This window comes from Camelina sativa, chromosome 15 (genome assembly GCF_030686135.1).
Source record: "Camelina sativa cultivar CO46 ecotype springtype chromosome 15, ASM3068613v1".
NCBI classification, from domain to species: domain Eukaryota; kingdom Viridiplantae; phylum Streptophyta; class Magnoliopsida; order Brassicales; family Brassicaceae; genus Camelina; species Camelina sativa.
Window position 1 is genome coordinate 22,734,688 of NC_141894.1, and position 72,089 is coordinate 22,806,776.

General features: G+C 38.7%; 3 protein-coding genes, 2 long non-coding RNA genes and 2 other non-coding genes across 9 annotated transcripts; 5 read left to right on the top strand and 2 right to left on the bottom strand.

Annotated features, from left to right (window-relative positions):
- The first annotated feature begins 3,301 nt into the window (after positions 1 to 3,301).
- LOC104747261 (uncharacterized) lies at positions 3,302 to 6,521 on the top strand. Its single transcript, XM_010468867.3, has 9 exons — positions 3,302 to 3,698; positions 3,960 to 4,082; positions 4,170 to 4,266; positions 4,576 to 4,763; positions 4,847 to 4,949; positions 5,033 to 5,214; positions 5,304 to 5,381; positions 5,626 to 5,822; positions 5,919 to 6,521. Exons 1-9 carry the CDS (start codon positions 3,379 to 3,381, stop codon positions 6,320 to 6,322), a joined length of 1,692 nt encoding a protein of 563 aa, XP_010467169.1. The 5' UTR covers positions 3,302 to 3,378; the 3' UTR covers positions 6,323 to 6,521.
- A 24,428-nt stretch (positions 6,522 to 30,949) lies between these two features.
- LOC147926929 (small nucleolar RNA R71) lies at positions 30,950 to 31,056 on the top strand. The gene has a single exon (XR_015583182.1). It is a non-coding gene; the product is annotated as a small nucleolar RNA R71 (small nucleolar RNA).
- A 13,761-nt stretch (positions 31,057 to 44,817) lies between these two features.
- Positions 44,818 to 44,924, top strand: LOC147926930 (small nucleolar RNA R71). Its single transcript, XR_015583104.1, has one exon. It is a non-coding gene; the product is annotated as a small nucleolar RNA R71 (small nucleolar RNA).
- A 5,542-nt stretch (positions 44,925 to 50,466) lies between these two features.
- LOC104747262 (protein RGF1 INDUCIBLE TRANSCRIPTION FACTOR 1) lies at positions 50,467 to 52,736 on the bottom strand. 2 transcript variants are annotated; one of them, XM_010468870.3, is made up of 4 exons: positions 52,584 to 52,736; positions 52,065 to 52,301; positions 51,831 to 51,971; positions 50,467 to 50,982 (listed from the first exon to the last, which is right to left on the bottom strand). In XM_010468870.3, exons 1-4 carry the CDS (start codon positions 52,584 to 52,586, stop codon positions 50,605 to 50,607), a joined length of 759 nt encoding a protein of 252 aa, XP_010467172.2. In that variant the 5' UTR covers positions 52,587 to 52,736; the 3' UTR covers positions 50,467 to 50,604. The 2 variants fall into 2 exon arrangements, with proteins under 2 accessions (XP_010467172.2, XP_010467170.2); XM_010468868.3 differs by having other exon boundaries at positions 52,065 to 52,310; positions 52,584 to 52,727.
- A 3,026-nt stretch (positions 52,737 to 55,762) lies between these two features.
- Positions 55,763 to 57,309, top strand: LOC147926931 (uncharacterized). The gene is made up of 2 exons (XR_015581404.1): positions 55,763 to 56,410; positions 57,100 to 57,309. It is a non-coding gene; the product is annotated as an uncharacterized LOC147926931 (long non-coding RNA).
- Positions 57,310 to 61,617: 4,308 nt separating this feature from the next.
- On the top strand, positions 61,618 to 62,658 carry LOC104747264 (uncharacterized). 2 transcript variants are annotated; one of them, XR_015581431.1, is made up of 3 exons: positions 61,661 to 61,845; positions 61,949 to 62,132; positions 62,285 to 62,658. It is a non-coding gene; the product is annotated as an uncharacterized LOC104747264 (long non-coding RNA). The 2 variants fall into 2 exon arrangements; XR_761110.3 differs by lacking the exon at positions 61,949 to 62,132 and having other exon boundaries at positions 61,618 to 61,845.
- A 2,457-nt stretch (positions 62,659 to 65,115) lies between these two features.
- Positions 65,116 to 65,609, bottom strand: LOC109129133 (uncharacterized). The gene is made up of 2 exons (XM_019236774.1): positions 65,498 to 65,609; positions 65,116 to 65,426 (listed from the first exon to the last, which is right to left on the bottom strand). The coding sequence occupies exons 1-2, from the start codon at positions 65,607 to 65,609 to the stop codon at positions 65,116 to 65,118; spliced, it is 423 nt and encodes a 140-aa protein (XP_019092319.1).
- Positions 65,610 to 72,089: the final 6,480 nt, after the last annotated feature.

Genomic DNA, 72,089 nt, shown 5'->3' on the forward strand with positions numbered 1-72,089 from the left:
TGTCTAGAGATTAGCTCATGTTGATTGAGATTTGTTGACCAAGTTAGATAACCACAGTCTAAAGTCCAGCCCATGAATCCATCCTTAAGACCCTTCTTGCCTATTGATTTCCTAGCTTAAATCTTGTTGTTTGCTTGTTGTTTGACTCGTTTTCGTCTTGCTCTGTTTTATTAGGTTTGCTCTGTTTCTCGCATTTGTCCAACTCGACTCTGTACTCGATCGCACGCTCGATCGAGTGCTTGCTCGAGTTCATCCCCAAAATTCTTGTTTATGCTTTGCATTTGTCCTGTCTTACTTCCTGTTTCATTTTAGTTGCATTCCTGTTGCATTTACTTAATTTTCAGTTAAATCCTGTTCATTAATTGCCTTGCATTAGTTTACTACTTGCCTTGCATTAGTTTGATTTATGTTCTAGTTTTATCATTGTCGTAATCATTCTGTTCCATTTACATTTAGTGTTTTGTCCATTTAGTTTTTACATTCTGCATTTTACATTCATCATTAGGTTGTTAGTGACAAACATCCTACATATTTGGCTCAACTTAGATAAATGTGCATGTCCTGATTGCTTGCATCTCACTCAGATTTGGATTGACACCCTTTATACTGCAACATCATAAAGGGAATTGAACCCCTTGCTTTCCACTCATTCTTGCTTATCATCATCATCATTCATCATCACCACCACAAGAAAGCGAGTTTCACCCTCCTCGTTTATGGAGAGAACTTTCGCTCCGCCTTCCTCACTTGGGGAGATAACCTTGCGTCCAACCTCCCCCACCTTCCTCCCTTGGGGAAATAACCTTGCGTCCAAACTCCCCCACCTTCCTCCCTTGGGGAGATAACCTTGCGTCCAACCTCCTCCACCATAGAGAGAACTTCGGCTCTGTCCTCCTCCTGTGTGGAGAGAACATGTTTACGTCTTTTAGCTATTTCAAAGTGGCTTGCTCCAGTAACCAATGAAACTAAAGACCCTTTTCCAACTTCGCAAAATCTTTTGATAGTAACTAATGTTTAATTTCATAATGTATTCATTGATGTTTCTTTGACACACCATGATGTAGCCTATGTCTCCAAGTTCCTATGGATCTATCAACAACGATTTATGTTTTTCCAATCTATCTATGTTTGTTGTAGGCTTGTGTTTGATTTCATATTTTATCCAACCATTAGGTTGATGAACGTTTTCTCTTTATCTCTTTTTGAGATTGAAAAAATGGTAACAATTATGTTTGCAAAAAAAAAAAAGGTCTATGACTAACCAATTATGGTTGAGAAATTAGAATAAATTAGTTGGATATAATTAAAGAAATAATATAAATTTATAAGCACGGTAAGATATGAATCTCAAATAATTCAAATATGAAAATATAAATTAAATAAAAGAAGTAAACTACTACAATAAATTTTAAAGTACAATATTAGAAAAAGAAGATGCATATATTAATCTTCTATTTTTTTGGGTCAACATATTAATCTTACCTATTCCAAGCTTAAAAAAACAAGGAAAATATGTCTTCCCATTAAAATAAGTTTCACCAATAGAACAAAGTTGAAAGCAATATATTTTCGAATAAATTATTTTGTTAGATGAATAGTATGAGACGATCTATGTTTATATTGAAGTAAGTTTTTACATTTTTTGAATTAATCATTTTTGTATATTTTCGTTAGCCCTGAGACATATTATCCGGTATCCGGGATCCGATCCGCTATCCGCTCCGATCCGCTCCGAAAAACCGGATATCCGGATAAGCGGATCCGGATCCGGATAGTGAAATTAAGTATCCGGGCGGATCCGGATGCGGATCCGGATAGTTGAGAATTTAAAACCGGATATCCGGATCCGAAATATATATATCATATCTCTATATATTATTGGGCCTAGTTTATTTACTCATATTAGCATGTTGGGCCTGTAATAAAAAAGTCCAAATACAAAAAAACGTGAAACAAAGTAGAATCAATATTAGGGTTTTATGAGACAACCCCTCGCCGTTCTTTCATGTTTTCTCTTTTTTTATTTGTTCTTTTCTTTTTTCCTTTGCCGTTTTCTTTTTCTTTTTCCTTATAAGACATCCCCTCGCCGTTCTTTCACGCAAGACGAAGAACAGTTAGTAAGACTCGATGACCGGCCGTTTCCACCATCGTCATTAGCGTGTCCCTGTTATGTCGTTTTACGGTTTCCTCAGTTTTGTTAAGCTCATCTTTAACGGATCCGGATATCCGCCGAATATCCAGATTTTTAGCGGATCTCCAAAAACCGGATATCCGGCAATTCGGATCCGGAGACGGATATCAAAACTATGTATCCGGCCGGATACGGATCGGATCCGGATACCTTCAATTTTGCCGGATATCCGGCTCCGTCTCAGGGCTAATTTTCGTTACTCCCTTTTCTATTTTGAGAAAATTTATTCCAATTATCTCATTGCTTCTTTTTTGTTTTTTGCTTCCCACTTTCTCGTAAAACGTACTATCGTTCGATGATAAGAACACTGTCTATTATATAATCTCTGTTTATCTTGTATTTGTGTATTCATATTTTTTTATGCTACATATCCTGCAAATTAATAGAAATAATAATAACACCGTGAGAAATTTGTTAATCCCAAAACCCTTTGTTATTATGCATAAAAAACTTTGGTAACACTTCAAAGTCAAAGATTGCATAGTATGCGTTATGAAATTGAGAAACGTAAAGAAACGATGACTAAAACACGTGGTAATATCTATGAATCTTTTTATATAGTTGCTTTGATTACAAAACAAACAAATGTCTTCGAGACTTGTTCAAGAATAATGATGTGTCAAACAAAAGGTTAATAAATAACAAAGAAGCAAAATTTACCAAGAAAAACAAATCTACTCGCAACTATTTTGTTTGGTGAAAAATATGTCGTCATCATCGATTTGCTTATATAGAGGAGTGTATTTACAATAATTTTTTTTTGGGATTAGCAAAGTTTTTTTAACATAATAAAATTACTATTATCTTACACATCGTTTTACCAATCTTGAAAAATGTAAATTCTGATATAATTAACACTTGTCACGAACTGATGAGTTAATATTTAATGGTTAAACTGATACGTGTCATAATATGGTGAATTTTTAACTTTGATCCTTAAAACTAACATGTGTGACAATCTGCTAACTTTAGAAACCCATAAAATATTTTTAGTAGAAAGAGGACTATTTTTAATATAAAATAATCACAGCAATACATGAAAAAATCTAATAAAAATATTGAAAAAAGATTTCAGAAAATCTTAAATATTACTATAAATTTAGTTTCGCCGACTAAATAAATATATATGTAAAAAAAAAAGTTTACAACTTCTCTGTAAAACCTAGTTAGTGTTGTTCGGAGAAAAAATGTCAGAAAACTCATCGATGGCGAAACTCAAAGTTGCTGGGACATGGGGAGGTTTAATTGAGGTAGAACTCGAGAATTGGACTCTACACATGTTAAGAGACGAAGTCGCTAAGCGATCAGGTCTCGATCCTGACTCAATCAAACTAATTTCCGCCGGAAAAATCCTCAAAGACGACGGGGATGCTACAACTACACTCACGCTTGCGCAATTGGGTATTAAAGAAAACTCCAAGATCCTCTCTACTCGTGGCGCTGCACCCGAAGAAGGCAAATCGATCGTGGACGAGGAAGAAAGGTCCCGTCGTCTCTCTCGTGTCAAGTGAGTCTCTTCATCATCTTTCGTTATAAAGTCTGAATTTTTAAACTTCATGTGTCTTTTTGCAAGAACCCAATTTGCCAATTCTGATTTTTGATTATACTAGAGCAAGATTTTTGATTGTATTCTGATGCATAGTGTAATGATCATCTGTGTCTTTAGTTCTTTGGCCATGCGCAGTATAAAGTCTTAATTTTGACACTTCTTATGTCAAGTGAGTATGTTTAGTCTGATTTGGTACAACTGTCTATGTGAATGTTGTAGAGCTGCAGCGACTGCTTTATCCAAGAGACATGCTGATGGTTCATTACCGATTGAAGACTATAACATTGAGCTGGAAGATCAGGGAGGTCATAAAGTACAGTTTGGAACTGAGACTGATCAGAGGTATTGCTCAATCAGGTTGGGAAACGGAATTGCTAGGCAAACATGAATGCTGATGAAGTCTTTTTGTTTTTTGTTTTTGTTCCACAGTGCTGCAATGATGGGTCTTATGTTACACACTAAAGCAAAAAGTTTAATAGAAATGGAAATGTATTCCGATGCAGTTGAAGTGCTTGCTATGGCAGAGGTTAGTTGCTACTGCTGGGAATCTTTTTTTTTTCAATATTGTATATTGATTTTTGTTGCAAGTTTATTTTTTGTGGTGTGAATGGATCTGCAACAGCGTTGAATAAATCTCCGTTATTTTGCTTGTTGTGTTACCATGATGGGTGTTATTGGTTTGAAATTTTATCTAAAATTGTAGTTTCAGCATATGATACCAATATTGATCCTCTTTAGCAAACTGGTTTTATACTTGTAGCTTGTTTTCTGAGTCTCTGGGATGCTGAATTAACCTCATTTGTATCTTACACATGACTGTATTATATTCTTACAGTTTGTTGACAACCTCCCTATGATGGAAATAGACATTGTATGGTGCTATTTCTTGCTCCGGGACATCAAATGCCTTTCAGATGCTGGAGTTCGCCTGGAGAGAGCAAGGAAAGGACTCGAGCGTGCTCATGGGAAGGATCTTTCTCGCTTGAGACTCCTTCAAGCAGGTCAAAGTCCAGAGATGGCACTGTGAGTTCATTTTCAAAGTCCAGAGAATACCCGATAAATGTGCCTTGCCTACAGAGTAAATATTTTGTCTATCTAATTGCTAGATACGTGAGACTAGAGTTACTAGAAGGTGTTGTGGCATATCACACTGGTCAGTGTGATAAAGCCTTGAATGCACTGAAGTCCGCCCATGCGAAATTCTTGCAGGTTAGTGAGCTGTACTGGAATAACTTCGCACTTAATGTTATTCAATTGTTACAAAGTTAATGTTGTTGTGCATTGTGATGCAGCTACAAATACCTGATGAAACACTGTCTCTAGTTATGGGTATGGGCTTCCAAGAGAAGGATGCTAAAAGAGCTTTGCGATTAAACAATCAGGATGTTGCAAGTTCTGTTGATTTTCTTATTGAAGAGACGGCAAAAAGAGCCCACAAGCGGGAGGAGGATCTCCAGAGACAAAAAGAAATAAAGTATGTTCTTACTAGTCTAATTGCACTAGTTATGATCTTTAGTGACTTTTCGATCTTCAAATAAGCAAAAACTAAAGCTGATATTGCAGTGAGCAGAAAAAGTATGGAGTGACACCCATGAAGAAAGCTGTTGATATGCAGATGCTTAACAGGCTCAACTCTATTGGGTAAGTAACGCACTGTAAATACTTCTGCACTTGTTTGTCTTCTGCTATTTATACAGAATTGTTTAAGTTAGAAAAAAGGTTAAACAAAGAACAAAAAGATTCTGTGAAAGTGCTTTACCTTAGCAGATCAACGATTAGCTTTCCTGTGTTTGTTAGATAAAGCCTTCAAGCTCCTGTGTTATATTATCATGAGGCTTTTGCTTAAAAACATTCTGTATAACTTGAAAGGCGTTTACCTTTGCAGATATGCAAGGGATCTTGCTGCTGAATCCCTCCGGAGAAATGAGAACGATTTTCAGCAAGCTCTTGATACACTCACAAACCCAAAAGTTAACTCGTCGATACAGGCTTACATTGAATCGAGGAAAAGAAAGAGACAAGAACAACTAGTAGGGATATCAGTTGACGAACTTGTGACTATGGGCTTTGTACGGGGGCGAGGTAATTTTTCTTAGCTGAGCTGTTTCTGCAGTTGCATATTATTGTTGAAGTCCGTTGTATAGAATTTGATGAAATGCCATTTACGTCTCTCTGCAGCAACCTCTGCTTTGCAGGCTGGTGGCAACCGAGAAGATATAATCCAAAGGCTACTACAATCTGTACCAGAAGCAAACCCAGCAAGCAGCCCCAACGATGGGGTTGCGGAGAGCAGTGGTTTCGGGGGTCGAGAAAGCACATCCGAGGAAGTTGATGGTGGTGGGGCAAAGCAGGACTCTGAGATGAAAGATGACACAACAGATGAGACTGCAAACCGAGGAAGCACATCCGGTGACGACGGCGAGGAAGAAGATCAAGAGCGGGACTCTGAAATAGAAGATGACATAGCAAATGAAATCGCCAGGGTTGATTCTTTGTCGGCCTATGATATCAATCTTGTTTTGGAAATTGAAGCTATCAATGAGTACCTGGCCATGCTAGATGCTTCCCAGGAGTCTGGTTGAAAAGATGATGCTGGAGAAAGTTGTAGATAACTAATAATGGCCAATCTGGGTTGGTATGCTATGCCAGTTACCTTTCTTATTATGTTTAGTAGGATTTGCTATGCTAGTTATTATATATAATCACATTATCTAGTTGCTCCTTGGTTAGGAATTTTAACAAATGTTCGGGGTTATATCGATTTAGAGCTTTCTTCTAAAAGACGTTTATCGTAATCTGAATTGAGCTGTGAAACTAATCGCTTCCATTATATATAACTATCATGTTGACCCGTGCGGCATGGGAAAGTAAAAATTGAAATGATTAACATTGTTAATTCATATTTTAAGAGAAAATTTTATTGTAATTTTTTAACTGTATAGTATGAAATCATAAACAATGTCTAACATGAATTAACCATATTCTTAAACTCAAGGAAACAAAATTAATCAAATAATAATTTTGTTGTAAATACAAAAATCAATTCAACCACAATAAGAGAACAATGTTAACAAGATAATGAATTTAGGTTTGCCGAATCTTTGTCAATAATCAATTTTGAAAGATATTCATAAAAAGCAAAATTTAAATTATTATTCTGTCAAAATTAAGAGAAACACTGTGAGAGAGCCCATAGCTACAACCCCTGTTTTAGAAATCGCTAGGCGATAGTCGGGCGGTCGAGGTGGACCTAGCGCCTAGCGAGAAAATCGGAGATTAAACAAAAATTAATCGGGGACTAGTTTTAGGGTTAATTTATTAAATTAACAATAAAATAAAAATATATTGTACTAAATATATGTATAATTCTGTTTATGTTAAAAAGAAAATATCAAATAAAATATAAAACTATAGTATTGTCTTTAAAATTATGGTAAACACATAAAAACATCATTTTAAAAGAAAATTTTATGATTTTTGTTAAAAGTTATACATTAGTTATTGTAAAACATCATAATCTCTTAATTTAAATGCCTAAATGACAAAAATATTTATGTTTGATTTTTATTTGGTTCTAAAAAAAAAATTGGTATACACAAAATTAAGCAGAAAATAATCGAACTAGACATGCATAATCGGATAATCGATGCTAGGCGGGGATTAGTCATTAATCGAGACGGAGAGGGTGGACCTAGCGATTTTGCGGGGCGTAATCGGTGTTAGGCGGGGATTTTTAAAACAGGGGCTACAACCAATTAAATTAACTTAAAAGATAGATCTATAAAAAAATTAGAAGTCACAATCAATTACCTAGATTAATATTTGGAAGAGATGATTGATGTGGGTATAAAGGGAAAATGACACCAAATAAAGATTGGATAAATGAATCAATAAATAATCCAGTCCAGATTTTAACGAAGATAAGTGAATCAGCGTCGATTAGAAAATTGAGAAAACAATACTTAGATTTATTCAAAACTCGGAGGTGTGAAACAATACTCATAGAAATAAAAAACTCTTTTCAAAATCTATCAAAATCTCTATATATAAACAAAGATTTGTGTAAACAAACATGTGTGAAACAAAAAGGTGCAAAAAACTAAGAGGTGCGAAACAAAAAGGTGCAAAAAACTAAAAAATGCAGAACAAAAAGGTACGTAAAATTAAGAGGTGCGAACATTGAAAGCTAGGGGTATGATGAAGAAACTCAATTGTTTGGATCAAAACATTGCAACTTTTGAGAACATTAACAAATTTAAACCGTTAGATGAGATAAAAAAAAAAAAAAAAAAAAAAAAAAAACAATCTCATCTGTTAAATTTAAATTGACTTTTAAAAGTGGGTTTGCTATTATATATAGATTATGATATTAATATGGCTGAGCTTTATTATAAGTATATGGGGAAGAACCAAAGGAATAACCGAGGAAGGTGAGGATATATGTAACGCCCCTCTCCACTGTAATTTATGATTAGTCGAATTTATACATAAGTTAAGTGGAGCTGGTGGAAGAATGGTTGAGTATTTGAGAGCTAGTTCGAATGGTTTGATAAAGTGGTCGGTGTGGATAAAAATCAATATCAGCTGATGGAAATCCGAATGTTCGAAGGAAAATTAGAAGTTATCGGATTTTTCGGACAAAGTGGGATTATAGGACAATGTTGTCAGAAGGCTATCAGTATCGCAGTATTGTTGGATAGGATTGTACCACCAAGAGGCCATCGGTGGTCCATGGGTCAGCTTAGTGGGCCGCGTATATTGGTTCGATGATCGACGCAAAAGTGGAAAATATTGAGCGGCTGACGTTCAAAAGAACTAAAGAAGATTTGCAATCTTTGGGTAGGGTTTCTCAGTGAACTTCTACATATCCTATATAAAAACTTTCGATCATTTGTTAGGGTTTTCACGCGTAAAAACTCTGAAAGCAACTCGAGAAAGATTTAAGCCTTGTCTAATCAAACCATCAACGAAAAAATGTCTAAGTTGATTGAGATAGTAACTCTGGTTAAGTGTCAAACTTAAGCGAATATTGACAAAGAATTATATCGGTAAAGGAAAAATGGGCTAGGGCATTTCGATATATAGAGAGAAGTTCAAATAAATAAATACATGGAAAGTGTTATAAAACATAACACAAATATATGATATTATTATTTTATATATGAATATGTGTATATATATGTATCTATTATTATATACACTATAGAAAGAGAGAGACGAGAAGTAAGTAAATGAATGAAGTTCTTCTCTCTACTTTTTATTATTAAACTGATAATAGAATTTTCACCCAGGGTTTCAATTTCCTATGCAGTTATAGTACAAAAGGTTATCAATCCAAATGGTTGTTATTCAAGCAGATAAGATATGATCAGAACAATGCAAGTCAAGCCAAGCAATAGTAGATTTTTTCTAACAACCTAAAGTGAGTAAAAGTAAATAAAGAACAAGAACCCTACGACCTAAGTACTCGATGCAAGCGTTCGGGTACAGGATCGGGTAGGGTAATCAGATTAAGGAGGCAAGGATGAACAGCTCGAAGGTATACACGAAGCTGGTGATCGAGTACCAGTTCGGGTAAGGGGTCGAGTTATAGAATAAAACTAACAATCAAGATAAGAAAGCTCCTACGGATGGGGTAATCGACTCATAAGTGCTCCTGACCAATTTGGGATGTCTTACATGCCTCAAGCAAAAATTCCCTAGACAATGAATCTCTTAAATCTTGCTAAAACACTCTCGTGATAGAAACAATCAACCTTAGTCACTCCCCTACCCAACTCTCGTTGGAGAAACTTGACCAAGCAGGCATTACAATCCGATTCATTATTGTCAATAAACTCCTTACACATCTAGTCTCTTAGGCTAAGTGAGTAAATCTCTAGCATTGATTGATTCAAGCATTTCAACAACATCTCTCGATGGCAAAACACCCTAGATCTAATCTCAACCTCTCGGTCTGAAAATAGCATTAAGAACACCAATCTAGAAAGGAATTTATATAAAAATAAACATTCAAGCTAATACATCCTAACCGATCAAGAACACATATTTGTCTATCCCATCCTTAGAAACCCTAATTCACTATTCAGATCTCATAGTAAAAAACATAAAAACACAAATGAATGAAAATTGCATTGTATTAAAAATAAGATAAAAAGTGGTAGAGTACAGAATCAAAATTGAAAGGAATAGCAAAAGAAAATAAAATTGAATCCTAACAAAGTGGAAAAAGTGTTTGAATCGCTCTCTCTCTCTCTCAGAAGCTCTCGTTCTCTGTGTTTGAGTGTCTGCGGCGTGCTAGGGCGAGAGGAAGAAGAGGGCGATTTATATATGGAAACCCTTTTAACCTAGCTGCTCAGTTCTGCTCGAGGGTCTGCTCGAGGTGGTGCACGAGGTTCAAGTCGGGTAGTTCCTCGGGTAGGGCTTCGGGTTGTTCTTCCTCTTTGATCGGGTTGAGGTTCAGACTGTTCTTCTTGCACGATCGCTCCTTCGGGTACATGCTCGGGTTTGACCTCATTTTTCCCCATTTTGGGCTCCAAAGCACCTACTTTCATCCAAAATGCACAAATGCAACAATGCAGCACCCTAAATGGCCTAAATGCAAATTCCTACAGTTAAGGACCTAAAAATACTAAGATTAAGGCATATATAATGCAAAATATGGACAAAAAAAAGTGTGTAAAACATGTAAATTAGAGAGTTATTACACCCCATACTTATATCTTGCTAGTCCTCTAGCAAGGAAGTAGGAGGATGAGGTTTAAAAATAAGGACTCATAACCTTTTAGTACTAAGCGAATGATTCAAGCTATAGTCCTTAAAGATAGTTTAACGGTGCTAAGATCAATCAACATACTTACAAATATTTTTCTATGCTTATCACCATGCATCGATCTAGTTCATCCTCCAACTAACAGTAAAGGCTTGCAATTCCAAAGAACATCTCTTTCACATTCATTAAAGCGTTTGGCGAATTATTGCAAATGGAAAGTGAATCAAACTCAATCGGTTTCAAGGGTAAGGCTTTTTGGTAGGTAGGTTCCGAACAATATCTTTAGGTGGCTTACTCTCAAAAAGAAGGAATGCTAGACAGTTGTGAAAACTATCTAAGACTGAGAACTATTTGGGCATACAAAGCTTAGCTCTTGATAATCTACCATTTTCGCATTCACTTTCTTTATATCCAACACCTTAGAATTAAACTGCCTACAACCTTGATTTTAACTCCTTTTCTTTTTTACAATCCCTAAGGTTTTAACCTTGAACAGCTAGCTCTTTTTTTATTTCTTTTTTTTCTTTGCTATACTCCTATTTTTTTTTTTTTTCTCTCTCTTTTTTTTTCTTTTCTAGGAGGTTATAGCAAGACTTTTCTCTCTTTTTTTTTTTTTAATTAGAGACTTAGAGCTAATTAAACTGAACCTTAGGGACTTTCTTCTTTAATTTTTCTTTTATTCCTCAACCCAACCCCAAATAAACATGCTAACCACCTATCTTTCAAAACCGATTCTATTAGATAGTCCAAATGATTCTAAACTTAGCTAGAAGAAGAGCCAGTTCTTTGTCGTTCTCAATACTCTCAAGGTTTCACAACCTATAGCACCATCAAAACATGAAAAGGCCTCACTCAACAAATCACAACAAGGCTTGAAAAAAAGGTTTGGGTTTAAGGGTAAGGAAAAACAATTTCGGGTTAAGTGAAAAGATTGACAAAAATAGAGTGTTCACCCGAGTTTAGAGTTACCATGAGCAAGCATTCAAATTCCATAATCAAGATAATTTAAGTTCAGGTTAAGTCCAATTTATATAGAGATAATGCAATGTTCAAGCAAGTTTCACACAAGTGGAAGAAGCTTTCAAAAGACACAGGGTTTTAAACAAAGATTTTTTATTTTTTTCCAAAGATTGATCTAGCAACAATGAACTGTGAGTAAGGGCTATAACTTCAATCCTAAGGTTGGACTTTAGACAAGGTGGTTTTAATCATTGTCCCTTAAAATGCATATGCAACAATCCTATATGTATTTAACAATCTTATATCAAGGTGGTTTTTTCTTATGCAAATAGATGCAGACTCAAATGAATAAAACTAGTATGCAAAAATTTGAAATAAGAAAATAAGAAAATAAAACACAATGTTAAATACATTCTCAGACCCTCCCCCAAACTTAAATTACACAGTCCCTTGTGTAAATAAAAGTCTGAAAAAGAAATATGAGAATCACACGAAGAAAATGAAACAAAATGCAATGGTATAAACAATGGTTTGGATGAAAGTGGTACCTCATGGGTTGGTGAAGAAGGAGGTTGTGGCAGCCTCCATGCTTGCCAAAGTGTACCCAGGATCGTCGCTGGCTTCAGCAGGTGCCAGGATTCGCTCATCAGAAAGCTCGGTTATGTGCACGGACGACCTGCTCGGACCAGCATCCGAGGGGTTGATCGGGTAAGACATCGGGTAATACGATGGGTATTATTAATATGATCTCCCTAGGATAGAAACTCTGATGAAGGCTGTAGACTGATGAATGATGATGAGACTCGATGGTGATGGTGAGGAAGTGGCAAATACGGTGGAGATGATGACGCGAGATCGTTAATATATATGGATATGGCGATGATCGGATGATAGAACAATGGTTCGATGGAGATAGATTGTTTAGGTGGTGATATGGATTGTAACAAGTGAAGTGTTTCTGAATCACAAAGTGTATAGAAACCCAAAAATCAAGAACGCATTCAAGAATTCAAATTGAGGAAAAAGTTTGACAATACTTGTTCTTACAACTTCTTCGCTAAAGAACAAAGAGGCGTAGCTTTTAGGTTTTATAATCAACCCTAGGCTCGACACTCCAAACAACAGGCAGTTCAAAATAAAACAGCAAGACGTTTTAAGGAAATAAGAAAGCAGCAAAATATCTAAGTGACTTGTAGTAGTGCATAAGTCACTTGTACTAGTACAGAAGTACATTATTCCCCATTGGTAATGATTTCTAGATAACTCGACATAGTGATCCATTTGCCTCATTAAAAACCATGCTGAGAAAACCCATTGGGACAAAACTCAGCTATGGGAAAAAGAGTACAAGCTTCACACCTAAGTTACCTAGTCCTCATTACTGGGTGAAGTCTTCAAGGTGGATATGTTGAAGACTTGGATCCTTGGTAGGTTGAATGACCCATCAACTATGAGTGAATGAGCCTCCTTGGCCATCTCCTTAGCTCTTGACCGAGTGATCCTTCCCACCATCTCCGGTTTCTCTACAGCTTCTGGCTCCGTGCTTGCCACGATCATATCATCCTCCCCCTCTTCAAAAGGATTTGTCCTCAAATCGGGATCTGCATAACAAGAGAGCAAGTCAGAAACATTGACTGTTGATGATATGGTATACTTACCTTGAAGATCAGTCAGATATGCGTTGTCATTGATCCTCCTTATGACTTCCCTGAAAAACAAGTTAGCTACAATAACAACATCATCCGTCTTGTGACTTGCAATGACGTGAACCATCTTGCTAGACCTGTCAACCACAACAAAAATAGAATCTCTACCATTTCTGGTTCGAGGTAAGCCAAGAACAAAATGCATAGAAATTTGAGCCCAAGGTTGAGAAGGATTCGGTAGAGGAGTGTACAAGCGGTGAGGCTGTACCTTACCCTTTGCCATTTTGCAGATATGACACCTAGAACAAACCTTCTCAACGTCTTTCTTCATTTGAGGCCAATAGAAGTGTTCTTGCAGTCCAAGTAGAGTCTTTGACAATCCGAAATGTCCAGCTAGTCCACCTCCGTGAGCTTCTCTGATCAGCATCTCTCTCATGGATCCTCTTGGTATGCACAATCTATCCTTAAAGAACAGATATCCATCCTGCCAATAGTAGTTTTCAAAAGCAAACTCATGGCATTTGCCATAGCTCTCAGCAAAATCGATGTCAGTCTCATAAAGTCCTACTAGCTTAGAAGGCAAAGTAGAAATGAGAGTGTACCTCCTGGATAATGCATCTGTGACTACATTATCCTTATCTGCACTTGGACTGAGGTTCTCTTTAATGTGTCTCTTGCTCATCAGCTCTTCTACTTGCTCCTGAAGCTCTTTAGTTTCTATTGGATTGGTTCTGTAAGCTGGTCTGTTCGATAGAGCTGAACCTGGTACCAATTCGATCTGAAGCTTTATCCCACGTAGTGGCTGCAAACCTGGAGATATCTCTTCTGGAAACTCATCCTTGTACTCCTCTATACTCTATGATCTCGCGTGGAAGCTCCTTTGCTAGCTTAGTGCTGGTGAGTGTATCTTTGTACCCAAACATGAATGTGGTTATCTCTGGCTCAAATAGCTTGTTGAACTCGCTGTGGTTGATGTACAGGCTGTGAGACACTTTCTCTATATCATTGCGGTTCATGTGAAGCTGGTCCCTGTAGATTTCGCTGGGTGTAAGTGGTAGAAGAGTGACCTTGCATCCTTTGAACTCAAATGACTGCTTGTTGGTGTAGCCATCTTGAAACACTCTTCTGTCGAACTGCCATGGTCTTCCCAACAGAATATGACTTGATTTCATCGGAATCACATCACATAACAGCTCATCCTCATACTTCCCAATCGCTAGTTTCACCATCACTTGCTGCGTGACTGTTAAAGCTCCCTTGTTGTTCAACCACTGTAGCTGATAAGGTCTTAGATGTGAAGTGGTTTTGAGATTAAGCTTCTGTACCATCTCTTCACTAGCTGCATTAGTACAGCTTCCACCATCAACAATCAAGGTGCAGACCTTGTCTTGAACCATACACTGTGTGTGAAATAGGTTCTCACGCTGTCCTCTATCATCTGGATGAATCTGAACACGTAAAGCTCTGCGTGCTACCAACATCTCTCCCATGACTGCTGGTTCACCTTCTTCACCGAATTCAGACTCTGGTTCACTCTCTGAACTTTCTACTGGCACAATATCTCCTCCTTCTTGAAGAAGAAACATCTTCTTGTTAGGACAGTCTCTAGAATAATGCCCCATTCCTTGGCATTTGAAACACCTGATATGACTTGTAGAGGTGCTACTCTTGGGCTTGTAATCGATCTTAACCTCTTCTTTGACTGTGGTTGTCATGGGTTTGCTATCCTTGGTGAAGGCGGGTTTACTGAACTCTCTCGGCTTGGACATGTTAGGCGTAAATGTAGACCTCACTCCCTTTCTCTTGATCTACGATTCAATCAACTTTGCCTTATGTACCATTTCTTGCACATCTTCATAGTCCTGCAACTCTACCTTGTCTTGAATCTCTCTGTTTAAACCCCCAAGAAACCTCTACATAACCATGTCTTCACTTTCCCTTAGATCAGCCCTGATCATAAGCGTTTCCAGCTCTTGATAGTAATCTCTAACAGACTTAGTGCCTTGAATGAGACGCCTAAGCTTGTTAAGAATCTCTCTCTGGTAGTGTGTAGGCACAAACTTCTTTCTCATCTGCGTGAGTAGCTGTTCCCATGTAGTGATAGCTGGCTCTCTCTGTCGATGTCTAGTAAGCCCCAACTGCTCCCACCACAACAAAGCATAGCCATTGAATTCGGATATGGCTATCTTCACCTTGTTCAGCTCATAAGTACCTTGAACCTGAAAGTTGGATTCCATCTTCCTTTCCCTGTCTAGATAAGTTTCTGGATCATTGGTTCCATGGAAAGAAGGATACTGAATTTTAAGGTGATTCAGCTGCTGCCTCAAAGGTTCATAATCCCTGCCAGGATCTCTGTTTCGGTTTCTCCTCATTGTCTCTTGACTATGATCTGAAACTTCTTCTTCTTCAGAATATTCTCTATCTGACTCAATATATACTCGATGCCCAGCTACTTGTTCAGCTCTTCGTGGGCGTATATGCTCTCTACCAGTCCTACGGTTTCCTCTTTCTGTACCTTGAAGGTCTCTTCTCTGATTGAAACAAGTCTCTCTTCCCCCAGTAGGTGACTTAGCTGTTCTGATCCGTGTATGCTTTGAAGAGGTTCCCACATGAGCCTTTCCTTTAGCCAGACGAAGGGCCTCATTAGGACTAGGCGGTTCTGTAGAACTCTGTTCTGAAGCACTAGATGCTTTAGCTATGTCCTTGAACTGTTTCTCAAACTTGTTACTGAGCTGCTCCATCTGTTGCTGAAACTGAGTAGACATTAACTTGTTTGCTTCTGCTATTTGCTTAGACATGGCTTGGTTCAAAGCTTCCATAGCCTCTGGAGAAAGCTCCATTGTACCTGCAAATTAAAGAAGAAACTCGCAGCAAATTGTTCTTTGAATTAGAAAAACGAAAATAAGCTCTAAGACTCAAAATTTCTAACACAAAACTATAAGAAAAACGGGCAACACCTAATCCTATAGCTAACAAACTCGAAATAATCAAACCCTAATTGCAGTCTAATTTCGAACAACACCAAACTAAATCCTAAACGATATAGACACAAACGACCAACAAAAAAAAACTAAAACTAAACCCTATTCGATCTAGACACAAACGAATCAACAAAAACAAACCCTAAAACTAAATAAACGAATTTTAAGCAACAAAAACGAGATTAGGGTTTTAGAATCGCTTAGCCTTGGCACAGAGTTGGCTCTGATACCACATAATATGATCTCCCTTGGATAGAAACTCTGATGAAGGCTGTAGACTGATGAATGATGATGAGACTCGATGGTGATGGTGCGGAAGTGGCAAATACGGTGGAGATGATGATGCGAGATCGTAATATAGATGGATATGGCGATGATCGGATGATAGAACAATGGTTCGATGGAGATAGATTGTTTAGGTGGTGATATGGATTGTAACAAGTGAAGAGTTTCTGAATCACAAAGTGTATAGAAACCCAGAAATCAAGAACGCATTCAAGAATTCAAATTGAGGAAAAAGTTTGACAATACTTGTTCTTACAACTTCTTCGCTAAAGAACAAAGAGGTGTAGCTTTTAGGTTTTATAATCAACCCTAGGCTCGAGACTCCAAACAACAGGCAGTTCAAAATAAAACAGCAAGACGTTTTAAGGAAATAAGAAAAGAGCAAAACCTCTAAGTGACTTGTAGTAGTGCAAAAGTCACTTGTACTAGTACAGAAGTACATTATTCCCCATTGGTAATGATTTCTAGATAACTCGACATAGTGATCCATTTGCCTCATTAAAAACCATGCTGAGAAAACCCATTGGGACAAAACTCAGCTATGGGAAAAAGAGTACAAGCTTCACACCTAAGTTACCTAGTCCTCATTACCAGGTGAAGTCTTCAAGGTGGATATGTTGAAGACTTGGATCTTTGGTAGGTTGAATGACCCGTCAACTATGAGTGAATGAGCCTCCTTGGCCATCTCCTTAGCTCTTGACCGAGTGATCCTTCCCACCATCTCCGGTTTCTCTGCAGCTTCTGGCTCCGTGCTTGCCACGATCATATCAGGGATGGTGGGAAAGGTCTGGAATGATCACCCGTGTAGCTGAGGCATTGGATATGGCATTTGGAATGTCTAAGGGAAAGGACCTGAGTGGTCATCCGAATGTGTGCTCGATGGAGGCATCGGGTATGACATCGTGTACCCCGTCGGGTGAGGCATCAGATGGAAAATCGGTAATTTCATACCCCAGCTAAGGGGGTATGTTCAATTCCTACATGATGTTTAACACTGTGCAAATCCATACATTAAGTTAAATAAAAGTTAAATTCACAACTCCAACTCTTCAAACTGTGCTAATACATACCTAAGTCGTAACGGTGTTAAAAAACCGTTAACGGTTTCTGACGTGGACGCCACGTATGAAACGACGTCGTTTTGAAAAACAAAACAAAAAACCTTCCTTTGTTCAAAACGACGTCGTTTTCTTTCTTCTTCTTCTTCCTTCTTTCGCTCGCTCCAAAAGCTCCTCCTCTGTTGCTTCAACTCCGATTAAAACCCCAAAGAAACGTCAAATCCGAGAAAAATATTAGTGACAGTATGAATTTAGGGGTTTTATTTACCATTACAAATCCAAGAGGAGGAGCCATTGGTGACGGATATATCAAAACGAGAGTGATACCAAGAGCCTTTGACGAAAATCGGATCGGCGCCGGAGATTTCAAGGTGGAGACAAGTGTGTTTCGTTCTCTTTGCTTCAAAGTTCAAAGTCGACGATGACGATTTTGGGAGTCAACTCCGATGGTAATGATCATAAATATTTGAACACGGGTAGCCAGCATTCATAAACGAAATAATAAGTAAAAGTATGTGAGCCAATATGAACTTGTTCAATACACAAGACAAAAAAAAGCCAGCAAATATGAGTTCCGTTCTTTCAACTACAATTATAATAAACTTACTAAGAATAAGAAGAATCAGTTCTACATATTTATCAAATCAAATCTCATCACAGTCCTTCTTAGGAAAAACCTAATAATTTCCCATTCACGCACAAAATTGGATTTGCCAAATTGCAACAATAATCAAATCCCAAAGATTACAACCTATTTTAAATTCTAACTGACAACCCTAACGTACTCTGTGCTCTCCATCCTCCTCTTCCGCAGCCGGTTCAATCGCAGAAACCCAGATTCCTTGAATCGGGAAAGAGAAAGAAGAAAATAGAAAGAAGAAGAATCGTAGAAACCCAGATTTCTTGAGTTAGGAAAGAGAAAGAAGAAAAGAGAAAGAAGAAGAATCGCAGAAACTCAGATTTCTTGAGTCGGGACAGAGAAAGAAGAAGAAGGAAGAAAACGACGTCGTTTTGAACAAAGGAAAGTTTTTTTTTTTTTTTTTTCAAAACGACGTCGTTTCATACGTGGCGTCCACGTCAGAAACCGTTAACGATTTCTTAACACCGTTACGACTTAGGTATATATTAGCACAGTTTGAAGAGTTGGAGTTGTGAATTTAAATTTTATTTAAGTTAATGTATGGATTTGCACAGTGTTAAACATCATGTAGGAATTGAACATACCCCCTTAGCTGGGGTATGAAATTGCCGATTTTCCGGCATCAGATAGGCATCTGAGTGGCTTCTTGGTGACCTATTAGGTCTGGTGACACCCTCCTCTGCTTGTGGCTCGTATGACGACGCCCTATGAGGATCTGCAGGTGCCAAACCATCCCATCCCACAACAACCTGGTAGCGCCACTTGGGAATAATCATCAATGATCAAGCCAAGGTCCTAAAACACATTCAGGCCCCTAGCCAGTCCATCGATGATACTCCCACCACTTTAGCCATCACTTAGGCTTTTCAACCCTTGTGATGACCAAGTGTTGAGCCACCCACAATAGATCGCCATTTACCGTAACTCGTACGCGAATATAAAACTAAATACTTTATTAATTTATAGAAATATTTCAAAAGTTTTAACAAAAAATAAGAGTTTATGGCCAGGCCTAATGCCGAAAAGATTATACAGAATATTCTTTCAAATATACAAACTTTGACTTTACACAAGGCACAAAAACTATCTTCGGGCTCCTATCATCCAACACGCCCTCTAATTCTCCCTACTGGTTACCTGCAGGAGAGAGTTCTTTCGTAAGTAATCTAAAATTACTTAGTGAGTCTCAGGGGTCCTGCAAATGTTAGTTTCCCATCCCAACCCCAAATCACAAGGAAACACACAACAAGCAAGCAAGTAACACATAACAAGCAAGCAAGCAAGCAAACAAAGGTTACATGCAGGAGCACATAACCCTCTCAGCAAACAACAAGCAAAACTCGAAAAAAAAACAAGAAAAAGTCTTTTAACAAGTTTTACTAGGGCCCAGATATTCCGCCTTCCATTCCCTTTCCCTTTTATATCTGTCTTGCAGCCACAAAGGCACACAATCAGAATAAAACCCCAAATACACCGTCGTGTAAGCATCGGTCCTGGTAGCGAGCCAGACCTAGCTCTTCGTTACAACATGAATAGCCAGGATGCATGCTGCAACAACTTCTCAGGGAAGGACAGACATATCTCTCTTAATGCGCTTCTGGCCGTTTGGATCCCATCAACGAGCGCCACGCACTAAGACCAACAATTCAAGGTTGTAGGTTTATGACCTTAAGGAATCATAAACCTAAACAAAAACAACACACAACAACACATGCAATAAATCCATCAAGCGGATCCCATCAACGCTTAAGATTTACCATGCAACACGTCAATCAAGCGGATCCCATCAACGCTTGAGACCCAATATGGAATGCTTCAATAAAGAGGATCCCATCAACGTTTGATATCTAGCATGCAACTCATCAATCAAGCGGATCCCATCAACACTTGAGATCCAACATGCAATGCATCAATCAAACGGAAATCCCATTTCACGCTTGATATCTAGCATGCAACACATCAATCAAGCGGGAATTCCATTTCAACGCTTGAGATCAACTCTGGGATTCCTCACATGTAATAGAACCATCAAAGGGATCCCATCAACGCTTGAGGTCTACCATGCAACACATCAATCAAGCGGATCCCATCAATGCTTGAGATCCAACATGCAATGCAACAATCAAGCGGAAATCCCATTTCACACATTATATCTAGCATGCAACACATCAATCAAGCGGAAATCTCATTTCAACGCTTGAGATCTACTTGGAATCCCCCTCAACCAAAATGCAAAACTTCAAGATAACTAACAAGAAATCAAGAAGAATGCAACTACATGCACATGCAAGTCGACCCTAGCTTGGATCTACCACATCAAGCTAGATCGACATAAATGCAACCCTGAAACATATGAAAACACACACCACTGTCCGTACATATCCGTACAAGTAACATGGTGGGCCGTCCGTACGGTTTAGAGGCCTTGCGAGTTAAGCCCATGACAAGCAGCCTCTAACGGTCACAAGACTTTGAGACTTCGAGATTCTTCCTCTTGGAGCCGTTGGTGAGTGTGTATGCAAGTGGGAGGTCAAACAAAGATCACATGTGATCTTAAAGAAATGTTACTATCATTATGTGTAATTGTGTACAACATATACCTAGAATATTCGATTTGTAAGTGTCTATATTTAGTTTGTATCTAGGATCCATATCAAGTAAGAAATACTAATTTCTTCCTCTATACTTCTATACTCTCATACTCTCTCTTTATCCGATCCTCTCACACTCTCTTACTCTATCATTACTTGCGACCTAAGATAGAATTCTCTCTTCTTCAAACTTTCATGGTATTAGAGCAAGTTTGTTCCTTACTCTGAATCTCACACCCACCAAACTCTTCCGCTTTAAACTCTTTCTCTTCAATCTCTTTTTGTTTCGTTCTTGAAAGAAGTTTCTCTTTACCCGTTGGACAATAGCATTACCCAACGGATATTACGACATGGAAGGCAATAAGACCTTAATTGTCCCTGTTACTCTCAAAGGAGAGAACTATCTGCTGTGGGCAAGAACCACCAAGACGGCACTGTGCGGCCGAGGGCTTTGGACCCACATTACTTCGAGTGAAGCACCAAAGAAGCCACCAACCCAAGATGGCAAAGAAGTTGTCACTAGCGGTGAAGACAAATGGTTCCAAGAAGACCAGAGTTTTCTTGCCATTATTCAAAACTCTCTTGATGCTCCAATCCTTGAAGCATATTCCTATTGTGAAACCGCAAATGATCTATGGGATACTCTCCAAAATGTATTTGGAAATGTTACTAATGTCAACCAAATCTTTTAGATAAAAAGAGCCATCAATAATCTCAATCAAGAAGGTATGGAGTTCACCAATCATTTTGGAAAGTTTAGATCTCTCTGGGCTGAACTCGAGATGCTCCGACCGGCGACTATAGATCTGGCGATCATAAATGAAAGGCGTGAACAAGACAAAGTATTCGGCCTACTCCTCACCTTGAATCCATTTTACAATGATCTGATCAAGCATACCTTGAGGTCAAATAAGCTTCCAAGCCTTGACGACGTGTGCAACCAGATTCAAAAGGAACACGGCTCTATTGGGCTATTTGGAGGCAAAGGAGAGCTAGTAACCGCCAACAAAGTGGAGATTGCTTCCGCAAAAAAAAGTTACTACAAACAGGACGACAAAAACCCAACTGTTTGTGATCATGATAAGAAGGTTGGTTATTTCAAAAGTCGATGCTGGATTCTTCATCCTCATCTCCTAGTCAACCGGGCCATGACAAACCGAGGAGGACCAAGGGCACATCAAGCCACCATGGTGGGGGAAGCAGTAACCACTGAGCCAAACAATCGAGCTCTTGAAGGGAATGGAACTGCACTAGCTTCCTCTTCGGAGCTAGTATGGAAGTCAGACCTGGACGCCCTCATCAATGCCCTCAAGGAGGCCTCCGGTAACTCCTATCTTGCTTTAAGACCAAATAAACCTCTCATTGTTGATTATGGTGCATCACATCATATGATTAGTGACATTAAACATGCTCTAGGAAATGTAATCATAGCTAATGGTGAGAAAATACCAGTTGAGGTAATAGGAAACTTGAAACTGTTTGATAAATCATCCTAAGGCCGTTTATATGCCGAGTTTCACTTCAAACCTTTTGTCGGTTAAGAGAGCTACCACTGATTTAAATTGTTATGCAATATTTGGTCCTAATGATGTTTATTTTCAGGATATTGGGACAAGTATAGTTCTTGGACAAGGTGTCACTCAAGATGAACTCTACTTGCTTAAGGATCTAAATCTATCTTCTTCAAATCTATCTTGTTTTTAGCTCAATTAATGTTAAAGAAAACAATGTTATGTGGCATGCTAGGCTAGGACATCCTCATTCTCGAGCTTTAGAAATAATATTTCCAAATATTTCTTTCAAAAATGATGAGTGTGAGGCATGTATCCTTGGTAAACATTGCAAATCTGTTTTTCCTAAGTCATTGACTATTTATGAAAATTGCTTTGATTTAGTTCACTCTGATGTGTGGACATCTCCATGTTTATCTAGATAAAATCCAAAATAGTTTGTTACTTTTATTGATGAAAAATCTAAGTATACATGGCGCACCTTGCTTCCTACTAAAGATAGAGTTCTTGAAGCTTTTATTAGTTTTCAAAATTATGTAAGTAACCATTATAATGCAAAAATTAAAATCTTAAGATCAGATAATGGTGGGGAGTACACAAGCCATGCTTTCTCAAAACATCTCACCCAACATGGTATAATTCATCAAACGAGCTGACCATACACTCCACAAAAAAATGGCGTAACCGAAAGGAAGAATAGACATCTGATGGAAGTGGCTCGCTCTATGATGTTCTACACCAACATTCCAAAACGGTTTTGGGTAGACGCAGTGCTTTTAGCATGCTACCTGATCAACTGCATTCCTACAAAAATCCTACAAGACATCTCACCATTTGAGGTATTAAACAAGAAAAAAGCCTATTTTTGATCACTTACGTGTGTTTGGGTGTATGTGTTTTGTGTTAAAACCAGGAGAGCTACGAGACAAACTAGACGCCAAGAGTACTAAAGGCATGTTCATTGGTTACTCTAGTACACAAAAGGGCTACAAATGCTATGATCCTGAGACTAGACGAGTGTTGGTGTCTTGGGATGTGAAATTCGTGGAGACTCGAGGATATTATGATGAGAAGAATTGGGAGGACCTTCGCGAATTGACAAGTTCCACATCCGACCGTGCCAAGAACCTTCGCATTATCCTTGAACGGCTAGGTGTCGAAAACGATTGGGACGCCGACAAATCAGCTGGGCCAAACTCACCAGACAACGCTGTTCCACCTGTTGACCTTGACCCTAGTGGTTCAGATGCAGCCCTCACTCTGTCTACCCCCGGTGACCCGTCTGCGTCAAATGACGAGCAAGCACTCGAGGAGGAGAGTCAACCTGACGAGTCACATGACGATGATGATGATAATGAAGAACATGATCATGGGGAGGTTATTCCCTTACGGCGAAGTCAGAGGTTAAACTAGAATCATGGAGAGGTTATCCCCTTACGGCGAAGTCAACGACTACAACATGTTCCCCGCATGTATTACAAAAATGTTGTTGTTGCCCATCCTATTCAAGCTGTATGTACTCTTGCTCATTTTCCTTTGGAGCACCAAGCTTTCCTCGGCCAAATAGACAAACACTGGGTTCCGCAAACCTATGATGAGGCCAAGGACCACAAGGTGTGGAGAGATGCGTTTAGTGCGGAAACAAAGGCCATGGAGAAAAACCATACATGGGATGAGGCTGACCTACCTAAAGGAAAAAAGGCCGTCACATCCCGCTGGATCTTTACCATCAAATACAAGAGTGACAGGGAGATTGAACGTCATAAGGCCCGACTGGTCGCCCGTGGCTTTACAGAAACGTACGGGGAGGACTATCGAGATACGTTGGCTATGCTGGCCAAGCTATACACTGTTTGGGTTGTCCTCTCGTTGGCCACTAACTTGGACTGAGATCTATGGCAAATGGACGTAAAGAACGTGTTCTTACAAGGCTAGCTTGAAGACGAAGTCTATATGAGGCCACCACCCGGCTTAGAAAACACCATCGGTCCGGGAAAGGTGTTTAAACTCAACAAGGCCATCTATGGTTTAAAATAGTCACCAAGGACTTGGTACCACAAACTAAGCACCACCTTACTGGGGAGAGGTTTTCGCAAGTCAGAATCCGATCACACCCTCTTCACACTACCAAGCGACAAAGGTGTTGTAGTCATTCTAGTATATGTTGATGATATCATCATATCTGGAAATGACAAGGTGGGCATTCAAGAGACTAAAGATTTTCTTCAATCCATTTTTTACATTAAAGATCTTGGAGAGCTTAAGTATTTTCTTGGGATAGAGGTATATCGGTCTAATGAAGGGTTATTCTTATCACAAAGAAAATATGCTCTTGATCTCTTAAGTGAAGCAGGAAAACTTGGTGCAAAAGCTGTGACAACACCACTTGAAGAAAACTATAAGGCAGGAGGAAAGGGGGAGCTTGAGGCAGCTCCATTCGAAGATGTCACACGATATAGGCGCCTAGTAGGTAAGCTTATATACCTTACTATCACACGGCCTGATATCTGTTTTGCTGTGAACCAGGTGAGCCAGCACATGCAAGATCCAACCGTACACCACTGGAACATGGTGAACCGAATACTCAAATATATCAAGGGCTCACCGGGACAAGGCATTTGGATGGGACGCAATGAGAGCACTGAACTTGTGGGATACTGCGACGCTAACTATGCCAGAGATTGCAAAGACCGTCGTTCTACTAGTGGATAATGCACGTTCCTAGGCGGCAACCTAGTCACATGGAAGAGCAAGAAACAGAAGGTGGTATCACTATCAAGTGCTGAATAAGAATATAGAGCCATGAGGAAAATTACAACCGAACTGATGTGGCTCAAAGCTCTTCTCAAGGATCTTGGAATTGAATCTTCAAAGCCAATCACAATGCATTGTGACAATGAGGCCGCCATCCACATAGCTACAAAGTCGGTGTTCCATGAGCGGACCAAACACATTGAAGTAGATTGTCATAAGGTTCGAGAACAGATCCAGCTTGGAGTCGTTCAACCATGCTTCACCGAAAGCTCCAAACAATTGGCCGATATACTCACCAAAGCGGCCAGCCCACAAGTGTGTGAGTATATTCACTCCAAACTTGGTCTTAAAGACCTCACTCGGCCATAAGGACACAAACATGGCACCTACACTCTTTTTCGCTTATGTATAGTTTCTCCCAAGTGGTTTTCTATACTAAGGTTTTTAATGAGGTGGATGTGCATAAGTCCAATCTTGATCGACACTCGTGATCAAGCTTGAGGGGGAGTATGAAAACACACACCACTGTCCATACATGTCCGTACAAGTAACATGGCGGGCCGTCGTACGGTTTAGAGGCCTTGCGAATTAAGCCCATGACAAGTAGCCTCTAACGGTCACAAGACTTTGAAACTTCCAGATTCTTCCTCTTGGAGCCGTTGGTGAGTGCGTATGCAAGTGGGAGGTCAAACAAAGATCACATGTGATCTTAAGGAAACGTCACAATCATTATGTGTAATTGTGTACAGCATATACCTAGAATATTCGATTTGTAAGTGTCTATATTTAGTTTGTATCTAGGATCCATATCAAGTAAGAAATACTAATTTCTTCCTCTATACTTTTATACTCTCATACTCTCTCTTTATCTGATCTTCTTACTCTCTCATTACTTGCGACCTAAGATAGAATTCTCTCTTCTTCAAACTTTCAAAACTCACTGATTTTTGCAGATCTTCAACTTCTGCAACCCAATCTCCCCCTTGCTTCAACCGCTCTTCACGCAGATGAAGCTCTCACAACTCTCTCTTCTCACACTTAGAAGAAATTTCTCTCTTTTTCTTCTCTTTCTCTTGCCAACAGCCCTTTGGCGTCTCTCTCTCTTTTTCTCTCCAATGGAGAAAATGAGAGGCTATTTATAGAGAGTGTGGGCGACTCAAGCATGTCACACGCAGGGGGTATGTGTGAACACCACATCTCGTAGGCTTCTAGGTTGGCTCGCATCATCTGGCCCATGAGGCACATGTCGAAGAGGAACTCGGCATCTCTAGCGATCCCCAACTGCTTCATCATCTCGCGGTGGGGTAGCGGGTCCCCACGAAACTCATCTTGCGGAGGACCTTGAAGAGTTTGGCCGGAGTCTCCACTTCTCTTTGCTTCCGCCTCCTAGACGCCAACTGGGTCCGTTCTCTCTGCTCCTCATCATTTTCAGGGCTCTCACCCTCGGTATCTTGATCTTCTTCTTCCGCCGCTCTCTCGGCTACCTTCTCAGCCTTTTCAGAAGCTGGTCTCTTTCCCCTTGCAACCGCGGCTCTGCTTCTCAACTGGGAGGTTTGGTTCCCCTCTGGTTCTCCACCATCAGCATCTGAATCGACCTCCATCGGATCAGTGACGGTTCTCTCGGACGTCGACAAGTCCCTACGTCGAGGAGATCTGCGGATTTCACTCGCTACTGGGCTTGGAGAGCAAACTCGGGTGACGGATCGGGTTGAGCATCAGGTAGGGGATTGGAAACGTCCACTCAGCGGTTGGGAATGTGAAGCGTCTCCTCCTCCTTGGGAATCGCGAGCATCGATGCCATCCCCTCCGGTTCTAACAGCGGCGGAGGTTGTTTTGGTCCCCTTCTTTTGGTAAGTCTTGATCTTTGGAGCAATTGGTGAGTCCTTGAAAAGAGGAAAAGGATACTAAACCGAGATCAATAGGGTTAGTCCACGAAGATTGAAAAACTTGATTTCTAGAGAGAAAAAAGAAGTTTGGAAGAAAAAGAGTTTTAGGGTTTAGAGGAAACTTATGGATTTATGATGTTGGGGAGTTGAGGCTCGGGACTCCTTAAATAGAGAAGGTCGGCTACTAGGGTTTCACCTAGAGTGGGTTAGGGTTTTGTGGAATTCAGACTCCATTCGCCACCCGAGTGGGAACACGTTCAGGCGCGTCAGATACGTATTCGCGTATAGCCTCGGGTTCCCCAAAATTTCCATTTTCCTCTTTTTCCCTTTATTTATTATTATTATTATTATTATTATTATTATTATTATTATTATTATTATTATTATTATTATTATTATTATTATTATTATTATTATTATTATTATTATTATTATTATTATTTTATGAAAACTTATAGAGACATAAAAATATTGTAGAATCCAAATTAAACAAGACAAAATAAATAAAATTAAATGGAAAGAGATTATAAGATACATTTGGGACTTCCTCCCAAGTGAGCTTGTTTTAAGTCACTAAGCTTGACTTTTCATGCTCTTCAAGAATTGTTTTTGGGATGGAGAGGTTTTGGAATTGATATCTTGTGTTTTTATGAGTTTTTAAAACTTATTTCCTCATAGTTTTGTGCATATTCATGAGCATTTAGGTTGTTTAGGCTGCATTGTACATCAAGTCTGGTATTTCAGGTGTTGGAGTGGAGATATGCAAGGAAAGTTGGCTTTGGAGCCAAATAAGTCAAGGATTTGCAAGGAAATGGAAATGAAGGCAAGAAGGCCAAACAATCGACCAGCCAATCGACCATTTGGTCGATCAACACATCATCGGATTCGCGGACTCCAGACGATCGAGCAAACGATCGACCATTTGGTCGATCAAACCACATTCGGATCCCTCGGACATGACACAAGACTAAAGGATCGACCAATGCAATCGACCAAATGGTCGATCGTGACATGAGCCGAGACTTCGGAGCCTTGGACGATCGACCAAGCAATCGACCATTTGGTCGATCGAGACGCAAGCTGGACTTGAGCGAGACTCCGGAGCCTTGGACGATCGACCAAGCAATCGACCATTTGGTCGATCGAGACGCAAGCTGGATCGAGACGAGCGAGACTTCGGAGACTTAAGCGATCAACCGACCGATCGACCAAATGGTCGATCACGACAGAGGACCAATTGACCAAATGGTCGATCAAGTGGTCGATCGTGTGCCATTTTGAGACCAAAACCCGGTTTGTTCCGGTTTCCTCTGGATTGTTTAATTTTAATCCGGTTTGTTCCGGTTTAGTTTATGTTTTCCTATAAATACTCAAACCCTAATTGTGGAGACTTATTTCTTATCTTATCTATTATCTCTTGTATTAGCTTTTGTTAAGTAGCCACCTAAGGTTCTTAAGCTTTTCCATACTTGGTTTTGTTGAATCTTTGGTGGATTTTCCAGTTTTAATAGTAGTTTGTCTTTCAAATCTCTTAATCTACAAGCTTTTATTATGATTTCACAAAGACAAAACTCTTTCCTTTGTGTGATCATGATTATTAGTGATTAGATATTTTAAGAACTTTGGGCTTGGTAGATTAGGGAGATAGATGGTTGATCTATGATGTCTAGGGCTTATTTTATGCATTTCCTATCTTGATTTGTGATAATATTGCTAGATAGCTTTGATCAAGCTTGAATCTAGACTTTAGGATTTCCATGCCCACAAGGTGTTTGATGAAATTCCTGAACCAAACTTTTCAAGAGCTTTGCATTCCTATCCAATGGAAATTGATGATTAGGGTGCTTAGTGGTATTTGAACTTGTTCTTAATGCATGTTTGTCTTGTGATTACCTTTGGAAATTGTTGATTATCACTTGATTATCATAGGATCTCTATCATGGAAATTAATTGATTTGCATTAGTGTTCTAGCCATAGGATTGTTCTTGATTGTTACTTAGACATCTAGGATTGATTAGCTATCTCCCAAGTCAATTACCTTGCCCAAGGTTATCTTGTTAATTCTTGATTTTCAGTATTATTGCTATTTGTGTTTGTTTGCTTTGAGTTTGCATCTTCTTGTTGCATTTCTTTGAATCTTTTTGTTAGTTAAGTTGTGACATAAGAGCTTTTCCTTATTAAGAATAGATTAAGCATATTTGTGTATTCTTGGTGTGTTGGTTAATGCAAATTGTGGATTGATAATAATTGATACTAAAGTTACTACATCAGGAATCCTCCCCACTGTAGCAGACTGATTCAACGGATTTTCTGGTTCCTGTCCTGGTTCCACAGCAAAGGCAGTATGAACTTCTTGGCAACGTGTGATTGTCCTTGGCATCATTTGTGTGGATAAGACCTGGCCATCGATGGTTGGCCTTTTTATTCCGTTTTTGATGTCAAATTTCATCTTGATGTGCTCTCCATGCTCAATGCTGATATGTCCCTTTTTCACATCTGTCACCGCACCTACTGTTGCCAAGAATGGTCTTCCTAGGATTAGTGGATCTTCTGGTTCCATGTCAAGGATCATGAAGTCAGTAGGAGTCTCCCCTCTTCCGATCCTGAGAGGCAAGTTTTCCAGGCTGCCAATTGGGTGCCTGATTGTCCTATCAGCTAGGACCAAATACAGGCTGCTTGGTTTAAAACTGCTGAAACCCATCTTGTTGGCAACTGAAAGTGGGATGATACTGACCAAAGCTCCCAAATCGCACAAGCAATTTTTGAAGATCCGAAGGCCTATTGAACATGGCAAAGAGCCGGGATCCTCCAATTTCTCATTGATCCTCAGCTTAGGGTCTAAACACACTCCACTCCTCAGGATCATATTCTCAATTTCTTTAACAGCTTCCTTTACTTCCATCTCCAGCTGAGTTGTCTCTTTGACAATTTCCTCTCAAAGAGTGTGTGATGGCAAGATTTTAGGAGATGGGGCTTTTCGTTTGGACATACGCTCTCCAAGCGCCTCTAATTGGATATCAAGAGCTGATGTGAATCTTTTCTCTAATTTCCCTTTCTCAGCTGCAGGAAGTTGAGGTTGATCTGTCATCTAAACGTCTACCTGATGGATCGTCCAATCACCATCGTCGAGTATGTCATCGTGCTCAACCTCGAGTGGTGCATCGGGTTCATACTCGGATAAGTAATATTGGTGCTCATACATCCCACTGTGATTTATATCTTTCCCATCTTGAACATCGCTGTCGTCAGGGAGGTAATCATCAACATCTTCAAGAAAGGTTGCCTGGGCAGTAGCATAGTCTTTTGGGTTCTGAACAGCTTTACCTGGAAGCTGGCCTAGTTTTGGAGTTGGTTGTGCGTTGTGTTGGCCCTCTAGGTTTCTCAACTTAGTATTGAGAGAATCATACTTAGCATTGAGGTCATTGTACCTAGAATCGATCTTGTTGCTCATCTCCGCAAATCGTTCTGCCGATGCCTGACTTTGTATCATCTGCTGAATTAATCCGCGTAGGTCAACCTCTTGAGATTGGTTATGTGATCCTTGCTGTAATTACGAATCCAGATGGTGCAATTGGTTGGTGGTAATTGATGGGGTACTGCTGCTTAGGAGCAAAGCCTTGATTGTATTGGACAAATGGCTTTTGTGGGTCCAGGTTTCCTTGGACTGCGGACGGATAGATTTGATCTTGAGGATTTTCAACAATTGGGTTACAGTATGAGAGATTCAGGTTTGGTTTGTAGTTGCTGTACCCTTTATTGTAACCTCCTTGATTGTTGATGTAGTTTACTTCCTCTAGCTGAGCATTCTCCCCATCTTGTTGCTGAAACTGATCTTCATCTGAGATGGAATGGACATGTTGTTGCTGGTTGAGGAGTTTTTCCAATTTGTCATTAAGGGCGTTCATGTCGCGCTTGTACTTGGCATCATCCTCTCCAAAAGATCGTATTGTGCGATCATATTTCTCTTTGTAGTGCCCATCAGATTTGGCTAAGTTCTCCACTAGATCCCAACCTTAATCAACGTCCTTGTTGAGAAAATTACCATTACTTGTGGTATCCAGCAACATCCTTATCTTAGGGACTATACACCACGGTAAAGTGTACTTAGCAATGAAGCATTGATGAATCCATGATACGGGCATCTGCTGGTGTATCCCTTGAAACGTTCCCAAGCTTCACTGAACGTCTCATTGCTTCTTTAAACAAAGCTGGAGATATCATTTCGCAGCCTTGCAGTTCTGAAGTTGGAGAAGAATTTGGCGAGGAACACCTTTTTGCAGGCTTCCCATGTGGTGATAGACTTTCTCCTAAATGTGTGCTTTGTCACCCAAAGAAAATGGGAAAAGCCGGAGTTTGAATCCATCTTCACTAACTCCATTGATCTTTGTGAGGCTACAGAGCCTATCAAACTTATCTAAATGATCCAATGAGTCCTCCATTGGCAGTCCATGAAACTTGTTGCTCTGAATCATCTGGATGAGACTACTCTTGATCTCAAAATTGTTATTTTGAACAGCAGGTGGCACAATGCCATGTATTTGAGTATGAGTAGATGGAGCATCTCCTGAGGAGCATCTCCTGAGGAGCATCTCCACAAGTATGTTGGTCCTCTCTTGAGGAGCTGGTGGACCATTCTGATTATTCATGACCTCCTCAATTGTGGTTGGCTGCGGTTGCTGGACTTGTTGTTGACGGAGTAAGCTTGGTCTGTCTATGTTGTCTATGAAAGAACTCAAGTGTTGGCTACCCTTGGATCGTGTTTGCATGCCCAATCAGTTAACCGAGTGAGTACACGAAGGTCTACCCGATCCAGGTGATAGACTGACGGGTCAGGTGGGTACTCGGGTTGTACCTGAAATGCAAAACAAACAAACACGAAAGTAAACAAGTCAGTTCCGAACTGATGGATAGAAAAAAACTTGATCTAGCAAGTGCTGAAATCTTAAACGTAGCAAAAAAAAATTCAACCAAATGGCAACAGCGCCAAATTGATAACAGGATTTTCACCCTGTATATCAATTCCCTATGCCATGGTGGTACAAAAGGTTGTTATGCTAGCAGATAAGATATGATCAGAACAATGCAAGTCAAGCCAAGCAATAGTGGGTTTTTTCTAACAACCTAAAGTGAGCAAAAGTAAATAAAAGAACAAGAACCACACGAACTAAGTACTCGATGCAAGCATTCAGGTACAGGATCGGATGGGGTAATCGGATTAAGGAGACAAGATTGACCAACTCGAAGGTATACACGAAGCTGGTGATCGTACCAGTTCGGGTAAGGGGTCGAGTTATAGAATAAAACTAACAATCAAGATAAGAAAGCTCCTAAGGATGGAGTAATTGACTCATAAGTGCTCCTGGCCAATTTGGGATGTCCAACATGCCTCAAGCAAAAATTCCCTAGACAATGAATCTCTTAAATCTTGCTAAAAAGCTCTCGTGATAGAAACAATCAACCTTAGTCACTCCCCTATCCAACTCTCGTTGGAGAAACATGACCAAGCAGGCATTACAATCTGATTCATTATTTTCAATAAACTCCTTACACATCTAATCTCTTAGGCTAAGTGACTAAATCTCTAGCATTGATTGATTCAAGCGTTTCAACAACATCTCTCGATAGCAAAACACCCTAGATCTAATCTCAACCTCTCGGTCTGAAAATAGCATTAAGAACACCAATCTAGAAAAGAATTTATATAAATATAAACATTCAAGCTAAGACATCCTAACCAATCAAGAACACATATTTGTCTATCTCATCCTTAAAAACCTTAATTCACTACTCATATCTCATGGTAAAAAACATAACAACACAAATGAATAAAAATTGCATTGTATTAAAAATAAGATAATGTGACACCCCGGTTTCAGAAACTTGCGGAGAGGTTTTAAAGAAATATTTGGCCACCTATGTTACCAAAGTACACTTATCTTTTCGGTCAAGGGGCCTGAGAGAACTCCAGAGTTAAGTGTGCTTGAGCTGGAGTAGTTTCAGGATGGGTGACCTTCCGGTCGGAACTGTGCGAGTGAGCACAAAACACAGGAAAAGATCATGTGGTGATTTGTAGGGACGGTAACAAGTCATTAAAGCCTCCCGGACATAGCAAACCGGTGCCGTCGGATATGGATGGGCTCACGGGCCTAGTGAGAGGACGTGAGGCCCATTAAGGAAAATGGGCCCATGGACTGGATTGGACATAGGGCCCACTAAGAGGTGGCGGTCGGGGCGTTACAAGTGGTATCAGAGCCGAACCCAGACGAGTGTGGACTCGAGTACGCTCACGCCGTAGGGGGGTAACGGTCTATGTGCGCAACGAGGACGTTGCGATCTGTTAGTTGGGGTGAATTGTGACACCCCGGTTTTAGAGACTTGCGGAGAGGTTTAAAAGAATTGATTTGGCCACCTATGTTACCAAAGTGCACTTATCTTTTCTGTCAAGGGGCCTGAGAGAACTCCATAGTTAAGCATGCTTGAGCTGGAGTAGTCTCAGGATGGGTGACCTTCTGGGAAGTGACTGTCGGAGCTGTGCGAGTGAGGACAAAACACAGGGAAAGATCATGTGGTGATTTGTAGGTACGGTAACAAGTCTTTAAAGTCTCCCGAATGTAGCAAACCGGCCGTCGGATATGGATGGGCTCACGGGCCTAGTGAGAGGACGTGAGGCCCATTAAGGAAAGTGGGCCCATGGACTGGATTGGACATGGGGCCCACTGAGAGGTGGCGGTCGTTGCATTACAAGTGGTATCAGAGCCGAACCCAGACGAGTGTGGAGTCGAGTGGGCTCACACTGTATGGGGTGACGGTCTTGGTGCACAACGAGGACGTTGCATTCTGTTAGTGGGGGTCAATTATGATACCCCGGTTTCAGAGACTTGCGGAGAGGTTTAAAAGAATTGATTTGGCCACCTATGTTACCAAAGTGCACTTATCTTTTCAGTCAAGGGGCCTGAGAGAACTCCAGAGTTAAGTGTGCTTGAGCTGGAGTAGTCTCAGGATGGGTGACCTTCTGGGAAGTGACTGTCGGAACTGTGCGAGTGAGGACAAAACACAGGGACAGATCATGTGGTGATTTGTAGGGACGGTAACAAGTCTTTAAAGCCTCCCAGACGTAGCAAACCGGCCATCGGATATGGATGGGCTCACGGGCCTAGTGAGAGGACGTGAGACCCATTAAGGAAAGTGGGCCCATGGATTGGATTGGACATGGAGCCCACTAAGAGGTGGCGGTCAGGGCGTTACAGATAAAAAGTGGTAGAGTACAGAATCGAAATTGAAAGGATTAGCAAAAGAAAATAAAATTGAATCCTAACAAAGTGGAAAAAGTGTTTGAATTGTTCTCTCTCTCTCTCTCAAAAGCTCTCGCTTTGTGTGTTTGAGTGTCTGCGGGGTGCTAGGGCGAGAGGAAGAAGAGGGGGATATATATATGGAAACCCTTTTAACCTAGCTATTCAGTTCTGCCCGTGGGTTTTGCTCGAGGCGGTGCACGAGGTTCAAGTCAGGTAGTTCCTCGGGTAGGGCTTCGGGTTGTTCTTGCTGCTCTTAGATCCTCTTTGATTGGGTTGAGGTTCGGAATGTTCTTCTTGCACGATCGCTTGTTCGGGTACATGCTCAGGTTTGACCTCATTTTTCCCTATTTTGGGCTCCAAAGCACCTATTTTCATCCAAAATGCACAAATGCAACAATGCAACACCCTAAATGGCCTAAATGCAAATTCCTACAGTTAAGGACCTAAAAATGCTAAGGTTAAGGCATATATAATGCAAAATATGGACAAAAAAAAGGTGTCTAAAACATGTAAATTAGAGAGTTATCATACACTCTTCACTCGTTTACATGTTTATATAGGGAGGATTACTTAACAACTAAGAACATGATAACTATAACTATAGATATAGATAAGATCAAAGTTACTTGGAGTAGATTTAATGTAATGGATAATCACATCCGTAATTATCCGTTTATAACACTCCCCCTTGATTATACATTACCGTTTATATATTGCATATTGTCTCGTTAAGAACCTCATCATGGAAAAACCGTTTAGGATAAAAACCATGATTCGGGAAAAGGAGTACAGTGACGCAATCTTTCCCTTGAACAGATGAGTCTTGTTCTCATTGACATTCTCCTTTAAGGTCGATATTTTGCGTGTTATTTGCTGCCTCGTTAAAAACCTTGTCATGGAAAAACCCAGTGGGATAAAAGAGTGCATCCACGCAAATCATCATATTCTCCCCCTGGAAGTATCATCTTCAAAAGATGCATTTTGATCTTTGAAGTTCCATTATGAATGAGGTTGTCTGAAGCACCTTTGTAAGTAACTCTGCTACATTGTTACTTGAGTTGATGGACTGGCTATCAACTTCTTCATTCTTCTCAAATTCTTGAGTGTAAGAGAGGAATATGTCTTGTTTTGTCGCTCTTGGTGTTGCTTCCTTTGAATTTGGGCGACACATGCAACAGTTTTGTTGGCTTTGGTGACTAGTTCGGTTGCTTCTTGCTAGTGGATCTCAACAAGCATTAACTAGTTGATGCTGATCGAACCTTCAGTTTGAAAGTTTTTCGCCAACATGTTATGAGGCTCCAGTCTTAGGTAGAGAACTATTGGTTGACATTCGGCATCATCTGAGCCATTAGGGATTCTCGATAAGGCATATGAAGCACAACTATTTTGGCATGACTTAAATAAGCGACAGCCAAAGAGTCTATCACTGAAACTTCGTGAAGTCGTTGTTTTGCGATATATCTTTATACTGATCCGATATAAATCTTCCATTTGCAAAACCAACTCCAAACTTGAGGGTTCCAAAATATATTATGCCCAAGTTAATCACACCTTTGCAATAGAAGATATGTTTTAACTCATCTCAAAATTGACTCATAGAGAATGAGTTATATGCTGCAAAAGGATTAGTAGAAAATGCTATACACAATTCATAAAATATATAAATGCTCATCAGCATTTATAAATGATCTTACATGAGTATATATATATATATATATATATATATATATATATATATTTGACTTCTTTTAAAAGTGATTAGTATAACATCTATTTTGATAGATGTTTAGTTTGGAATATCTAAAGACACTTTTGTCTTTCCAAGATCTTTTATACCAAATAACTCTTCAAGAGTTTTGATGATGTTCAAAATAATCACTGTTATGAGTTCTCGAGAACATAACTATGATATCATATATCTTTCGGGATAAGCTCTTCAAGCATCCCACGAGATGTATTTCAAGTCATCATATAACATCAATTTTGACTGATATAGGGAACTTTAACAAAACATGGTGCGACACACCATTTTGTTATATATGATTATACCCTTTTGATGCTTGGACCACTAGTCCAAAAATTACTCGTCTTTCATACGAGTTTAATATAGACTTGACTATCTCGTTTATTGGCCAATATATATCTCTATACGCTCACAGAACGGAGATTTATGATCCTCATTAATCACGTGGCGCTATACAATTTATTGTCGACATGTATGTCTTTGGTTCCATATTTCCCGTAGTGATAAGGTTAATGAGAGACAAGTTTTCACCCAGGGTATCAATTCCCTATGCAGTTGTCGTACAAAGGGTTATCAATCCAAATGGTTGTCTATTGTTAGCAGGAAGGATATGATCAGTATAATACAAGTCAAGCCAAGCAGATAGGGTTTTGGTTCTAACAGTCCTAAAATAAACAAAAGAAAATAATATAAACAAAGAAACCACACGACCTAAGCACTCGAAGCAAGCAATCGAGTACAGGATCGAGTGGGGTGATAGAGTATGCAAGTGAGATATGAACAGATCGAGGTATTACTCGATATAGGTTATCGTGTACCTGATCGGGTAAGTGATCGAGTAAGTAAAGAAAATGTAAACAAATAAAATACGAAAGTTCCTAAGGATGGGGGTAATCGAATCCTAAGTATTCTAGAACAGTACGGATGCCTTACATGCCTCAAGCAATTGTTTCCTAGACAATGAACCTCTAAAACCTTGTCACCACACTCTCGCACTAGCAACAATCAACCTTGAACACATTACCACACTCTCGCACTAGCAATATGAACAAGCAGGCATTAAGAACGATTCATTATTGTCAGTAAACTTAAACTCATCTAATCTCTTACTCAGAGTCAATTAAACCTCTAGCATTGGCTAAATCAAGCATTTCAACTACTCATTTCGGCCTGTAGCATTGGTAAACGCCCTAGATCTAATATCAACCTCTCGGTCTGTTGACAGCATTAAGAACACCAACCTAGAAGGAAATCTATCAATCATTTACAATCAACTAAGGCATCCTAACCGATCAAGAACACAAAATCATCTATCCCATCCCTAGAAACTTTGCTACACTACTCGGACATGATAACAAGAAATAAAGCAACGAAAATGAATGAAAATTGCATTGTGTTAAAAGATAGAGTAGAGTAGAAAGAGTACAAGATAGAAATCTAAGAAAACTACAAAATAAAAATGCAAAACAAAAAGGAAAAAATGTTGAGTCGCTCAGTTCTCTCACAGAAGCTCTCGCTCTCTGGTTTGAGGGTCTGCGGCGTGCTCGTTTGCGAGTTAGGGGTATAGGGGGTTTATATATGGAAACCCGTTTGACCTAGCTTCCCAGACCTGTCCGATGGTCTACTCGATGGGGTACACGAGGGTGTAGTCGGTTTACTCCTCGGGTGGATCTTCGGGTTGCTCTTAATGCTCTTGGATCCTCCTCGATCGTGTTGGGATTCGGACTTGTTCTGGCAGCTCGATGGCTCCTTCGGGTACATGCTCGAGTTGTCCTTGTTTTTCCCAATTTTTGGCTCTTTAGCACCTGTTTTCATCCAATATATGCAAATACAGAAATGCAATACCCTAAATGCTCTAAAAGTGAATTCCTACAGTTAATGGCCTAAAAATGCTAAGTTAGAGGTATGAACAATGCAAAATATGGACAAAAATGGATGCTAAAAACATATAAAACAGAGAGTTATCAGACCCCCAAACTTAAATCTTGCTAGTCCTCTAGCAAGGTAGTAAGAGGGTACGGTTTGAAAGTGGGGACTCATAACCTTAACATGCTAAGCAAAGGATTCAAGCTATAGTCCTTAAAGATAGTTTAATGGTGCTAAGATCAATCAACATACTTACAAATATTTTTCTATGCTTATTACCATGCATCGATCTAGCTCAACCTCCAACTAAAGATAAAGAACATCTCTTTCACATTCAATTAAGTGTTTGGCGAATTCTTGCAAATGGAAAGTGAATCAAGCTCAATCAGTTTCAAGGGTAAGGTTTCTTGGTAAGGTGGTTTCAAACAGATTCTTTGGGTGGTTTTCTCTCAAAAGAAGGAATGCTAGACAGTTGTGAAAACTATCTAAGACTGAAATCAATGACAATGAAATTTGTTTTTATTATATCTTCTATCTAACAATTTTACTCATTAAAGATGGGATAAAATGAAGTACGGATACGATTGCAGAGATTATAAAATAAACAATTATAAGAAAATAATATTCTAATTAACAATAACCCGGAAAATTTGATGTAAATTTAATGGCACATCGCACATAAGTTCAAAAAAATATAAATAAATATAATATTTCATCATAAATTTAAGAAAATAAGATTATTTGTGAAAAAAATTAAAACAAATCACCAGTGACTCTTCGCAACTTTCACTTGACCATTCCTACCGATGCAACTACTTGATTCAATTTTTGGTGAAAAGCCAAATGGATAAAGGAATATGTATTTCAATATGATTTTTTTTTGCATAATTATTTTAGTATTTTTAAATAAATTTTAATTATAAATCAATTAGTTTAATAAAATTTTTGGTGTTTTTAAACATTTATATATTATATATCACATTTCTTATGTTCCAACCGCTATTGCACCCGCTGGTCAACCAGTCGTAAACCTCCCGCAAACGCACCAATTTTAAACCGCTAAACCAGTCGTTCAAAACGCTTAACAACGCTTGAAACCGCAATTGCCCGCTTCCGCAATCTCCTACAACCGCAACCGCAACCGCAGCGTTTGAACCAGTCAGGCCCTGAGAACAATTTGGGCATACAATGCTTTACTCTTGATGATCTACCCTTTTCTTATTCACTTTTTTTTTTTTTATTTAACCCCCCTAGAATTTAAAACTACCCAAATCCTTGATTCTAACTCTTTTTTTTTACTCCCTAAGGTTTAGACTTTTTAGACTTTAAACTTCTAGCTCTTTCTCTCCTTTTTTTTTTTTGATAAACTCCTAATATAAATATATTATTTTCTTTCTTTCTAGGAGACTATAGCAAGATCTTTTTTCTCTTTTTTTTTTACTTAGAGACTTAGAGCTAATTGATTCTAACCTTAGGGACTTTTTTTTTTTATTCCACAACCTAATCCCAAATAAACATGCTAACCACCTATCTTTCAAAACCGAATCTATTAGCTAGTTCGAATTCTAACTTAGCTAAATCAAGAGGCAGTTCTTTGTCGTTCTCAATACTCTCAAGGTTTCACAACCTATAGCACAATGAAAGAGACCTCACTCAACAATTCACAACAAGGTTTGAAAGAAAAGTTTGGGTTCATGGGTAGGAAAAACAAATCAGGTTAAACAAAAAGATTGGTAAAAATAGAGTGCTAACCCGAATTTAGAGTTACCATGAGCAAGTATTCAAGTTCCATAAGCAAGACAATTAAAGTTCAAATTAAGTCCAATAATATAGAGATGTTCTAATGTTCAAGCAAGTGGAGGAAGCATTCAAACGACACAAAGGGTCGAAGCAAAGATTTTTCATTTTTTTCCAAAGACTGATCTAGCAACAATGAACTGTGGCTAAGGGCTATAGCTTCAATCCTAAGGTTTGATTTTAATTAAATAAGGTGGTTTTAATCATTGTCCCCTAAGATGCATATGCAATAATCTTATATGAAACCAACTAGACTCAATCCTAATATGTAAATGCAACTACATGAACACTCTATTTTTTTTTTTTTTTTTAATTTTTTAGTTTTTTTTTGGTTTTTTAATGCACATAGATGCAGACTCAAATAAATAAAACTAGCATGCAAAAATTTGAAATAATAAAAATAAGAAAATAAAACACAATGTTAAATACATTCTAGGACCCTCCCCCAAACTTAAATTACACAGTCCCTGTGTAAATAAAAGTTGGAAATGAATCCAATAATCACACAAAATGTATTAAACTAAATGCAATGATATATACAAGGGAGGATGAATTGGTACCTCATGGGTTGGACAAGAAGGAGGTTGCAGCAGCCTCCATACTCGCCAACGTGTAGCCAGGGTCGTCTCCGGCTTCAGCATGTGCCGGTGTTTGCTCGTCAGAGAGCTCAGAAATGCACACGGACGACTTACTCGGACCAGCATCCGAGGGGTTGATCGAGGGTGGGATCGCGTAGCTCATCGGGTAGGGCATTGGGTAATATGACGGAAATAGCGGAAGAGGTCCAGAATGATTACCCGTGTATCCACTAGCAGGGTGCATCGTGTATGGCATCGTGAATGGCATCTGGTAGGGCGGAGGAAAATACCAGCATTAGGTGCTTGATGGGTGCATCGGATAGTTCATCGTGTATCCCATCGGGTTGGGCGTCGGGTAACCGTCAGAATGGCTTCTCCGCAATGGCTCAGTTCGGGTGATGTTCTCCTCAGCTTGGGGCTCGTACAATGATGCTCTTTGAGGTTCCGGAGGTGGCATTCCTCGAGTTCCTCCTAGCGGTCCGCTTCTCCCCATCCAAGTTGGTGCGTATGCCGAGGTAGGGGCTGAGGCACAGCTTGCCTTGTCTTGCAGCTCCTTGATCTGACCTCCCATTGTCTTCACCGAACCGGTAAGATCCTTCACCTTCTTCACCAAGAACTTGTTCATCCTCTTCAGCCATCTGATCCTCTTGTGAGTTTCCCTCACTCCAACCGGTTGTTTTTGAGAGCACACATACTCCTCAAAATCGAACTCCTTTGAGCTATCTCCCTGTCTCTGCCCGGTCTCCTCTCTCCTCTCAGCTTCGGACTCCTCCTCCGGGTTGTACAGCTCTTCCAACGGTGGTGCGAAGTCAATGTTGTTTCCCAGCAGAACCTTGGTGCATATGACATTAGGCAAGACCATTTGAGCAGCTCCGGCGGTTGGATGGACAAACTTGAATAGCATCATGTCGTTAGGCCTCTCATGGGCCAAAAATCTCGCCAGCACAAGGTAGTCTACATCTAGCCATCTCAGGTTGTGTACCACTCCCTTCAAGGGCACATCGCAACCCACTAGGATTGGTGTGACTAGCCCTCCAATGGAGATCTCTCCGCCTCCTTCTCTCTTCTTCATCGCCCACAATTTCAGGTAGAGGAATTGATCGAGTAACACAAACACCATACTAGTATCAGCAACATCTCCTACTAGTGGTGTTCCATCCCTAGCCCTATCCAAAACTCCACACAATGCAATATCTAACAGCTCGAGCTCATGGTCGTTCACATTCCCAGTCTCTTTTCTAGCAAAAAGAGTGCATGCGAGGGACTTGTGAAAATACCTCAAGACAGGGCTCCTTATTTGAGCGGATTTGGAGCTTGTGGACTTGTAGGGGAGCTTGTCTCCTATTGTCAGCCATAGGGACCTCATTTCCTCCTTGCTGACCTCCATCCCTTCTCCACTACTAGCTTTGAAGCCATATAGCTTCTCCATCTCCTTGAAACTGAGTCGGTAGTCTTTGTTCCTCACGGAGAAAGTGATAAACCCGATCCCCCCATCGGGTAGTAGGGTCGGGTGGTCCTCGAAATAGTGCAGCTTCAAGGTCGAAAGGAAGTGGACCGTCTCCTCCTCATAAGCTTCAAGGTGGGCTCGCATCATCTGGCCCAGGTGGCACATGTCGAACAGAAACTCGACATCCCTTGCGATGCCCAACATCTTCATGGTCTCACGGTGAGGGTATCGGGTACCAATGAAGCTCATCTTCCGGAAGACTTTGAATAGTCTCGCCAGAGTGTCTACTTCCTTTTGCTTCAGCCTCTGCGAGGCTTGGTGTGTCCTCTCTCTCTGCTCCTCTTCACTCTCTCGGTCCTCCTCCTCTTCCTGTTGATCCTCTTCCTCGACTGCTCTCTCAACCACCGTTTCAGCCTTCTCTAAAGCCGGTCTCTTCCCCCTTGCAACAGCAGCTCTGCTCCTTGATCGAGAGGTTTGGATCTCCCCTTGCTCTTCTCCTCCAGCATCAGAATCGACCTCTATGGGGTCGGTGAGGGTTCTTTCGGACGTAGACAGGTCCCTACGTCGAGGAGATCGGCAAACAGCACTCGCCATTGGACTCGGTGAGCGAACTCGGGGGCCTACTCGATCAGTTACTCGAGTGTCGGGTCGTGTGGTGGATCGGGTGGAGCATCGGGTTGGAGAGGCAAAACATCCAGCCAGCTGTTGGGAATGTGGAACGTTTCCTCTCCCTTGAGACTCTCGAGCTTCAACGGCATCACCTCTGGTTGTAGCAGCGGTGGAGGTTGATCTTCTTCCCTTCCTTTGGTAGGTTTTAGCAGCTGGCTCCATTGTCGAATCCTTGAGAGAAAAAGGCTAGGTCTCGAAGTTAATAGGGTTAGTCCCAAAGAAATCGAATAAAGCTTGAGATCAAGAGAGAATAGAAACTTATGGAAACTAAAAAGCTTTAGAGTAGAGAAAAGACTTATCGGTGGTAATGAGGGAGAAGAGTCTCAAAACCCTTAAATAGGCTAGGATTTGGTTGGTGGGCTTCACCGAGAGTGGGCTTCCTTGTGGAATTCGGACTTCACTCGCCACTCGAGCAGAGACACGATCAGGTGCGTCGTGTACGGTGTCGGGTTGACCCTCGGGTTCCCAAATTTTCCTCTTTTCAATTTTTCCATTTTTTATTATTTTTTATTATTTTTTATAAAATTTGCAAAAAGAGAAAAAGAATAAATAAAGCAAATAAACTAAAATTGAAAAATACCTTTGGGACTTCCTCCCAAGTGAGCTTGTTTAAAGTCACTAAGCTTGACTCTTCATGCTCCTTAAGCATGGGGTCCATGTGGGAGAGGTTCTGGAATTCTCTCCACTGTAGCAGGCTGGTTCAGCAGATTTTCCAGGTTTTGTCCAGGTTCTAAGGCAAATGTGGTGTTGACCTCTTCAAGATGTTGCACCTTCCTTTGTTTGGTCTTTGTAGAGAAAGCTTGACCATCGATGGTTGGCCTCTTAATCCCTTTCTTCACATCAAACTCAATCTTGAAATGTTCACCATGTTCTATTCTGATCTTACCTTGTTTCACCTCGATCACAGCACCATCTGTTGCCAAGAATGGTCTCCCTAGAATTAGTGGAGCATCTGGTTCCTTGTCCATATCAAGGATCATGAAGCCGGTAGGCACTTCCAATCTTCCAATCCTGAGAGGCAGATTTTCCAGGATCCCAATCGGATGCCTCACTATTCTATCAGCCAGAACCAAATACAATTTACTTGGTTTAAAATTAGTGAATCCCATTTTATTGGCAACTGACAGCGGCATAATGCTAACTGAAGCTCCAAGGTTGCACAAACAGTTCTTGAAGATCTGAAGTCCTATCGAACACGGCAAAGTGAAAGAGCCAAGGTCATCTAGTTTTTCCTCAATTCGCAGCTCAGGATCCAAGCATACTCCACTTCTCAGAATCTCAAAACCAATCTCTTTGACAGCTTCTTTAACCTCATTCTCCAATCGAGCTGCTTCCTTGGCAGCTTCCTCCTGAAGTTCATGTGGGGGCAAAAGCTTAGGTGGTGGAGCTTTTCGTTTAGCCATTCGCTCTGTAAGCACCTCCAACTGGATGTCAAGTGCGGCATTGAACCTTTTCTCTAATTTCCCTTCTTTTGGTGCAGGTGGTTAAGGCTGATCTCTCTTTTCAACATCTACTCGATGCATCATCCGATCAACACCATCTTGTAGGTCATCCTGTTCCACTTTGGGTTGTGCTTCAGTTTGTGATTCTCGAACCAGTGCTCGATCATCAACTCGATCAGTCTCTTCGGGTGAAGGCTCGGGTTCATACTCGGATATATAGTACTTGGCCTCATTTTTCATTGGGTGTTCCACATCCTCCCATCTTGATCATCACTGTCCCCAGTTAGGTAATCCTCATAGACATCATCAAGGAAGATGGCTTGAGCAGTTGCATAATCCTTAGGGTTTTGAACAGCCTTACCTGGGAGTTGGTTGATTTTTGGGGCTGGTTGGTTGTTGTGGTGGCCTTCCAGGTATCGAAACTTTGTGTTGAGTGATTCGTACTTGGCATTGAGATCATTGTATCCTGAGTCGATCTTGTTGCTCATCTCTGCGAACCGTTTTGCGATGTCCATAGATGTTGTAGCCTGATTCTGAATCATTTGCTGAATGAGACCGTGTAACTCGGCTTCTTGTGATTGGTTTGGTGGACATTGTGGTTGTTGAAATCCAGGTGGTTGGTTGTAGGTTCCAGAGTATTGTTGCGTAGGTGCATAGCCGTGGTTGTACTGGACAAAAGGCTTCTGTTGGACCTGGTTCCCTTGAACTGCAGATGAGTAAGTTTGATCCTGAGGGTTTGAAACATTCGGGTTCCGATAAGACAGATTCGGATTCTGCTTGAAGTTGTTGTACCCTCTGTTGTAACCTCCTTGGTTGTTGATGTAGTTAACATCCTCTAGCTGCATAGTCTCCCCATCTTGTTGTTGAAACTGCTCTTCCTCTGATATAGCATGAACATGCTTCTGCTGGTTGAGGAGCTGATCGAGCTTGTCATTGAGGGCTTTCATGTCCCTCTTGTACTTGGCATCTTCCTCTCCTGTAGATCGCACAGAGCGATCATAATTCTCATCGTAGTTGCCATCAGATTGAGCCAAGTTCTCAACCAACCTTCATCAACATCCTTGTTGAGGAAGTTACCATTACTTGCGGTGTCCAGCAACATCCGTATCTTGGGGACCACTCCTCCGTAAAGTGTGCTCAGCAATGAAGCATTACTGAAGCCGTGATGTGGACATCGAGTAGTGTATCCCTTGAAACGTTCCCAAGCTTCAGTGAACGTTTCATTGTTCTTCTGTACAAAGCCGGAAATGTCATTTCGCAGCCTTGCGGTTCTGGAGTTGGAGAATAATTTGGCCAGGAATGCCTTCTTGCACGCTTCCCAAGTGGTGATGGACTCCTTAGGAAGCGATTTCTCCCATATGTGTGCTTTATCTGCCAAAGAGAATGGGAAAAGCCTGAGCTTGAATCCATCTACACTGACTCCATTGATCTTAGTGAGGCTATCAAATTCATCCAGATGATCCAATGGGTCCTCCATTGGCAATCCATGAAACTTATTGCTCTGTATCATCTGGATGAGACTACTCTTGATCTCAAAATTGTTGTTCTGCACAGCTGGTGGCACAATGCCATTCCGTTGAGTGTGAGTAGATGGAGCATCTCTTGCTCCTATATTGGTCCTTGCTTGAGGAGCTGGTGGACTGTTCTGATTATTCATCGTCTCCTCAATGATTGTTGGCTCTGGTTGAACTTGTTGTTGTTTGAGTAGCCGAGGTCTGTCGATGTTATCAATGAAAGGACTCAGGTTCTGGCTACCTCTGGATCGTGTTTGCATTCACAGGTAGGTATCCGAGGGTGTACAAGAGGATCAACTTGATCCAGGTGATCTAGTGACGGGTCGGGTGGGTGCTCGGGTTGTACCTGAGATTCAAAACAAACAATGCGAAAGAAAACAAGTCAGTTTCCAAACCAAATATAAACAAACAAACTTGATCTAGCAAGTGCTGAAATCCTAAACGTAGCAAAATGAAAACAACCAAATGGCAACGGCGCCAAATTGATAGACAAGTTTTCACTCAGGGTATCAATTCCCAATGTAGTTGTAGTATAAAGGGTTATCAATCCAAATGGTTGTCTATTGCTAGCAGAAAGGATATGATCAGTACAATACAAGTCAAGCCAAGCAGATAGGGTTTTGGTTCTAATAGTCCTAAAATAAACAAAAGAAAAGAATATAAACAAAGAAACCACACGACCTAAGCACTTGAAGCAAGAAATCGAGTACAGGATCGAGTGGAGAGATCGAGTATGCAAGTGAGATATGAACAGCTCGAGGTATTACTCGATACATGTTATCGTGTACCTGATCGGATAAGTGATCGAGTAAGTAAAGAAAATGTAAACAAATAAAATACGAAAGTTCCTAAGGATGGGGGTAATAAGTATTCTAGACCAGTACGGATGCCTTACATGCCTCAAGCAATTGTTTCCTAGACAATGAACCTCTAAAACCTTGTCACCACACTCTCGCACTAGCAACAATCAACCTTGAACACATTACCACACTCTCGCACTAGCAATATGAACAAGCAGGCATTAAGAACGATTCATTATTGTCAGTAAACTTAAACTCATCTAATCTCTTACTCTAAGTCAAGTAAACCTCTAGCATTGGCTAAATCAAGCATTTCAACTACTCCTTTCGGCCAGTAGCATTGGTAAACCCCCAAGATCTAATCTCAACCTCTCGGTCTGTTGACAGCATTAAGAACACCAACCTAGAAGGAAATTTATCAATCATTTACAATCAACTAAGGCATCCTAACCGATCAAGAACACAAAATCATCTATCCCATCCCTAGAAACTTTGCTACACTACTCAGACATGATAACAAGAAATAAAGCAACGGAAATGAACGAAAATTGCATTGTATTAAAAGATAGAGTAGAGTAGAAAGAGTACAAGATAGAAATCTAAGAAAACTACAAAATAAAAATGCAAAACAAAAAGGAAAAAATGTTGAGTCGCTCAGTTCTCTCACAGAAGCTCTCGCTCTCTGGTTTGAGGGTCTGCGGCGTGCTCGTTTGCGAGCTAGGGGTAGAGGGGGTTTATATATGGAAACCCGTTTGACCTAGCTTCCCAAACCTGTCCGATGGTCTACTCGATGGGGTACACGAGGGTGTAGTCGGGTTACTCCTCGGGTGGATCTTCGGGTTGCTCTTCATGCTCTTGGATCCTCCTCGATCGTGTTGGGGTTCGGACTTGTTCTGGCAGCTCGATGGCTCCTTCGGGTACATGCTCGAGTTGTCCTTGTTTTCCCCCATTTTTGGCTCTTTGGCATCTGTTTTCATCCAATATGTGCAAATGCAGAAATGCAATACCCTAAATGCTTTAAAAGTGAATTCCTACAATTAATGGCCTAAAAATGCTAAATTAGAGGTATGAACAATGCAAAATATGGAAAAAAATGGATGCTAAAAACATATAAAACAGAGAGTTATTAGTTAATCAAGATCTCTTTAATCATTATATAAATGATTTTATATAAGTACCTGATTTCGTTATTAACCATATCAATCGGTTTCTCTACTCCTCTTGAGAAGTATCTTGCTCCTCTTTAGGAGTCTATGTGCTACTCTATGGGAGTCTATTAGCTTTTCTTTAAGAGTCTATCTACTCCTCTTTAGGAGTTCATTTGCTCCTCTTTTGAGAGTATAAACCTCTTTTTATTTGCTCCTTTTTCGTTTCGAGAATTTTATTTATCTTAGGAACCAAAGTGATCTATCACGTTTCTTATGTGTCTTAGACTTAGTATGTCATCCGTCAGAGACATATTTTATTGGAGAATTTTTAGCTGGGATGTGAGATTTCTCAGAATTACAAGTTCATATTCATTGATGTGAGGATCAATAATTATATGAAATCTCATCCATCAGCTTTTTGCATTTGATTTGCAATATAAATTTTGAATAGTGATCTTTTGAACTTTCAAGTTCATATTCATTTTATTCATTTGTTTAAAGATCCAAAATTATTCGATGATTCTCCCATAGTGATGGAGAATTTTATCATCCAACATGATGATATGCAAATCTTGCAATAGGCACATCTCTCATAAGATGGCTTTAACATTATTAGAGCGGAGACTCATCTCCCGCATCTATATATTTCATCCTCTTTGGAAAAGACATAGTCTTTTGTTGGATCTGAAAGGAGGCAAAGCCTACCATATATAACGATCTATCTATCCGAAAAAGACATAGCTTTTATTTGATCGTGAAGGAGGCAGAGCCTACCATATATAACGATCTATCTATCCGAAAATATATAGCTTTTATTTGATCGTGAAAGAGGCAGAGCCTACCATATATCCAAGGATCTATCCGGATATGATTTAGCTATAGATTTGATCATAAAGGAGGCAACGCCTATAACTTATGACGAATCCAGAAAAAAGCATAATTTCACGTTGTCTATAATATTTATGCTCTATAAACAGAAATGAAAATAATATAAATTTACTTACCTTGTACAAGCTCCAACGATAAAGATATCGTGCTGATAACGTGTTATAAAACATAATGCAAATATATGATATTATTATTTTATATATGTATATGTATATATATATGTATCTATTATTATATACACAAAGAGACGAGAGGTAAGTAAATGAATGAAGTTCTTCTCTCTACTTCTTATTATTACACTCTTCACTCGTTTACATGTTTATATAGGAAGGATTGCTTAACAACTAAGAACAGGATAACTATAGCTATAGATATAGATTTGATCAAAGTCTGTAGAAGTAATGTAATGGATAATCACATTCGTAATTATCCGTTTATAACATAAAGACATTAAACGAGAAAGCCAATACACAAACTTAAAAACTCCATTTGGTTACGAGTTTTTCATTGCTAGGAAATTAAATAAACTCCATCCTCCATCTTTCATTTTGACTTATACAACCGGACTGGGAAATGGATTAATGTAGGACTAAATAATACGAGCTTCTAACGTCTCTTTTTCTCAATTTTATTATTTTTGTTAATGAGTATCTTTACGGCTAGATATATTCTAGATACATTCTATGGAAAATCTTTATAGATGACAGTACTTAACGTCGTCCACAATCACAACCTCCAAAAGCTTCTAAGGTATCTTGGAAATTGTTGAGGCAAGAAACTTTTAGATGTGGTCCATGTGGAGGGAAAACGTATTTTTTAACTTGAAAGTTGTGGTATTGGCCTTGTTTTTTATTCTAGAAAGTATTTTTTTTCATTTCTGAAATTGAGGACAATTGATATATTACAAGTCTTCCACAATGATACTTTGCAAGTTTTAGTTCATCCATATGATGCATATGCTCGAAACTAGTATACCACATGTCGATTACATAAAAACATGAAAACTTTTCTTTAATATATAGACTTATAGTGATACACTTACAATAAAATTCACTATATTTAGGAAGAAGATACTATCGATCGAGTAGAATATGAATGTGCATTGTGAAAAACTATACACACGCGCGAGCTCCCGCTGACGTGCTGGGTCGAATTTTTGGGTCATAGTCCTTTATGCCCAGCAAAACTATACAAAACAGTTTTATTATTTTCCTTTACGAAATTTTGCATAGTATCAAATATTTAGAAGTTTTCAGACAACGCCCAAATATATTTGGAATAAGTTTGAAATATATATCTATGTCCCCTATCCTTGCGTATCAAGACAAATTATTCTTGATGTTTACGCACAATCTTATCATTTCTCTAACTTGGAGATCAAGATACTCACTCCTATAAATAAAGGTTTCCTGAAATTTCTCGAAAACACTATAACGATCGAGCCAACAAATTTCATTTGTCTTTTTTTCCTGGAAAGTAAGTGTACATATAGTATTATTATACATGGCAGATCTAGTGTTATAATTATAGTGTTACCACGGTTGTGTCATGCGATTTAAAATCTCATAAAACAGTCATACTGTGTTAAATTAATTGAATTAAAGAAAGAGATAAATCTCGCTTTCGTATATTCGTCTTTTCCTCAATCTATTTATCGTGATTTTTAATACAAAATTTTATGGTCTGACAACATGTGGATAAGAAACCAGGTCAACAAAAACAAAGTGGAAAAGCAAGCCTCCCAGACTGCATGACAATCGCAAACTAGCCGAAGAATGGACATTACCTACTCCTTTTGAGAACATATACTTAAGTGTCAGATAGACACTTGAGAACCAGCGACATCACCCTCCAACAGCTACTCCAACAAATACATCAAGAGAAATAGTCCCTTCACACACCAGTTATGTGACAAAAACCTAGAGGGGACATATTTCCAGGTTAATCCAATCCAGAACCAAATAAGAACATCGTCTTTTAGGAGACGAAATGAGGTCGGCGAATGGCAAATAACATGAGAATAACCAAGCCCCCCAACAAAGACACTGGCAAGATCTCCTTCCTCCTCGTTTTCGAGAATAAGAAAGGAGATCGCGCTAAGTAAATGATGTGGTGTGGTCACTGAACCGACCACGTCACATGATCTGAGTGACGAAATACAAAAGTGATCTATTGGTTAAGAATATAAATAATTGCTTATGATCCAAGATATATTAGGTTCTATACATATTGTAAAACCTGATTGTTCATCTATATGATATTTACAGTTTAGCAAAAAAAACAAAAATTGCTTATGCCTATTAGGGATATTGAGTCTTTGTTCAAACTAATCTATTGGACACAATCGATATCCAGTCCAAACGGAAACAGATTATTATATGATCATATCAAATTTTCTTCTTAAGTATACTAAACTAATTTCTATGTAACCAAAAAAAAAAGAAAAAAAAAAAAAGAAAAGAAAAGAAAGATGATTATAAACTTTATTTGAGAGACCGTGCCACAAGAATTCATACATGTAACATATAAGACTATATGGTGAAATGAAACTAATAAAGAAGATTAAGAAATAAAAAGAAAAATAAAAGAGTACGTTAACAGAGGGGAGATCGTTGAGGAATGCCCTTTCGCCGATTGATGCAAGTGGAAATATCGTCAGGATCCTCCGATACCTCTTTATAACTATTAGCGGATTTGGCACATAGGCAGAATCCGGTCCGCTTTTTTCTCACAACATGGGTGGTGGAGGCGGCGTACGCAGCAGCCGCACCGGCATTGTTATCGGAGGAAGCCGAGGACCAGCTCATGGACTCATCACCGTCTACCACCGTTGATCGAGGAGTCTCGTAGGCTGCCACATCATCATCCGTCAGTAAGTCTTGTGGGATTATGTAGTCAGGACCTAGGGTTAGAGTGTGACATGGCTTTAGGAATGGGGTTAAGTCCCTGTAACGTTTCATCACGAAGTCCACCTTCATGCATATATAAACCAAAACCTTTTCAGTATTCATTTCTTGTAACATTAAAAAAATACATGCTCAAAAAGCTTATTGTTTACGACTATATGTGAGCGTGTAATGGTGAATTCACTGTATTTTCTGGCAACATGATATCACAAAGTGCAACAATGAAGTGGTTTGAAGTGTGGTAGTGAGATACACCACTTTGGACCAAAGCACTAGCTTCACATGATATGGGAGTTTTTACAGTATTTATGCATATCAACATATATAGTTCCAAGTTCCAACGGCAAGGTCAATGAGAGGATATAATAGACTTATTTTTTAAAATGTTAGCCTCCCCTTTATGGATTTTCTTCATGTTTTTAATTATATAATACATTAGTTCAAAAGGACAAGATTTCAAAATCTAACCATATTTATAATGTTTTTACAATAAACGGTTTATTTTATTAACCCATTTTTTCTTGAGATTCTCATCTTCGGAAACTAACAAGTTTTATGGGTTAAAAACATTTTAAGGGACGGTCAGGTTATAAGATAAGTAACAATGTATAGTATACGTTTGAGCAAAAAATAAATAATAGTCAGGGTCTGCAATTAACTTGTCACTATAGTATCCTATGCTGTATTTGTATTTTCTACTTATGGACGAGTTTAAAAGGGGAACATGAGTTTTCTCATAGAAACGAATCATCTCTAAAGTTCAGACTATCACATAACTTAATTATACATAATATATATATATATCTATATATATATATATATATTAACCTAAAATTTATTCTAAGTGAGAGAATAGTATATCAAGCAGAATTGAGTCGAATATTTTGTAGAAGTAATAGTTAGGATGAAATAACCTTACAACCCAAGGAGCAATGGACATAAGGTTCTTGAAGACTTCGGTCGCAAGAAGTGCAATAGTTGCCAGCTCCTTTGAATTGTCTATTTTGTGGTCTCTTCTTTATGAACACCACCTTTGCACTATTTATTGTATAAGCCTGTCCATAATTCAACCCCCAATCAATTTATAATAGATAAGAGAGGAACATGTATACATATATCTATAATAGGTCTTAGAAAACATTACTTACTTGAACGTTAGAGCAGTCTATGAGTTTTTGGAGATCTTCAAGCCGAACAACATCGTGATACACATAACGGCGAACCTGAAGGAGTCTATGGAATCTATGAGAGGGAACACAGTGAGGGCAGAGACTGATACAACAATCAAGACAACAAACGTTCCTCTCGTTCTTCTTCGCCGTCTCGTGGTATGGACATCCCACGAAGAACTTCTCGGCGTATAGCGCATCCAACCATGCCGGTTTCTGAATTCCCTACCACACCATTTACACAATTTCTAAATTATTTAACAGATAAACAAGCTTAAAGAGAAAAAAAAAAACTTCATACCATAATTCAATTGTTTCTTAGCTATATCCACCATTAAAGTCTATAGTTATTACCAAGGAGTCAAAATGAGGATAAAGCCATAATTTGTAAGGAATTGCATATAAATATTAAGAATCATATAGTAAAGGAACTGAGATGAAAGTGATAGATTCACTACTCAAGCTGGTATAGCTAGAACTGAAGAAATGTTAACCTACCATGAGGACACAACTCAAAGTAAGCTTTGGGAGATGGAATATTTTGGCCACTACTCACTACAAAGAGTAATATTAGGAAGAGAAAAAGGATTGATTAGGGGACTACAGATGATAGGATTTATGGAGGATCACAAGGAAGAGAGAGAGAGAAAGAAAAAAAAACTTAATATTTGATTATTCCTCGGAGATATAACTCTTTTACGCATTTTAAATATCATATAAACTTGGTTGTTGTTTATTAGTGTTGGTGAGATGAGAGATAGAGGGAAGAAAAAGAGAGAGAAAGTGAGGAACGTGGGAGCTGTTTCCGTGTCTCCTACTTTAAACATATATTTATTTGGTCATCTTCTTGGCTTAAGAGCTTAATTAGGTTAAACCCTCCGTGAGAAGCTATTCTGCTTCTCCCCAATTTTATTTATTTTTTTCCTTCGCATTATCATCTACCATTTGAGAGTAGGGTAGATGAATCCCCTACTACGCATTTTAAAATAATCACTACTTACTTAGATGTTGTAAAGACTCATATTGGTGTTCATTAGCCAATTGGGAAAGATACAAAACTACTATGAACAAATCATCGGTCCACACATTGCTAATATAATAGTTAGATAGGCTTGTCGTAGATATTTTTATATATAACGTTAGGGATACTTAAATTTAGATATAAATATATAATAGATTAAATAAACATGGATATTGATTGACTAGTCAAATTATTGCCAGTAATTAGCTTTGAGACGGAGCCGGATATCCGACAAAATTGAAGGTATCCGGATCCGATCCGTATCCGGCTGGATACATAGTTTTGATATCCGTTTCCGGATCCGAATTGCCGGATATTCGGTTTTCGGAGATCCGCTAAAAATTTGGATATTCGGCGGATATCCGGATCCGTTAAAGATGAGCTTAACAAAACTGAGGAAACCGTAAAACGGCATAACAGGGACGCGCTAATGACGATGGTGGAAACGGCCGGTCATCGAGTCTTACTAACTATTCTTCGTCTTGCGTGAAAGAACGGCGAGGGGATGTCTCATAAGGAAAAAGAAAAAGAAAACGGCAAAGGAAAAAAGAAAAGAACAAATAAAAAAAGAGAAAACATGAAAGAACGGCGAGGGGCTGTCTCATAAAACCCTAATATTGACTCTACTTTGTTTCACGTTTTTTTGTATTTAGACTTTTTTATTACAGGCCCAACATGCTAATATGAGTAAATAAACTAGGCCCAATAATATATAGAGATATGATATATATATTTCGGATCCGGATATCCGGTTTTAAATTCTCAACTATCCGGATCCGCATCCGGATCCACCCGGATATTTAATTTCACTATCCGGATCCGGATCCGCTTATCCGGATATCCGGTTTTTCGGAGCGGATCGGAGCGGATAGCGGATCGGATCCCGGATACCGGATAATATGTCTTAGGGCTACCAGTAATACATTATAGTACTATGGAAAACATAAGCTATGCAACCTAAACTACAAAAAAACAAATGAACGTAACAAATCTTCGTAATGCAATCCTTAAACCATTTTTATTTACTCTATAGTACTAAAACATGTTTATTATAATTATACAAAGGTATCTACATATTTTTATCCGCTTATATCTGCTGCTAAGTGCTAACAACATTTCAATAGGGTAATGTTATCTACTAAAACGCTCATGTATTTTGGTTCACCAATTTAATATTCATGGAAACTTATACACCGTCAAATTCTTGTTGTTGTGCGTATTAGTAGTACTAAGAACTTATTTTATGCCTGACCTGATTATATAATATTTTCTGTCTAATAGGAGTAGAAATGTACAGAGCATATGGTTAATCATAGTAATTTATTAATTACAATACCCAAGAAGAAAACATCAAGAAAAAGATTCTTCTGTCTTACGCCAACTTGTTCTATTTTATTGTCATAAACGTCTAAATGCTACCGGTAAAAAAAGTCTAATTGTACTTCTTGTTATGGCAGATAACTATATATTTTATAAGTCACCGAGTATATTTTATATAAAAAAATAATTAATCAAATTAAAGAAGGCTACCTTTCAATATTTACATTTTAACTTGATCTTCAAAATCTTACATGTTCTACATAATATTTTGAAACTTTCAATTCTGCCAAATCGTCAATTATCTATACTATTATCTATACTAGTATTTTTGCTGCAGTTTTTGCTCAAAAATATTTTTTGGAAAGTTTTTACATTTAATGCATTGACTTTAATATTAGTTACCAAAACTTCAAAATTAATTATAGATAAGATTTAGAAAATAAGGAAATCTTTCTACATCATTCAAACATAAATATATGATTCACTTTCATTTTTATAATAAAAAATTTATTTGAATTTATATTTAAATTATCTTGAATTATTCTATAATACATTTAGTTAATAAAAATTATGATTTTTTTCCTCTATATGATGTAATACAAAATTTTTAAAACGGACATATATTACTCAATAGATGATTAGAAAAATACGAGTACAATATTCCACATCATCTAAAAAATTAGGCAATGGTTTAAAGTCATACTATAAAAGAGACCAAAATGATTCTGAATACAAATGAGTAGAAAGTTTGATTTATCAGACATTCAAACTTTAAACAATTTTCTTTGATTTATTCCGGTTCTTTATTTTAAAAATTTTTAATAGGTTAAATATGAAAAATATTGAAAACTTTTAAAAAGTTATATATGATAAATATCATACCGTAAATACACAATAAATATTAAAAATTAAGATAATATAGTGTGAGTTAAAATATCTCGGGACGGAGTTATATAGCGGGACGGGTTTTATCGATATTTATATAAATTAAAAATTATTATTAATTCAGTATTACACAGGTAAAACATCATTTCATTATTTTGTTAACACGGTTGGTATCAGAGAATAGATATATCTAATTAAATTGATTAAATAAATATTATGTGAAAAAAAAATTATATTGCGGTATTATATGATTTATTTAACAATATACTTATAACATATTTAACCAACAAATATAACTTATAATTTAAATATTTAGTTATAAATAATTTTGCTCTGCGGTGTACCGCGGGTCCTAATCTAGTTTCTAGTATGGAACAACTGCCAATTATATTTAAACATACAACGATTTGTTTGTTTTTAGCTTTTTTTTTCTTTCAGTTGTAACTCTCGAGCCCAAAAAATGGTGGGTGTTGACTGTTGATAAACACCAACAATTTTGAAGGTTGATCGGTTTGGTTTTAAATCATCGGTTTGGCTTGGTTTGATTTTAAGGAAAATTAAAATCCTAAAACTTGAAAATTCGACAAAGCCTCTTTTTCTGTCCTAGTTGTGTTTTGTCGTTCTTGGGAGAAAGAGAGAGAGAGAGAGAGAGAGAGAGAGAGATGTGAGTTTTATCTTGAGAACAAATGCAGCTTTGAGAAGGATTAAGAGAAGCAGAAAAGTCTGTTTTGGGTATTGTTAAGGCGAGGAGAAGGAAGTTTTGTGGTGTTGTTTCCGTTACTGTCCTTCGTCCTAATCAATCTAAATCAAAAGTGACTATGGATTATCTGAACAATTAGGATATTTGTGATTTGTTTGGTGGATTGTGTGATTAATTTTTTTGTGTCTTTTGGTGTTTTTGTGATGTTGTGTGGTTTTCCTTTGGATGTGTCGTCGTGGGAGATTATGTGGTCGAAAAACATAGTTGATTGATGGAGGAAAAATTGTTAATGGAGGTATTACTGGGTTGGGGTGTCGATCTGACACATATTGTTAGTCGTGAGGAGAAATCGAAGTGGGTGTCAACGACACCATGATGGAAGTTTTGATCGACGTCAAGGTAGAAGTAGTGTTGTCTGCTGGTAGTGTCAATCGACACCAATTGTCTGTGGTTGCAGATTTGTTTTTCTAATTGTCTGTTTTGCTTGTTGTTATGGTTCTTATGTATGATCTTTTTTTGTTTATGTGTATAATCTAGTATATGGGAAGATCATCTTATTGAGTATTGTGATAATACTCACGGATCTCTTTTCTTGTGATTCAAGTAAAGTGTGACATAGAATCACGGTGATGAAGAGGAAGATGATCTAGGATCTCAGTTGTTGGTTTTGTTAGTTGGTTTATATGTTTCTAATGTGCATGTTGATGGTTCCACATTAATCTGGGATTGGTTACTGTCGGTTTGTTAATGGTTGTTGTTTGTTGTCGTAATCAAATATTATAAGATATTTAGTTATAGAAAATAGGTCGTGTTGTTTCAATTGGTATTAAACCCTTATGGTTTTAGAGCGGTTAAGTGTAAATTAAAGTTTTAGAACGGTTTCAGTAATGTAATTGGTTGAATTATTTTTTTGTTGCTTGGTGTGTTGGAGGAAAACAAATTTTTTTCATGGTGAATTTGAAAAAGGAATTTACGTGATGCAACATAAATTTTTTGAAATTAAAGATGCAGAGGACTAGAAAAGCTAGTATTCAGGTGGCATACGACTCATATGTATTTTTTTTTTTTTTTTTTTTTTGATAACTCAGGGTAAATCTCCAGACCTATGGAAAGGCCCGAGACTAATACCTGGAAGAGGTGTCTTTTATTTCTTGTTTTGCTTTGTGTTCTTTAAATCTGTAATTTCTAACACTTACGAGATCTTTTATATGTTGTTTTCACAATTTGGCCTGAATTTGTGATGTTATTTTCTTTTATCTAATTATGTAATGAAAAAGATAAAAATACTTTTTTATTAAGTCGACGGATCATGCAGACCATTTGAAAGAAGGCGTCGTACTCTCAATTATTTTAGATATGTTTTTCAATTCACTTGATCCTACAAAGTTTTGTGGTTGTTTCTCTTTAAAGCTTGTTTTGCTTCTTATCTTTTGCCCAAACTCACGTTTTGACGAGATTTCTTGTCCATGTTGTCTAACATAATAATTACCTAGATTACATGCTTTTTCTGAATAAGCCTTAAAAAACCACCAATATACGTAACTTTTTATTTCTTTTTTTCTTTTGCATTTCCTTAAATAATTTGCCTATTTATATATCCACTTATTTATATATCAATTTCCGCAATTAAGTGCGCACCATTTACAACTTGATAGGATTCGGCTCAATCATGTCAAAGGAATTGTAAAACGATGGGAAAAAATCAACAATAGTATACGCGCTTGCTGACTCGTTTAATTCTCCAATTTACGTAGACAACAATGTTGTTTAATTATTGTTCGAAAAATGTAGACATCCTAATTTTATAGGATACTGTAAAACGTAACAATGATTGTTCTAAGAATACTGAAAACACTCACTACACTACACTACACGAACATTATACTTGTTATATCAGTGTAAACCCACGTAAGTCAGAACCGACCAATTCGAAAAAAGTACAAGGCACGTGGACTCGATGTTGACAACAGCATATCGAAGTTTAACCATACAATTTTACGAACCTCAAAAAGAGAGATTAAAAAAAAAGCTTAAAAGAAAAGAACAAAATTTAGGAGGCTACAAAATGGATGTAATGTAAGAAAGCCTCACGTGCTATGCAGAGGAATAGAGGATCCAATGTCAACGTTCTTCTTTTTGCTTCTGCAGCAATTCCCATTTTGTAGACATAAACACTTAACAAGATTATGAAATAATTTGAAAACATTTTTAAATTATGACATTTTTCCTTAGTTTCATTGTTGTTATTTTATATGTGTGGTTTGGTTAGAGTCAACTGAATATACATTTAGTCTAAAATTAAAACTGGTACGTTAGAAACCCCAGCCTTACCCATATTGGAAATAAATATATTCAAATAAAAATTGAATTCGTAAAGTTTGGGATGGAATTTAAGTTTAGTTGATCAACTTGGAAAAATCTTGATAGCTAGGTTTCTAGTGGCGGAACTAGAACGGATTCAAAACAAAAAACAATAAAATGTACTTTAATGTCAACGTTCCTCTTTTTTTTTTTTTTTTTTTTTTTTTTTTTTTTTTTTCTATAATAATTATAAGTCCAAAATTTAAAAATTTAAAAATTTGTATAATAGATATAGGTTCATATTTCTCTGAATTTGTGCTTAGTTATCAGTATACCATATAATGTATATGATAATTAAGCACAAAAATTTACATGGCATGAAAGATAAAGAAGTTTTACATGCGAACAATTTTTTTTGGTTTTAACTTAAGTGTGGACAGTTTACTTATTGGTTATGACATAAAAACATGAAGAAAACAAAATTGATTAAGGAAAAAAAAAAATAGTATGTACGTTGAAAATACCGTACAACAACAACTACAAAGTCTTTATACTTGTTGAGGTTTGCAAAACATTTGACAGATCCCTATGTATGACGCTCGACTGTTTCGTGTCAATGAAGCTAAATGGGTCATGGATAATTAATGGATTGGGGCAATGTTTGTGTTGGGTTTGACACAAATCTTGTCCAATAAAATCAAATAAAGTAATAACGATAACAGAAATTTGAGGATAACTAAGAACAAGATAAAATCATACACCGTGACTACTTGACGATGTCTCGTATTACACAAAATGCTCTTGCTGTAACTGTAGTCACGTTACGATCTATATGTCTTTCTTTCCCTAATCTCATAATTTGTTTTTGTCTAGGGAAACAATTTGTAAACCAATTCTAGTGATTCTTCACATATTTCTTATACACCATCGACTCCATCATTTTCTCACGTTCTCTTCCTTCTCCATGATTTTGGATAAATATTGCATATTTTCTGAAAAATCGCTTATGTGATCTACGTTCTTTAGTTTCTAGAAAAGAAATATAGCATAGAGAAGAAAATGTTTTGAAACCATGTTTTCAAACCTTTCATTGGGGAAATATTTTAGATTTTTGGGTAAATATATATCAGATTTTAAGTTTTTTTTTAAAGAAAAGTTCACATAAGAGTTGCGCTAAAATTAAACAAAAAAGTATTATAACTTGGTGTGATAAACCTGAAAATTCGTGTAATTTAAATTTTCAACAAAAAATTTGTAAAAATGTAGACAGTGTTTGATAAGAAGAAATAAAGGAAAAAGGAACTATAGTTATAATAGGATTAAAAAAAAATGATGCTAGTTTGGACCAAAATCTCGTGTATGCATGTGTTATGTGTATACGATATACGTAGATTGGGATGAGTCCATAGTGAAAGGGGAGGGGTGGGTGGGAGGTCAATGGTCAAAGATCTACAGAAGTGATGAATATGATGATGAGGTTTGGGGTGAAGCGAAGAGAACAAATAGCGTGCCGCACGAGGGGATCTCTCTGCCATTCTGACTCAGCCTCACACTTCCTTCCCTGTTTTCTATTAAAAAAGTTTCTGCCTATAAGAAATAAAAAATACACAAATGTTTATTTAACGTGCACTTAAACAAAACTTAAAAACATTTCCTCTTACTCTATCAAAATTTAGCCTTATTTGTATGATTATTTTCTAATTACAGTAATATAGACATAAATCCATAAGTGGAGTAAGTGACTAATCCGTAGGGATGGCTCAGTCTTTTTTTAAAAAATTTCTTGGATTTATCTACAAGGATTAACCTGTTTTAATTAACTAATATAAAAATATAACAATATGTCAAATTATATTATATTTAAAAATAAATCAAAAATAAAATTAAATAAAAACAAATTAGACAAAAAATTTATATGTTTTTAAAAGAAATTATGTGTCGATTTGGGTTTATAAAAATATGTTAGAGTTTATATTTTACAATTAAACGAAATTATATGTCGGTAAAGGTTTATAAAGGAAAACTAAAGTTTAAATTTTATAAATGAGTAAAATAATATGTTGGTTTCGATTTAATAAAGAGTGGTTAAAATTTAGGGTTTAGAATGTACAATTAAACGAAATTATGCTGAAATGTAATTTTGATGCGGCTTATGATGGTTCTACTCATGCTACAACAGGCGGATGGATAATTAGAAATCATCAAGATGACTCTCTAGTTTGGGGAGCATCAAAACTACCATTTTCAGGTTCACCCCTAGAAGCAGAAGCAAAAGCTTTGTTACTAGCCCTCAAACATGTTTGGATAAAAGGATATACTATGATAATCTTTGAAGAAGATTGTGCGACTCTTTTTAAACTGGTCAATGGACAAGAGGTGAATGCTGCTCTATCCAACTTATTGAGAGACATTCAATATTGGAGATCAAAATTTCTTTATTGTGATTGCACCTTTATAAGAAGATCATGTAATACATCTGCTCATTCTTTAGCTAAATTTGGATGTCAAACTGTTGATTATTATGTGAAATCTGTAATCAAGCCTTCTTGGCTTATACAACAACTTTGTAATGACTCAGTTTAAATCAATATAATTTCTATTGCGTAAAAAAAAAAAAAAAAAAAAATGAAATTATATGTCTATTTGGGTTTAAAAAAGAGGATTATGGTTTAGATTTATAAAAAAGTGGTTAAAGTTTAGATTTTACAATTAGACGAAATTATATGTCAGTTTGGTTTTATAAAAAATGATAAGGTTTAGATTTTATAAATAAAAACTATAATTATTTTAGAGTTAATGATTTTAAAATTCAGATTTAAGATTTTTTTGTATTATTAGCTTTTGTTGATTTATTTTAATTATTTTATTTAGATAATATTAATTATTTTAGTTTGTTTAATTAAATTATATGAAATTTTTTTGATTAGCTAATTAAGATGAATAAGAGAGGTCTCTGAGAGTCAATCCAAAAATTTTCCGGATTTTTGTTGGTGTTTCGGGTTTTACAGATTTTCTCTTTATAAGATTTTAAACAATGCAATAAACGGAAAATCGGTAATTTCATACCCCAACTAAGGGGGTATGTTAAATTTCTACCCCAACTTTAAAACTGAGCAAATTCATACATTATGTTCAATAAAATTTAAATTCACTACCCCAACTCATAAAACGGTGTTAAAACATACACAAGCCGTAACGGTGTTAAGAAACCGTTAACGGCTGCTTACGTGGAGGCCACGTAAGAAACAACGTCGTTTTGAGAAACAAAAGAAATAACTTCTTTTGGCTAAAACGACGTCGTTTCTGTCTTCTTCTTCTCTTTTCTTCTTCTTCCCCAATTGTTTCTGTCTTCTTCTTCCCTTTTTTTTTCTTCATTTCTCTCTCTCATAAAGCTCTCCACAGCTTCACGCAATGACGCTATTCTTCAAATTTAATCCTCTTCATCCTCCTCCTTTGCTTCTCACATCTTCCCGCTTGATCCTCGTTTCTTTACCAGATCGCTACAGTTTTCCAGCACCGGCGGATCCACTCCGGTTAGTTCGAACTTTTTATGCTCCATGTCTCTTCGGATTTTCAAAATTTCGTTGTTTAGCTTTGTACCCAAAACTTTAGGATTGGTTTGTTATTGGTGTTCAGACTTGGGATTAGAGGATATATAGTGGAAATCGACAGATAGATTTTCGTTTAGATTTATCGCTGAACCCTCAGAATTTGGTCTGCGTCGGTGAAGGAAATAAGGATCGATGGAGAAATCTAGTAAATGTGCTGTTTGCTACAATTCGTTTTGTGCCTCGATCTGCGTAGCTTGTGTTAATCGCATGTATGTTTTTTTTTCTTTTTCTTTTTTGGAATCAGTTTCTGATTATTTGACATGATAGTAGGATCCTCTAATTCGAACAAGTTCCGATTTGATGGTGTTCTTCTGTAGATTATGTGGTTACTTTGTGTATTTTGTTTTGGCTCTATGTACAGTTTAAGCTAATACAAAGTTAAGTTGGAGAAGAAGATAAGGGGAAGAAGAAAAGGGGAAGAAGAAGACAGAAACGACGTCGTTTTAGCCAAAAGAAGTTCTTTCTTTTGTTTCTCAAAACGAGATCGTTTCTTATGTGGCCTCCACGTAAGCGCCGTTAGCGGTTTCTTAACACCGTTACGGCTTGTGTATGTTTTAACACCGTTTTACGGGTTAGGGTAGTGATTTTGAATTTTATTGAACTTAATGTATGAATTTGCTCAGTGTTAAAGTTGGGGTAGGAATTCAACATACCCCCTTAGCTGGGGTATGAAATTACCGATTTTCCTGCAATAAACATGTACAGTTTGGTTTAGTATGGTTCGGTTTTCTTCAGTTTATGGTTTATTGGATATGTAAAAACTTAATTAACATAAACTTATTTGTAACTTTATTTGGTTTCTTTTTGAAACAACCCAACCCATTTTTTTCTAATATAATAAATTACTAGTGATATGTCACTAACAACAATCAAATACAACCAGCGGAAATACTAAAACATTAAACCATAAATTATCCAACAATAATCCAATAATAAATAAACCAATAACTAGTGATTAACCAATAAAACTAATGATGTCATAAAGCAAATAACCAGCATCCTACCATCATTCTAATAACAAACTCTACCAACCTAAAAAATCCATACATCAAACAATCGAGCCACTAGAACACCCTTCTTGGTGTTGATTGACACCCACACCAGCAATTGAGTTCACAGGTGTTACAAGTCTCCCCCACCAACATAGATTTATCCTCGAATCTCGAACAACCATCAAGAAAGGACTCTTGTGCAACCGTATCTACAGCCTGCACTTCCAATGACCGATCTACGAAGGTTACCTTCAGACAATAGATTTACGTTATAGGCATCATTAGCTCTCAAGTTCTGGATTTTCCTTACTCAAAGGTCACATGGAAAGATCATATAGTGATTTGTAAGGATGGTAAACAATTAATTAAAGCCTCCTGAACATAGCAAACCGGCCATCAAATATGGGTGAGCCCAAGGGGCAGGAGTTGACGTGGGGCCCACTAAGCAAGGTGGGCCCATGGCTTGGAAGTAGACATGGACTCACTAAACAACGTGACAGTCAGGGCGTTGCAAGTACTATCAGAGCCGAACTAAGACTAGTCTGGACTCGAGTACGCTCACACCATTGAGGATGAAGATCTTGGTGCGCAACGAGGATGTTGCGGTCTATTAGTGGGGGTGAATTATGACACCCGAGTTTGCGGAGAAGTTTAAAAGAATTGATTTGACCACCTATGTCACCAAATTGCACTTATCTTTTTGGTCAAAGGTCCTGAGAGAACCCACAGTTAAACGTGCTTATGCTGGAGTAGTTTCAGGATGGGTGACCTTCTAGGAAGTGATTGTTGGAACTGTGCGAGTGAGGAAAAAACACAGGGAAATATTATGTGCTGATTTGTAGGGATGGTAAACAAATCATTAAAGCCTCCCGGACGTAGCAAACCGGCCGTCGGATGTTGGTGGGCCCATGGACAAGGAGTGGACATAGGGCCCACTAAGCAAGGTTGGCCCATGGGCTGGAAGTGGAAATAGGTCCACTATGCAAGGTGACGGTCGGGATGTTACAATCAGGCCTTAGTCCGCATATCATAAGGTAAAGGAAGTTCAATATTCGTGTCTCGGGTTGCCACCCTAGAGCGCACCCTCATATCTTCATCATAAGCTGATATACCGATCTCACTCTCAAAATACAAATTCTCGGAGGGTGAGTGTACTAGAAGAACTAAAGTTCCCCAAAGAGTCATTCAGGACAAACTGTCCTTAGAGCAAACAATTTATAATACGTATGAGTCATATCTTCTGTCCAAATCTCCCTCTCATGGCTCCCGTAAAACATCTTAATGTCCTACCAACCATATATTCCTTCACTAGAATACCTCATGACCACCACAAGGGTAAAAAAAATACCATAAGGGCTGCCACCAAGGCTAAACATATGCCCAAAAGAACCACCATCAAGGCCAACCAAATGTTCAAATGGACCGCTAACAAGGCTAAACAAATGTTCACCCGAACAGCTACCAAGGCCACACATCCCAAAGGACCGCCACTAAAGACCACACATCCTGAAAGACCGCTACTAAGGTCCAGACATTTCTAAGGACCACCAGTAAGGCCCACACATCCTAAAGGACCGTCAGTAAGGCCCACATGTCGGGAAGGACCGCCACTAAGGCCAGTATCCAGAAGGACCATTACAAAGACCACATAAATTTCTCAAAAGACCGCCAACAAGGCCACATGATGACTCGAAAGTCCACCACAAAAGCCACACAAATGTCACCAAGGCCACACACCCTCCAAAAATGGACACATTCTATATCCTCATTAAAAACATTCCATTTTTATAAACTTTCTATTTTAGAAGTCTTAATAGTATTTTCTTTCTCATGCTATCGCAAGTCAAATCTAAGAAAAAACTCATCTTAATAATCAATAAATGTCAGAAGCGTTACAACCTCAAAGAAAAATACATAATGAAAATAAGATACACCCACAAAGCTAAAACAGCAGCTGGAACCCAATGACTTTGACACATCATCGCTTACATGTCAAATTGATCAAAACATTTAGCGGTGGACTAATGTTGTTTGAGTCAATATAGGAATACAAGTAACGATTCGAAGTCTAGGTAGTAAATTTGAATTATATAATGCTTTAGGAAGAAAAACACACAGATCTGTTGTTTGGGTAGAAATTTACACTTTTGAAATCGTACGGGTTGAAATTTAACCTTTTCCCAACCCATGATAGACAAGCTCAAGCTTCGGCCTGCTTCTCGAACCACTTCTTGAACCTTGTGTTCATCTTCACCTCTGGATCCAAAGTCTGTTCTTCAACACCATCACAATCCCTCAGAACTCTCATCAAAGAAATCTTCTTCTGCTGAATTTCCTTGATCCTCCTCTCGGGAACCCTCATTGGTCTTGCTTCCATAGTCATGTTGGACTGAAGATTTGCAGGAGTCTTAGCCAACAACTCATCATCCTTGTGAAACACTTTCTCAGCATAGACACAATGAAAACCTTGTGAAATGCATGCATAACATCGACGCATGCAACCGGTCCCACCTGCTCAACCACTCTGAACAGACCCATGTACCTCAGACTCAACTTAGTCTTTGATAGTGACTTGTTCGGACCCTGCAACATGGCCATCTTGAGGCACACTCTGTCATCAACCTGAAACTCGAGATCCTTCCTCCTATTAGCGACATAACTCCTCTGCCGATTCTGAGCTTCCTTTAAGTTCATTTTTAGAGCCCAAATCTTCTCTTAGATATCATGAACAAAATCCGCACCATTTAGGCTCATCTCCACGACCTACGTCTAGTATAACAGTGTACAACATGACCTCCCATACAAGGCCTCATAAGGAGTAATCCCAATATTCGTATGATCGTTGTTATTGTAAGAAAACTCTACCAAGCTCATAAGATCTGCCCAGTGTCCACCCCAATCAAGCATACACATCTTTAGCACTGTGACCCAACTAGCTACATCATTCTTCATCCCAATCGAGTGATACTACCATTTGATGTACATCTTAGTCACTCTTGGATGAATAAAAAGCATGCTTGAATGAGTCTCTTTCAGAATCTTCCACCTCAACTCCTCATTCTTGGTACTGTCGGCGGTGACTTGATACTGTAAGCCAACATCCTTGGAGACTTTCCCCACCCCCTCATCCTTCTCCTAAGCCAAAACTCTACTCAGAAAGTCTGCTCGATCAGCTACCTCCAACCCCAAAGGCTCCTGTAAAATAGAACACAATCTCAATTCACTAATCTCACACCACATACTTCATATCATGCTCCTGGGCCGAAGCCTCCCGCTTCTGACTCAGAGAATTTTCAACAAAATTAGCTTTACCAGGGTGGTAAGCTATATCCAGATCATTATCTACAACCAACTCCATCCTTAGCCTCTGTTTCAAATTTAGCTTAGACTGAGTGAAAATATACTTCAGCCTCTTATGACTTGTAAACACATGTATCTTCCCCTCATAAAGATAAGAGCTCTATATCTTGAAGGCGAAAACCACATCAGCAATCTCCAGGTCATGAGTAAGATAGTTGTCCTCATGCCAAATCGATCTTGGAGAACCAAGTATTACCTGTCAACTGATCCAACAACTCATCGATTATTGGAAGAGGGTATTTGTTGTTCATAGTGACCCGGTTCAGATCCCGATAATCAATAAACAAGCAAACACTTCCGTCCTTCTATTTAACGAAAAATATTGGCGCTCCTGACTAGGAACTGCTAGGACATATGAATTCCTTGCTCAACAAATCCTCCAACTGCTTCTTCAGCTCTGCCATCTATGGTGGAACCATCTTGTAAGACGCCTTAGATAACAACATCGTTCCTGGTTCCAACTCAATCAGGGATCAGACTGAGATGGTGGTAACCCCTACAGCGACTGAAATACATATTCAACTCCTAAACAACCCGAATACCTCCAACTATAGACTATCCTACCGACTCGGGCATAGAAATTGTAACCATATAGGCCTCACAACACTTTTCGATCACCGTCTCTGCCTCCATGGCCGAGATCACGAGACTCATTGAAGTCGATGTCACCTCTTATAACACCAACTTTCCTTCTGGCCTCTCAAATTCCACACTACCCTAATGTCAATCTAGATGTACTCTATACGATCTAACCAATCCATACCAACAATGACAACATACAACTTCATGTGACTGATATTCAAATCTGCTGACATAGACTCTTGCAATATGAATATCAACACCTCTCGCCCATCCATGAACCGCTAGTAACTTGCCTCCCGCAACCATAATGGCTCCAAACTGCTCACGGAGATCTCTGGTATTGCCGCTCTTGGCACACTTTGGGGTAATGAAGCAATTAGTTGCTCTAGAATCAAGCAAGACATGAAACCTAAACCCGCCAACCAATAAGATCCCAGCACAAACCTCATGTATTTAGAACCTTACATTTTATCACTAGCAATCATAAAATCCAAACTACCGAAATTCACCAAGCCTAAGTCTCAGAAGTAAGACATGTGTTTTCTCTAGCACTGGTTCCACCGGTCTCCACAGTCAAGTACACCCTAGGCATCTGCTCAATCTGTCCCATCGGCTGCACTTCCAGCTGCATTCAAGGCTGCACTCCAGACTGCAACCGCCATATGCTGCAACTTGGGACACTTGGACTTGATGTGCCCTCACTCTCTACAGTGGTAACACATTCGAGCTGCCGCCTGAACTGTCGTCTGAGCACCCCTCTGATAACAGTTTGCCACATTGTGGTCTATACTACTGCATCATAACATCCTGCACCACTCGGCTTCTGCGTGCCCGCCCACTTCCTCCTAGTTCCCTGTATAGACTTACCGCCCTTGCCAGACTGACTGTCACAGCCTGGACCCTCATGTCATCATCGATCTCAGTTGCGGTATCAACCAACTCCACCCTCATGGCGTAGTTCCTCCCTCTACAATGGATCCACATGTCGTCACGAAGCGCCTTCATGAGCCTCCTTACCCGAGCCTCTTAAGACTCCATCATTCGACCCCATACACTAAGAGTTGACTGAACTCTTCATCTACTTCACAAAGTCCCCTATATTAGCTCCCTACGTCAACTGCATGTATCACACCACCATCCGATCTAGTTACCCTCGAGGGAAATACTTGCGGTTGAACTCCTCTACAAAGTCACCCTATATTATCTCTCTCTGCACTCTCCTGACAGCCACCTACCTCCACCACACACGAGCAGCATCTACTAGGTAATGAACTCCTAGGTTAATCTGGTACTTATCAGAACACATGAACGACTGGAAGTTGCATTCCATTCTCATCCTCCACGCATCAGCCACACAAGACTTGGTACTACCAATGAACGAACACGTCCCGATCTTCTGTATCTACCCCAACACTAGAATGTAGTGTGAGGGCTCCTCTTATCCTGCAGCCCTGGGCTGCTGCACCCTTTTCACCTCATGTGCCACCACCTGAGCCTGTACCGGAAAACCTCCTGGTAATGTCTCCAATAGCTGCGTCAACAAGTCCGCAATAGGTTCATCTCGACCAGGGGATCCATCTGTTGAGACCCCACACCTGGAAGACTGGCACCACCAGCCAACCCGATATTGACACTGTCCACATCGGCTCCACAGGCTCCAACGTCCCTATTGGCATCTCCACCAGCCAAACCCTCTGGCCCCTCCTGAAATGCATGCGAATTAATACAAAACTGAAACGAGCACATCCCATACATACTAACAACTTCACAACAATCAAATACAACCAGCAGATATACCAAAACATTAAACGAGCAATTGTCCAACAATAATCTAATAATGAATAGACCAATAACCAGTGGTTCAACTATAATCAATAACAACCGATGTCATGAAGCCACACATCAAACAACCGAGCCACTAGAACATCCTCCTCTTCATTGCCTTGATTCCATGATCATACTTTCACTTTACCTGCACCACAAAACAATGAGATGAGTAAGTATTTTCTGAAACGACTGCACCTGCATTCTCAATCCTTGCACAGGATCAACGGGCAGCGATCTCACCGGAACCCCATAATTCCGACGAGACAATCAGCGTAGAAATCGCTCCTTACAAAAACTCCCACAAATACACTAACCACCCCTAGCGACAGAGTAACATGAGAGGCGGGCTGGAATATTTAATTCCGTTTAGCCAAAGAAAACACTTCTTCACGAATACTCCGATTCACTATCAACTCCTCCAGTGTCGAGCATCACCTCTATCTGGTGTCGATCAACACCCAGCGCACCACTTGCAAACCATCACACATTGTGTCGATCAGTACCCTCTGAAGTGCGTGGTTTTTGTCACTTCAATCTTTTACCTCAAAAGACCGCACGACGGCTGCAAGTGCACAGCTAATCGGTAGTAGTATTTAAGGATCGATCCCACAGAGAGAGAGTTGTTGTTTAGAGAATCCGTCGGAAGAGATGTAAGGCTAGGAATCAATAAAAATGGGGATTTGGTTGTCATGGTCGTAAGAAAATAAACGTAAATAAAAGCAAGTAAAATAAATAGGAAAAGCGTTGGGCATCAAGGGGAATCGCAGGGGATCAATGATCTATCTATCTAGAAAAGTTTAGGATTAGTTTGTTTATCTAAAACTTGAACTACGAAACACGAATGAACCGTTAACTTTTAGATCACAAGCTAACCGTTTAAGATCCCTATACTCCGAGACTCAACTTTCGCAGGCAACGACGCATAGATCAAAGCATTTAAAACAGGTTCGATTCTAATCCATGAAGTTCCATAGGTAAGTGGTATGTGCTTCCTATGACACGACACAAATCTAAGCTAGGTCAAGTACATATGCAAGTTTTTGGCGACGCACACACACCTTTATATCATAGTTAGTTCATGAGGCTAACTTAAAGCATTAAGCAAAGACTTAGAATAAAAGTATAGAATAAACAGAATATAAATCTAACAAACCCTAAAAATTGCCACCGAAACTAAGATCATCTCCCCCCCTTTGATTATCCCTTTAAATCCAACTAGAAAACTACTCTAGCATGTTTAAGGGAATCACCAAAGCAAGGTTTAATAAACATAAAAGAATATATAGAGAAAAGTGTTTTAGATATTACTTCAATGATTGTCAAACAAAGTTGTAGGATCTTCTCCCTTATGAAAACTAGAACAATGCAATTAGAATAGAAAAGAGTTTGGTGATCTCCAAGGGCGACGAACGGCGGACGGCAAGAGAGGTTGTGTAGCTTCTCTGGTTGTTTTAGGGCTGCTCCCTTAGGGAATGAATGAGGCACAATGAAGACACAATGAAGGCACACTCTAAATCCTAGGGCTTAGATGAGTATTTATAGGATTTTGTAAGGGTAAAAACGTCTTATCTTGTTAAGGCACAATGAAGACACAATGAAGGCACACCAAGCACGTCAAAATTTTAGTTCTGGAAGTTCTTCAAAAGTAGCTCGTACTGTAAAGCTCTGAATCTACCCTGAAACGTATTTTCCTTGTCTTTTGGTCGTTCTTAAAACCTGTAAAACTTTCTTGAAACCTAAAATACCTGATAATAAACAATAAAGCCTTGAAATCATATCAAACTCTTCCAAAATGCATACTAAAACTATAGCTAAAATGGGTAAAATAATGATGTTATCAACTCCCCCAGACTTAGACTTTTCTTGTCTTCAAGCAAACAATAAAAGTAAATCATGGAAATGAGGTTTTGAAAGTCATGGGAATTCTCTTATCTTAGGGGATATTGTCTTTGCACTCTTCTTCGCCTTGACATTAGGAACTTACATTTGTAACCGCCCATGAGAATCATCAACGCTCCTTGATCCCACAATTCTTTGGAGTTTCCGGAATCTCCATTGTTATCTTTTTACATAAATTAAAGCAATAATAAAAAGTGCAATATTACCAAGGGAAGATCGATCAAAGGATTGTCGACTCTCTTCAAGCCAAGACTTTCTTCGTATGATTCATTTTCTCTCCCTTTTCTCACTTCCAAGGAATCTATTTCTCCCTAATTTTCTAGGGTATCATTTTTTTTTATAGATCCCTTGCTCTTTTTTTTATATATTGGACAGGCTTCCATGAAACCCAAAGTATGCACGAGTTTACGCAACATCCCTTGGCCCACTTCTTTGCTACCTATATACTTATTCTTTCTACTTCTTTTTTTCTCTTTTTTTTTTCTTTTTCTTTTTTTTAGAGTTTCGAAGTGAAGAGAGAGGGAAACATACTTTTGAAGAAGTGCAATATCTTGTGTGGCTTGAATGTAGAGATCTAGTCCAATGTATACCAATTCTCAGGACTTGATAATGAAGTCCGGTTTAGGTCCTATAAAATTTAGAGACAATGTTAGATCATCTGAATATCCATCGAATACGGACTTTGGGGATTGTTGAATCGGCTCACAGTCTTTCCAAACTTCGGTTCTGTTGTCAAGCATAATCAAGAGTCATAAGAGTGTTAATCCAAATCAAATAAACCGTTAGAATAGGATCATAATCCCCTACTAGTTTTGACTCAAAAAAAAATGTGACTCGATAAAAACGTCAAAATTATTGATGTAAAAAGTGGAAAAATGTCTCAAGTCAACAAAATAGAAAGTAGCATTAGTATAGGATGAAACATCCTTCCTCCCAGACGTAAATCACACCGTCCTTGGTGGGAAAAAAGAAAGAGTTGAGGATTAAAAATCATAAAGAAAAGTTAAGGGTTTAAGAACAATGTCACCTTGATGGAATTATATCTTGTCGACTCTTAAACGTTTAAAGGTTGCCCAATAATTGTCTAGAGGTCGGCTGTGGAATGAAAATATGGTGACTAACCGTTTGTACTTCCTTTGGTTGCTTGACATCGAGTTTGAACTAGGCTAAGTTCATTCAAACTGTGTTTGATATATCCTAAATGCATCCTCCTTGAAACAAAAACCTAAAACCATCAATAATAATGATAAAATAAAATTAAGAAAAACATACCTAAATGAGAGAATGGTGATGGTTGGTGGTAGGATGGTGGTGGTTTGGAGTTGTCTCGCGGTACACGGATGAACGGTCGCAGACGATAGCAGATGGTACGGTGGGCATGGTACGCGTTACATAGGACATGGTACACGGTACGTGATACGTAGTGCACGGGACATGGTGATGTGTGTGGAATTTCACTTCAATGTCTTACGTTAAAAGACCACACGAATACTGCAAGTGCACAGT

Bases quoted from the DNA above. Each gene is read 5' to 3' on its own strand.
- LOC109129133 (XM_019236774.1), bottom strand. From the start codon at position 65,609: ATGAACTTAAAGGAAGCTCAGAATCGGCAGAGGAGTTATGTCGCTAAT. The intron at 65,427-65,497 runs GTCCGAACAAGT...GTGGTTGAGCAG, and splicing joins CAAGATGGCCATGTTGCAGG to GTGGGACCGGTTGCATGCGT.
- LOC104747262 (XM_010468868.3), bottom strand. The intron at 51,972-52,064 runs GTAAGTAATGTT...AATTATGGACAG, and splicing joins TAGACTGCTCTAACGTTCAA to GCTTATACAATAAATAGTGC. The intron at 50,983-51,830 runs GTTATTTCATCC...ATATGCATGAAG, and splicing joins ATTGCTCCTTGGGTTGTAAG to GTGGACTTCGTGATGAAACG.
- LOC104747261 (XM_010468867.3), top strand. From the start codon at position 3,379: ATGTCAGAAAACTCATCGATGGCGAAACTCAAAGTTGCTGGGACATGG. The intron at 3,699-3,959 runs GTGAGTCTCTTC...TGAATGTTGTAG, and splicing joins CGTCGTCTCTCTCGTGTCAA to AGCTGCAGCGACTGCTTTAT. The intron at 4,267-4,575 runs GTTAGTTGCTAC...ATATTCTTACAG, and splicing joins AAGTGCTTGCTATGGCAGAG to TTTGTTGACAACCTCCCTAT.